The 67,042-nt window shown below is 39.5% G+C and overlaps 1 protein-coding gene across 1 annotated transcript; it reads right to left on the bottom strand.

The window, feature by feature from the left end:
- Positions 1-10,671: 10,671 nt before the first annotated feature.
- On the bottom strand, positions 10,672-40,515 carry HAPLN1 (hyaluronan and proteoglycan link protein 1; the record flags this gene model as incomplete). The annotated part of the gene is made up of 4 exons (XM_083884299.1): positions 10,672-11,395; positions 18,848-19,150; positions 28,617-28,988; positions 40,416-40,515. The coding sequence occupies 4 exons, from the start codon at positions 40,513-40,515 to the stop codon at positions 11,106-11,108; spliced, it is 1,065 nt and encodes a 354-aa protein (XP_083740425.1). The 3' UTR covers positions 10,672-11,105.
- Positions 40,516-67,042: the final 26,527 nt, after the last annotated feature.

Genomic DNA, 67,042 nt, shown 5'->3' with positions numbered 1-67,042 from the left:
CCAAAAGCATCTCTTCTTATCTGGGATTTCTGTAAGCTGCAACAATTCTTGGTTGTTCATAATGCTATCCCAAAACCAAGCAATGTCTTTTATTTTATTTGGAGGTTTGTCTTCAGCTGCTCTGTGTAGATTGTGAATCTGCACTGCCATTATCCAGGGATACAAAGCAAAATCCCTCGTCAGGACTCCTGGAAATAGGATGAAATGCAGTGTTAGCCTGGAAGAGGTGTAAGGAGGCTGCTTTGGTCCAATATAGCTCATTAAAATTACTTTTTGAGGACTTAAACCTTGAATACTTCATTTTCTGGCTGAAAATTTCAGTGATCCATCCAGGACCTGAAGTAGCCTCCAGTGGGAGTGATTGGGCACGAAAGTGTAGCTGTGAGGCTGTTGCTGAACAATTGGGCTGTGAAATGTGACCCTTGCAGTGCCTCTTAAGTTCACCTGATGGTTTTGTCCAGCCTAGGTGGGCACTGCCTTGGCTGCATCCCTGCTAAAGGTGTGAGCAATTTGTGCAGGAATAGTCTGGTGGAGCAGAGATACCTCAGAGTCCCTGTACTCGAGTTTGTTTTCTTTTACTCAGTGAGTTAGGTCACAGATTCAGGAAAAAAAATAAAATTAAATCTACACACTGCTTTGCATTTTTAATGCTTATAAATAGGCATTTACCAAATGGATGGGGAAATCCTTAAAGAGCAGAGCAAATGTTACAACTTTAAGACAAATCGTTGCAGCAAGGTTTTACTGAAGGGTTCTGATTAATAAACCATTTCTTTGCACTAGGGGAATGTGGTGGATTTATTAATGTGGACTTTTAATCTCTGCTATGATAGAAATATTTCACAGATACTTGATCTCAGAGTTCTCCTTCTTAAATCTAAGTCACATTTCCTGGATATCATTTTTAGCCTGTTAAATAAGGTTTAGGGAAAGACTTTGATAAAAGTGTTTATGTTTTGGGATATGTCTCTAGATGAACTTCTGTGTGAAAGCTGGACTGAAATGATTGCTTAATTTGTAATGGAAATGAAGTTTAAAAAGCTGTGCAAGAGTAGATATGAATTGCTGATTGGTCACAGCCTCCTCCTCCCACTGAGATGCATAAATTTTGTCACAAAGGAGATCTTTACATGCACACAAATCACAGTCTTGTGGTGATTGTGGGGTGCAAGGTCTCACAGTTTTTGCTGAAATAGCCCTTTGAGCAGAGGTCTTTTCAGCCCATGTGCAGACAGGAGGCTGAGCTCTGTGTGGCTGCACTCAGGAGAAAGGGGTGAACCCACCAGCAGCTGCAGTGAGGAATGACCTGGACGGCTCCTGCATTCTCTGGGGGAAGCTTGACAAGTCCAGCTGTGACCCCAAAATCTTCTTTATGTTTTTCTTGAAATCAGACAAGAGTTTGGTTTGAAAGGGACCTTTATTCAGTCCACCCCCTGCCACAGGTAGGGACATCTTCAACTATCCCAGGCTGCTCCAAGCCCCAGTGTCCAACCTGGCTTAGGATGCTTCCAGAGATCCAGGGGCAGGCACAAACCCCTGACTTAAGACCTTGGAAAAGTTGTAACTTTGTAACTGCTTCTGAAAAAGGGAGAAAATGGCTAAAAATGGGTAAAATTCATCTTCTTGAAACCTTAAAGAAGGACGACTGGCTGTTGTTGAACAGAAAGCTGCTAGTATCATTCCTGAGTAAATCAGAGAATGGCTAAACACCATGGCAGTGTTCTTAATTTTCTGAGAGTTTGGGTGAAAATCTTTGCATTTCTGGTTTTGAGGTAGTTCCATTGAGTCTTAAGCAAGGCCTTTTGGCCATGTTCCGTGTCTGGGCAGAGAGCCCTGGCACTACCAATATGTGCATGTAGGACTGTTCAGCCATCTCCATCCTCATCCCCTCAGCATGGAGTGACTGCCCCTGACTCTTTGCTCCCATTTTCCAGAGGATTTTTAGGAAAAAGGACAGCAAATTAAGTTATCTCTTAGTAGAAAATTAGGTGATGGAGCTGTTGGCTGGGCTGACTGCTCTGATGACTCTTTCTCACAGAAGGTTTTTATAATTTAATTCCAGTGGCCACCAGAGATTGAAGAAACTACAAGGTGGGGAAGTACTTCATCCACACTGCTCATTGCAATTCCTCCTGCTTGAGCTGTATTTTAAGCAAAACCATCCTCTACCTGCATCCAAAGCTAACACATAGGATTATATAAGATTTTTTTTTCTTTTTTTTACTGCCCTATCTGGGAGTGCAGCAGAAGTGTCCTAGCTCTTATGTGACTCTCCATGGCAAGTCTCTCAACTCTTAATTTATTTGAGCCCTAATTGTGTTTTAAAAGTGAAGATAATCCAAATGCAAATTCATGTTAGTAGTTATATTGACCCCCTCATTGCTGAAATTTCTAAATGAAATACAAGATAGATAAAATAAAAAATCTAATCTGTGAGAAATAAAAACTTCCCCCTTGAAATCCTGCCTAATTCCATGTACAGTTAACCTTGCTTGAACAATTACTGCATTGCTACTGCAGCTTAGACATATCCAATAAAAGCCTTTTTAAAGAATTTTTCACAGGATTGGCTGAAAATTATCAAATTCATCTGTATTATGGATCAGTGTGGAAATTTTAGCCTTGAAAAATGCATTAGAAACATGAACATCTCTATAAATAATGTTAATTATGATTAAGAATTATCATAAAGAAGTGCATATTTCACAGGGGTATTTTTTGTTTGGTTGGTTGTTGGGTTTTTTTTATTTTTTTTTTAAGTACAATTTATTTTCCTTTCTTCAGAGAAGCCTGACACTTATATGCTATCTTTAGAAAATTTGTAAGCATAGGTATCAACTTTTCTGGAAGTATTCAGCCTTGAAGGTCATGTTTTAAAAATGGGAAAGGCAGTTTTTCCTGGCGCCATCCTTGACACAGCCCTTTTACGATAACTATCTTCGAGATAACTTGAGAAGTGCTTGTGGAATCTGTGAGAATTGAAAACCTTTTTCTTAGCTCTGTGTTTTGGGGATATTCCGTGCATTTGGATGGCCCCCTCTTGGGGCAATAAAGGTGAAGAGTGTTACTGTCGAACCGAGATGCAGAGAAATGAAAAAAAGGGGTTAAAAATATCCCAAACGTTAGTTTTATGCTGAGCACTCTATTTTCCAGAACTAAATATCCCAAGAAATTCCCCTGAGACAAGCTGATGCAGTAAAGCTGAGGTACACTTGATTGCAGTCAGTAACAGCATAAAATCTTATTTTAACTGGCTTTGCACAAAAGCAACACTGGGTGCATGCTAATCATACTGTGCTGCATTGATCTCTAAACAAAGAAATGTTTTGTTGGTTTCCCGTAAAGAATGGACAGAAAACAGATTACCTGGATCTTTTGGAGCTGATTAAGATATGGAGGTTTGAGGAAAGTGGTATGATTGCAGTTTAGTGCTGCCAGGTTGTGACACAGTCAGATGAGCCCAAAAGCCACTCTCAAACCTTGTTTTTCTTGTATCATTGTTTTGGCAGGCTGCAAAAAACCTCCCAGTTTTAAAATGTAATTTTTTTTGGGAGCCCTTACTCATGGCTAAATGCTTTGGGGTGCACTCAGTGTCTGAGGCTGGCCCCAACACCTCTCCATGGGAGGGCTTGGGATGGGAGAGAAGCCTATGGGGAGTGACCTTGTGATTGTCCTCCAGACTGGAGCAACTGGATCTCCAGCACAGCCACATCTGTATCTGCATCCTGTTGAATTTAGGGCTTTTTACATCAGGTTGCATTTTAGTTCAGGCCTTGAAACAAAGATCCACATTATAGATGTGTTCTGAAAATGTCCCAGGGCTTAAGGATTGGTTCAGACTCCTGTATTCCCCTTATGTATGTGATGCATTTGATGTTCCACCTCATCCTGAACTTCAAATTTAGTTTCCTCCACAGACAACCTAAATTACATTCACAAAAATTGTATAAAACAAGACAGAGGGCAAAAAGGTGGAGGTCATTGGGAGCTACACTTCAAAACCACATAGCTGCCCTCAATTAATTGCACTGATATTTTGAAATGCACATGTGTGGTTGACCTGAACCTGTGTGCACAGCTTTGAAATTGTCAGCTAACTAGAGAAATCACTGTTATTTCTTTTATAATAAAAAATTTAAAAACAGCTAGCTAGCAGATGTTTAAGACCAAGAAAGAGCTAATCAGGGGTCAAGTGATCAGTTTAGGTTCTTCTTCCATCAGAGACAATTAATAACATAAATGTGAATGTCAACATGACACAAATGCTGTTGGGTTCTTCCTGTCATCCTTCCCTCTGGTTTTGGAGATGTGGTTTTTTGAGGTGTGGTTATGTCCTGGGTTGCAGTGTAGGATGTACACAAAGTATTTATTCTATCACCATCTTCATGAACTGTTGAAACCAGGTGGGCTAGTGTTTTCCCAAGCCCCCTGCCTCTTCTGCTAATGGCCCATCAACGCCTGGCCCATGAGTCACAGGTAACTCCCTCCAGGAGTTGTCTCTGTTTAATGGGCCATCAAGGACCCACTGCACACTCCTCATCCCATTGTGAGATGCTCTGCCCAGGGGGAGGAGCCAAGCATTCTCACCTGGATATAAGCTGGTATGTGGGACAGTGCAAGCAGCCCTGACCCACTGGATTCCCAGAGGAGCAGAGCTACCAGACCTTTCTACAGGATCACTGCTTCAGGAAGAGCCCCTCACCTGGACTGCTTCCACCATCCTGCTCAGGTTGTATTCTGACTCTGTCAGTGGTCTTCTGTATTATTGCATTTATTTTATTTTATTTTACTTTTTTTTCCTTTCTTCTTATTAAATTATATTTCTGACTTGGGGCCTCTCACTCGTTTTGCTTTCAAACCACGACAGGTTATCAAGGCATGGTTTTTCGAGACCTGATTTTCTTGTTCTTAGTGAAAATTAAAGATTCCAAACCAAGAGTCCTAACAAAGAGCTAAAATCTCATGAGAGACACCCTTGAAAGAGAGGGAAGTGTAGAGTCACTGATGGCTCACGTTTGCTAACACAAAATGTAAATCCATTTCCTGACGTGTTTTTTTCTAATTAATTGTTAGAAGCAGGCTCAGTTCCGCTGCAAGGAAGGTTTCTCAATCTGTCTCTATTGTGTTTGAGCTGAAACGGCAAAATTTTTAAATGTGACCTTTTTGTACATAAAATAAAACAAGGAAATCAGTTTTCTTTCAGCTATTAAAGAAATCAGCATGAAATTAAGTAGCAAACAGCATCATGTATATAAGTATAGTGAATATCTGTGTAGGAAGCAAGGAGCTGAAATGCCTTACAATGTATCTTTTAAGCAAAGAACAAACCCCAAACTGTCCTTATTCAGTACCAAGAAGTACCAATTTGGTTTTGTTTGCTGGCATTTTAAAAAATTAACCCATTAAATACCCACTGGGTGCATTGGAAAACATACCAGTGAATAATTCATTAGCTGAGGCCTCTCTTAGGGCTGTTGTCATTTGTCAAACAAGTGCTTGCCTCTGGCAAAATATTGAAGAAATAGATGGACTTTACAATTTACACTGTTGTGGCTTTATGGATTGAGCCATTCTTACACCCCCCTCAAAAAAATCTTCCAGATCAAGTCTTGGCAAAGAAAAAGAAGAAATCCCTTCCAAACTTTTGATTTACTATTGACCTGCCTTTTTTTTTATTATTTATTTATTTTTTTTTTTTTTTTTTTTTTTTTTATTAGATGGTTAAATATGTAGCCCAATAATTATTATTAGGCAAACTATAATTTACTTTGTGTGAAAGATCAGGAACAAAATTATTCCTTTCTGTTGTCTTTCCTTTTTCTTTTTCAAGAGCCTCCCAGGAGCCTGCGTGTTTTAAAGGGACCATCACTGTCCATGGCATGAGAAGAGGAGAAATTATTTTTCAGTTGTTATCATTAAATAATTTTCAGCAATTCTGTGTGTTGTTTTGAGATTTTTAAAAATACTTTTTGGTTTTAATTATCCTTTTAAATTTGAAAGCCAGATAAATCTTGTCTCTTTATATAAAAGATTACCTGGCAGTGAGATTTTTCTGCTCCATGATGTATTTGTTAATCTGCTGCAACTTTCTGAAAAACGGAGAAAACAGCTAAAAAGTGTGTAAAATTCATCTTCCTGAAGCCTTCAAGGATGACTGGTTGTTGAACAGAAAGCTGTTAGTATCATTCCTGAGTAAATCAGAGAAGGGCTAAACATCAAGGCAGTGTTCTTCATTTTCTGGGAGTTTGGGTGAAAATCTTCACATTTCTGGTTTTGAGATAGTTCCATCAAGTTCCAAATCCAGTCACTTCCAAGCATGAAGACAGTGACTCTATTTTAAACATCAAGATATTGCAGGGAATCTGCTGCTATTAATTAAAATCCTTACTACTCAATGACTGTTTCTACAAAAGGCAGTTTTAATAATTATGTGAAGTGAAAATGTTGCAAGTTTAAATTCTTTTAAAGTAAATTGTTATAAAGTAAAAGGATATTTTTCTCAACCATTATTAATGATAGTGCAGATTTCTCTTGTTCTGAGTGACAAATTTTCAAAGGCTCTTTTTATCGTGTTTCTAAACATGGCCAATGTACCCAAACCTTATGGAATATTAGTATTTCCCTGCAAAATGGTGCAGTGTAGGCAAGTTTCAGAGTTAAGTTTCTGGCACAGATCAATTAGAAAATGCAGAAATGGTGTGATTACAGAAGCTGAAAAGCTGGCCAAGTGCATTGAATACTTAATCCTTGCTTGATGCTGGAAATTTTTCTTGTTTCACTTTACAAAGAGAGGGTTTTTTTGTGTGTGTTTCAATTTCTAAGGCTAGAGGATTATATAAATAATTTAATAAATTTTCTCATATATGAAACACTGCTCTACATCAATTTCTAGAGATGGATGTGCAGTGTCATATCAACTATAACTACAGAAATAATTTAAAAAGCACTTTCCTTATTTATGGTTTGTTTTACTTTAGAAGATGCCAGAAAACACAAAGAAAAAATTGGTACTTGCACTTTTACTTTAAAAATGCTTCAAAGAAGCATAAACCAATGGTTCTGGAATACAGTTATCTTTATTTTCTTTGTGAATCATATTCACAGAGTAGTCTTCCCCCACCCCTTAGTTTTGTAATCATGTTGTTTACTCTGGCAAGGTAAGTATTTTCACATTTTGATCTACTCCTCTCCCTATTTGTGTTTTCTGGGACAGAAGTAAAATGGTCAGTCAGTAAGGAGAAGTCATCATATTGGAAAGAACAACACGATTTAATTGTTGTTAATTCATGGGCATTAAAATTCTGATACATTGTGAAATAGAAGATAATGACAGAGAACACGATGCTAACAATACTCTCTCATCAACAGAAAATAGCACAGGCTTTAATCCAGTTATTAAGCTGCTTTTTGAAGTTTTTATTCAAGCACCTAGCTAGCTTAGTTGAAAATAACAAAACATCCTGACATTTGACATTACAAAAGGAAATGGAGTCATTAGCTGTAAAAATAAATATAATTCGTGTCTTTTTGTCTATTTGTGCCCACTTCTCAGGTAATCATACACATTTGTTACAGTTTTTATACCTGCTTACATTAGAAGTAATTATTTTTTTACACACTTATTTTGTTTTTTCCATACAAATATATTTTCACCAGACTATCCAATTAGCCGTTACAATAGCACATAACGTGGTATATCAACACACAGACATAAATCTAGCCTGATCCCAAGTTAGACTACCGAGCTCCTTGTGAGCAACACGGAGGGTGTGAGCCCACACCCTGTGACTCCACGTGGGAAATTATGACCCCCAGCAAGGGACATCCCCAATGTGAACCTACAGGCGGCAAAACCCAGCGGTAAAATTTGGCCACCTGTGGTCACACGCCAGCTCAGTGTCCCTTTGGACACCCTGACCCCTCACTGCCCTCCTCGTGCTGCCAAGCCAGGGGGAATCCCCTGGGTGGGTGGTGCAGAGCCTGCTCAGCCACCATCCTGGGGTTGTGCTGGGATTTGGGGGATGCTGGAAGCAGGGAAGGGCCAGGGGATGCTACGCCCAGACTGTCGTGGTGGCCAGCCCGGGGAAGATGTGGACACAGAAGGCAAAAACAAGAGCAAGCCTGAGATTGCTGTGATTTAGGACCTGACCAGCCATCTCTAGAGCATTGCAAAACTGGTGAAAGGCTGAACTTGGCCTTTCCAGCAGTGCCTTTGGTCTAGCAGTGAGGGCACTTCAGCCAGCCCCACGAGTGTGGGTTGGATGTGTACTTTTTTTTTTTTTTTTTAATGCAGGCAAAATATAATCCCCATTCCTGCCAAAAAAAAAAAAAAAAAAAAAAAAAAAAATTAAAAAATGTGTCTGGGTGAAACCCTGTGCAGAGTTTCTTTGGAGAGGTAAAAAAAAAAAAAAAATAAAAAAAAAAAATTCATGAGGGTCTCTTCACCTCTGTGCAATAAGAAAACGATGCTGCCTCCTCCAGATGTAGCCGATCTTTGGGGAGAGTAGAGCCAGCTGCATAAAGCTACCCTCTTTACAGCAACTCTGGATCTAGCTGTGGTAATTACTTGGATATTCTCTAAAGCTTTTCCCATCCCACAACCTTCCTGTCCAAACTTCAGAAGAAAAACTGTAGAATAATCTGCATTTTTTAAATTTTCTGAAGATTGGATGGAGGAATGATATGAATTCCTCTTGATCATGGTCCACTCTTGCATATCCCACTCCTTATCCTGGTTGGATGTTTAACATTTTCATTTCCATTTTTTTCTCCAAAGGTTTCAGAGAAGGTTCTGAATGGCCTGAGAAAATGTGTGAAACGGGCACCAATTTAAAAAATGGCTGTTCAAAAAAGGTTGCATGGTTTCAGGGACTTGACCTGTAGTAAGACCTAATAGCTAAGGGATACCATTTTGAGAAAATCCAATTCCTAGTGGACTAAAAAAAGGAGGGTTTGGCACTGAGATTGTTCCATCTGTAAAATATAAACAGATTTCCACAGAGGATGCAAATATCCCTAGAAGGATGGAAATTTGCTTCTGAGTTCAGTGGGAATGAACTCCAATAAAATACATCTTACGCTATGGCCCCTTTCCTTATCTTGTTCCTGGTTTGCTCACAGAGTCTTAAAACAGGACCACAACCACTCTGGGAGAAAAACATTTATTTACTTTATATTTATATCCACGGGAAAATTGCTACACTCAACCATTCATGAAAGCATACAGGTTGTGTCCTAGTTGGATAAACACCACTATACCTCATTTAAATTATGGAAACGGTGGGCAGCTATAAAACTTTGCGTAAATACAAATGTTGGTCCTCTGAGTTCTTCATAGTCAGCAAGCGTAGAGTAGGAAAAAAGAGTTCTCCATTTTTAAGTGGTAGAACCAATACTGGATAGAGAACATCAAAAACCGCTGAAGAGATTACCCGAGACCAAGATATTTTTAATCAGTGGCCTCTCTGCCTTTTCTTTTTGGATATCCAGCTTGAGACACCATAAGTGGAGTAAATTTTCAGAAAGCCTCGAGCACCTGCTCTCTGAAAAACTGGTTGCATTAAGGTATCTGAAGATGAGCACCAAGAATTGCTGCATCCAAAGTGAGTTTGCATTAGAAATCCCAAATTCCCTCAAACTGGTACTTAGGGAGTACCAAGTCCTTTAGGTAACTCTGAAAATCCTAGGCACCATGCACAGTGCGTGTTTTTCTCTGACACTGGCAGATTTAGGTAAACATCTTCCACCTAGACCACTGCAGATTTAGTGAAAAAGAAGTATTTCAATAGCTTTATTTTCTGTTAACTCTAAGGAGGACTAACTAAATCATTCAGGGCTAGTGATACTATATTATTTCATTGATAGTTTAAAAAACAGATGTAGTTTTTAGATACAAATAAAAAGTAAGGAAATGAAGTGTTCTTTTTTCTTTTTCTCTACTAAAACTTAATGGCTGGTTTCAGATTTTGTCTGATAGCCTTTGTTTAAGACTTCACAATTTTAAATATTTTTTTTCTAATTTTTATTTTTTTGTGATGTGTAAATAGCTAAGAAATATTAAATATTGTAATGTTCTTTAATTAAGACAATAACATTTCGAAGGCTAATGTAAAATCAAGCTGCTAAAGTTTACAATTTCTCTGTCCAGCAGTTCATTTATACAACTGCCCTGAGTAGATGCTATTATGCTGCTTAGCAAATGGCCTTTAAGAGTTTAAAAATAGCTCAGTAAAGCTACTCAAAGGTAATACAACACTTCTCCGGCATCTTTAATTGGAGATAAGAAAAACACAAGAGTTTTTTCATTATTTAATTATTCACTCAATGATTTATACACAACAAAAACACAATTGAAATGTTCAGGAGAACTAATTGTGCTTCTTCCTATGCATGGGACCATGAGCTTATGTTTCAGAAAGGCAAGATCTGAAACTGTAAAACTAGTCCTATTTTTGTGGACCGTTTTAGCTGCTTTTATTAAACTCTCTGTTGTTCCCATGTGAACCAGTGAAAACAGTTATTTGCTAACATATATTGTTGTGAGATTTCTTTGCGAAACCTCACTGATCCCCTTTAACAAAAAGATTGTTTTATTTTAAAATTCCTGTCATAATCAATTTGCAGTGTTTCTCAAACTGGTACAAATATGTATAATCTGTGCTTTTAAAAGCTTCTGCTTTGAGTAGCCTTACACTCCATAATTGTGCCCTAGCAATTGTCAAGCTCTATTGCATGCCCCATTCACGAAAATTATAATTTTTTTGGGATGACATAGCTTAAAGAATTTGAATCTAAAAGTTTCTTACCTAGAGCTCCCATTAAATTATATTAATTTAAAATATCTATGGAATGATATTTTCACAAAAAAAAAAAAAAAAAAAAGAAAACACTAAAACAAAACAAAAACCAAAAACAAACCAATAGGTTTAGGGAAGGGAGTGCCTATGAAAATGACTCTTTACAGTAAGTAAAAGAGGTTTATCACAGTTTTGGTAGCTTGCATGAGTTCATACCGAGAAAAAAAAAAAAATTAAAATCTTTCACACATCTTAAAAAAAAAAATCAAACCAACCCCAAAACAACCTTCACGCTCTAGGTATGCCCTCTCAGTTGTAGGCCCTGAAGCAGTAGACACCGTAGAGCTTGTGCTTCTTGTCGGGGAAGCCAACGAAGCGCACGGCGGCCTCGCTGGGGCTGCAGCGCTTGCGCGGCCGCGAGATGGGGTAACGCACGCTGCCGTCCGCCAGCCAGCCCGCGTCGCACCGGTCGTAGCCCAGCAGCTTCCAGGCCGCGAAGATCTGCCCCACCTTGGCGATCTGCGAGCCGTCCTTCAGGCACGCCTGCACCGCCTCGTCGTAGGTCAGCTTGGTGGGGTGGATCAGGTAGTAGAAGCGACCTGAAAAGGCAGGAGGGAAGGCGAAGTTGTTAGTGGCGGTGTGGTGGTTGGATGTTGGCGATACTGGAGGGCTTTTCCAGATTTAAATACTGTGATCATGGGATCACAAAATCGCTACATTGCAAGAGACGTCCAAGATTGTCAAGTCTAACCCATGGCCTAACGCCACCTCAACTAGACCATGGCGCCGAGTGCCACATCCAGTCTTTTTTTAAACACAGCCAGGGATGGTGAGTCCACCACCTCACTGGCCAAATGGTTCCAGTACTTTATCACCATTTTAGTAAAAGAATGTTTTCCTAATATCCAACCTATATGTCCCTCAGCACAGCTTAAGATTCTGTCCTCTTGTTCTGTCAGTTGCTGCCTGGAGAAAGAGACCAACCCCACCTGCCCATAACCACCTTTCAGATGATTCTATGAGTTCAATGGTGTTGCCTCAATATTTTTACTTTTTATGTACTTTCCACACCTCCAAAGATTTGTATACCAATTATGTAGCACCTGGTATTTTTCCTACCCTTTCTCTTAGATTTTAGAGTTATAAGATGACCTTCTATCACATTCCTGAAATATTGTTTGGTCTTATTTTCAAGTAGAGGACTTGTAAGAAGACATAACAGGAATTGGGCATAGAAGCCCTTGCACAACCCAAGAGGCCATTGAATCTCCTATTGGATCTACCTCTTAGATATCCTAATTAATTAACCTTATAAAAACTGTAATAATTTGGTATCAGTGTGCCCATAACCCATGACTATGGATACACCTGGAAGCTTCCAAAAAGGAATTGCTTTTTTATGTTACCACTTTAACACTTTAATGCTGTGGAGAGGTTTTTTCTCTGTTTTGATTTCAGGCAACAATACTATGACACTGACTTTTGAGGAGAAATGAAGATGTTCCGTTGATAGATCATGTTAATTTAGTTTTGTGCCTCTTCAAGGTTGTGTTGTTAAAAATGTTGGGTTAGGTTTTTTTTTTTTTTTTTTTTTTTTTTTTTTGGATGAGTTGGTAGGTATCAGGAGGAAAAAAGAAGTTACCTAAAAAACAACCCAGGTCAGAAAATAGACTATTTGGAAAAAAACCCAAACAAACCACAACACCCAAAAAAACAACCAACCAAACAAAACCCAACCAACCAACCAAACAAATGAAAAGCCCCCAAAAGCAAAGCTATATCACTAAATTTATTTCTGCTAGTATCAAAGTATGGCATCTCCACCTGAATTTATACTCAGTGATAGCACTTAGGGGAAGGCAGCTGCAGGTAGTGCTCTTTTGCCCTCTGACAAGGTGGTGACCTTGGTTCTGATTAAATAAAAGAAAATTCTCTCTTTTTTGGTGAGAAAGCCAAAGTATCAAACAGGAGTAGAGTTTGAACCTGTGGTAGAGCAAAATTATGCCTGTTGTAAATCTTCAGCAGCAGTTCTGTAGCTCTGTTCCTCTTTAGGCATCAAAGGATATATCCTCATCACTACACGAGACTGAACTGATCATGCTGCTAAGAAAAATTTTCCCTGTCTCAAAGTAATGAAAATATATGACAGAAAATAAAGCCCAAAAAGCAAAGTCTCCCCTACTAATCCATACACAGCAATAATATTAATATTGATTCCATTTATCAAGGCCATAAACACTCATTGTGAGCATTTCATTCATTATACTTAGGGTTATTTATCATCACTGATTTGACAGCCAAATGGACTGCAGAAGAATTGTGTTTCTTTGAAGGCATTCAATAATTTCCAAATAAATTCACAACTTTTCAATCTACCTCTTCCTGAAGAAAAAGGAAGGACTTTATTCATGTGGGGCTTTCTCAATCCAGAGCACACTCTTTACTGGTTAATTAAGAATGTACTCCAGGACAATATCCATTTTCTGCCCCACAAAAATCAGGTAGATACACAGAACTCTGCTTAGTATGAGATTACTTTCTCTGTGAAGAAGAAGTGGTGAGCAAATTAAGAGTTATGTCGGCTTCAGATTCCTGCAAAAATCAAACAGGATTCCTTTTCTAAATGAAGGAAAGTCAGGTCAGATGGCAACACAAAGGTAATTGAATTAGTCCTGTCTAAAGGTTGGAAATTGTATATCAAGACAAGGACAGCTTAAAAAAAGGCATTTACATTGCAGCTGTGGCAGAGGAGAAACTTTTCAAAAATTTCACTGCTGTCAGAGACAGTACCTACAGAATTTCCACAGAAAAGTATTGAGAAGAGGTGATCATCCCTTTGTAAAACAATTTTTAAAACTCCATTTCAGCAAGTCCAAAGAATTTACAATGTTCTGCTAAAGGGAATGATTACTAAATGAATCCTGCTACTGATGCACTATTAAGAGGTTTCCCCAGAGCAAACAGGATTTCTGATTTAGGGGAACAGGGGTTTGGACTGATAGTGTGTAAACTTCACGTGGTTTATGAGTTCCTCTTTAAATTATATGTCAATGGAATGTAATTTCCTAGGGATTTGCAGTAAGGTCAGGCTTTTGACATTTGATGTCCATAATAAAAACTCCTGTACTCTGCTCCTTCGTCAAAGATAAATTTAATAGTAAACCCCACAGGGGTGCAATGTGTATCCAGAATGTCTGATTATATAACATTCCATTAATAAACTCCATACAGATTTGCAGTTTTTTCCCCTGATAACAGCTGGGAAGTATTCCTAACTATTCAATCTCAGAATTTATTAATTGATGTGGAAGGAGAGGGAGGAATTTACTGTCTCTCTCTCATTAATGTCTGGTGGTTGGGTCACTTCTACAGAGGATCCTGCCTGATCTCACTGCTCACACCCAAACCATAGGGCACAGGGTTTGTGCAAAACCTGCTCAAACCCATCTATAACAGCTATTTTAAAATTTTGTGTGTAACAGAACAGTTTTTCTCTTTTTTAAAGAGAAAAACTCCAGCCACTGACCTAAATATCCCACACCCTTGTGACTGTGGAATTTTGAGGGATGAATCACACTTGGAGATTTCTTCAAGCTCAGTGCTAAATTGAGAGATTTATTACTGAGTTTCTCTTGTAAAAAAAAAAGACGTTTAAGACCTGGTAAATATTTTGACAACCAGCAATCCTCTCAAGTAGCTGATTTTGAATATTTTGAATTAAATATGTGAGAAAAACATTTTTTTTTAACACACCAATGTCAGTCATGACTCTAGTGGGTCAGAAGCAACCACTCCTAATAAAGGGTGCATAATTCTGTTTTGGGTTTAAGTTCTCTTTTTGGAACAGTTGCTAATGTTTCCTGTGATAAAATATTCTGAAATGGTCAAATGAACAGTGAACAGTCAGCGTTACTCAGACAGGACTTTCCACAGCTTTCTCCCATTTAAATGGCAAAGGTGGTTGGCTTGAACTGCTATAATAAACAGGTGGCTCACAGCTGTGCCTTTAACATGCTCCCTAAAATTTATTCTCTGTGTTCTTAACTTTGTTAGAACAAGATTTTTACTTGATTCTCCTAGAGCTGATGGAAGATCAATTATGTCCTACAGTTCTGTGGACAAAGTATATAACAAAATGTGTGGTAATGAGGAGAAAGTGCGTTGCAAGCTGTACTTGTACCTTGTTTTATTTTCTTTGAAAATGCTTAATTATAGAGGACCTGATAAATATATTTACATTTAGCTCTTTTAGCATTTTTCAGTGGGAAAGATTCTCATGGGTTTTCCTTAAAAAAAAAAAAAAAAAAAAAAAAAAAAAAAAAAAAAAAAGTACTGTTGTCCTTCACAAGACCTTTGAAAATAAATAAAGAATAACCAGCTCTCCCATTAGACATTCCTTGGTTTATGGCTATTAGGCTCAGTGGGGAAGATTGTAACAAAAGGATTCATCTGCATTCATTTCCTCAAATCGATCATATGGAGGGATTGTGTGAGAGAGGAGCATCTCCACTCCTTGGGACAAGACAAGGAGAGAAATTGGGGTGATCTGCAGCCCTGGAAAAACTCTGATTGTGCCACCACACAGGGCAGGAACCTCAGCTTTTCTAAAGATGACATGGACTAAAATTATTTCCTCTGGGCAGGACAAGTGAAGGAGAAATGGGCTGTGAGAGAGCAAAGCTGAGCCCTCAGACACCAGGAAATTCCAATGTGGAATTTCCAACTTTAAGTTAGGCACTTCCCACTTGTGTGCATTCATTTTTAACTGCCTTTATCTGAACAGGGAATGTATAAACAGATTGGGAAACATATTGCCATCCAGTGCAGGCAGAAAATGTTTTGTTATTTCATAATATTTTGATGGATTTCACAGATAACATCAGGCTAGTGTTACTCTTTGCTTTGTTTTGTGAAACACATTACTATATGTTTTTATAAGCTGGTAGCTTGCTGATACTATTAGATATAAAGGGTATGAAATGATTTCATGTTCCTGACACAAAGCATGAACAAATCTCGTATGAACCAACAGAAAGATTTGAGTATAAATAATTTTATACTGAGAATAAAACAGGCAGGACAAAATGTGCAAGTATTACGTTTGCCTTAGTCTATGAAAAAGCATCATAGAGGGTAATTTCATAAAGGAACAAGTTTATTTGGTGTTGCAGCTTTGCTCAAACTATTTTCCTGTGCAGGTCACAGAAAAGCATGTAAAATTTTTTATTAATGGTATAATCCCTTCATTTTTAACCATTATTTTTTGGGTATCCAGGTCATCACAAGTTAGGATCTAATAATTCCACAGGGAAAACACTGAATCTGGATTTGAATTCACTGCATTGATGATTACAGTTTCATTTTTTTACCCTAAATACCATGGCTTTTGCCTTTCTTCTTCAGGTGAAAAACAAGCTTTGCATGTATTTCAGACCAAGATTTTTTTTTGCTTTTACAGATGAATTATGTGAAATTGGCCTCTTTTTAAATGATCTCTGAGATAATTTAAAATTGGGCAATTTTTTTCCCTATAGAGAAACCATTTAGAAGGTATCTAAACCTCACTCAACCTCTTCTTTCATAGAAGCTCCCTCAACTGACTTTTTTTTTTTTTAAACTCCCCTTATCCTTCCTTGCTCCTGTGGCCCCTGGCATTTTCCCATCTCCATTACATAAAGTTGAAGGCTCCTCTGTTTCCTACTATCAGGAGACTGCAGCAGCCACTGGGAATGCACTGTGTCCTAACCACCTCTCATTTTCCTTGGCTGTTCCTGAGCTGAAAGAATCAATATTGGGTTTTGCAGAAATAGCTATTTTTTTCTTGTTGTTCTTCTTTTTTGATTTTTATTTTCTTGCCTGCAGCCACTATCTTTGGCAACTGGCAATCCCAGCCTGGTGGCAAAACAGGTCATTATAACTTTGTCCCTCTGCAGTGAGAGAGCTAACATATGCCATTAAATACACTTATCCAAAGTGCTGTGATGAAAACAGGGAGCTGGCAGAGTGGCTGGGTTAATTGTGGATATGAAGGTGAGCTTGGGACAAGGAATAGTGGAGAACACAGCAGGGACATGTAAGGAAAAGGTGATCTGGTGAATTAAGGGAATGGAAGCTGAGAGAAGCAGGAATCTGGATTTTCAGCTGATGTTATGAGAGATATTTGACACTGAGTCATGGGGAATATCTATATGTATATCATCTATATCTATATCTATCTTTATCTACATATATCTAATATTTAACTATATCATCTATTATCTCTATCTCTATCACTATCTTCCATATCTGTCTATATCTATATAATCTATACCTATATATCTATAAATATATATATACACACTTTCTCTCTCTCTCTCCCCCCACCCCATTTCTGTGTAATGTTTCAAGACTCCATATCACTTTAAAGACTCCTCAAGGCTGAGATTCATGTCACTGTCTTGTCTTTGATTGCTCCCCTGCCTTATGCTCACATTCTCTTTCTCCTTCTCCCTCTTTCTTTCTCCTTGTATCCATGAACAGAAAATATTTATCTTAGTCAGCACTTATTATTCTTTCTTTTTCCCAGAAATTATGCCTCTTGTTCCTTAAGAGGTGCTGTTCAGCTTCAGGTGTGTAAAAGGGTGAGCAGTACTCACAAGGTTTTGCTCTGCAAGCATTAGAAAAAGTGCAGCTATCACATTTTAATTATTTTTGGATTATTTAATACCTTGGTGATATTTCTGTGGTGCAGGGTTAAATCTGTATAGAAGTATTCATACAGGATTCCACCTTAGATAAATGAAGCAACAAAAATTGAGCCAGATTAAATGGGATGAAACAGTATGATAAAAAATCAGCCAAACTTTTTTTCAGATCACTTTGAACCTAATGTAATACTGTTGGCTTGGGGATTTGTATGAGTTTTTCTCTTGAGGTTTTTTTTCTGGGGGTTTTATTCTTGTGTGTATTTTTTGTTTTGTGGTGGGGTTTTCGGGGGGAGGGGGTTGTTTGGTTTTTTTTTGGGGTGTTGCAATTTTTGTTTGTTGGTTTGTTTGTTTTTGGTTTGTTTGTTTGTTTGGATGCATCTTTTTCTGTGGAGGGGGGTGTACACTTAGCACTGGAGCACATCTTCTGAAACCAAGGCCTATGTTTATTTTTTGCTGTGCTGTAGGATGAAACTGCTTCACTGTGGATAAACAATCTGTGCATAAATATAAAAAGACCATGCTCTATGGTCTGAGTGGGCTGCAAGCCAAACATGTGTAAAGTTGTGTAGGAATTATCCACAAGTAGGATTCTGTAGAGGATTGGACATTAATGGCAATGATTTCTAAATCTTTTCCTGACACTAGGCAAACCCTGAAATGAAAGCAAACTGAGATTGGTTCATTTAATTTCATTTCACACCTAAAAAAAAAAAAATCAGCTAATAGCAAAAATAAAGCTTGCAGTTGCTAAAGTAAGGTTTACAGCAGTCCAACCTCGGAGCAAAAGTAATTGGAGGCTTGGCAGTGTACAAAGATGAGAAATCTGAATTATTAAGGAAGATAGAAATAAGTCTGCTGATAAGGAACTATTAGTCATATTAGATCTGGTACACAAACAGGAGTGATTGGCACTGCAAAATAGGTGAAGTGATGATCAAAATTTTGTTTTGGCAATGTATTTAAACAATATGAACAGAATTATTATTGACTTAAACAGGAAAACTCAATTAATGACTTGCAGGTCCTTTCATTGCTTTAACCTAATTAAACTGGTCACATGCCAGCATTAAAAGGGTATGTAAAAGGTATAAATTTTAATGGCGTGAAAGGGGAGATATTAGAAAATCCTGCCAGTACAAGTCCTGACTTCAAAAACTACCTACATGACCATATGGCAAAGATGGCTTTCCTCTGCACACGTACCCTTGCAAATTTCACAATTATTTTAATACTTTGATTATTTCATTCCTGGCATTTTCCAGGTATAACAACAAGCTTTGACAAACCAAACACCCCTTTCTGCCCTTGGAGACCCCTTCCTAAGCACAGCCATCTACAAGGGAAGGGCGAGGAAAACGCTCTCACCGTTGAAGTTGGACGTGAAGCAGAAGACGTCGTAGTGGCTCTTGTCCTTGTCCCAGAACCCGTAATTCCTGACGCCGGGCACGGTGTTCCTGCCCCCGCAGGGCTCCCTGGGCTTGGTGATGGGGTACTGCACGGAGCCATCACTGAGCCAGCCGGCGTTGCACCAGTCCAGCCCCGACCTCCAGGCATCATAGAGCTGGTCAAAGGAGGCCATCACCGAGTCCTGCTCCGCGCACGCCCGCTGCGCCTCGTGGAAGTTCAGGTTGTACCGCCCCAGCCGCGGGGAGTAGGGGAACACCACACCTGGAGCAGGGAAAAGGGAGGGTTGTCAGCCACTGGAAGAGCAGAGAGAAGGGGAACGGCTTTGGTGGCCAGCAGGAGGAGGAATAAAGGGGATGTAGAGGTTGGCTCCGTGATGTGCGGAAGAGTGTTGGTTTGCTTCTGGGGAAAAACACCCTGTCAGCAGCACAGCAGCACTGGTTTTGGGAGTTTTGGGAAGAGGTTAAGGATGCTGCCTTACCTCTTCAGCTGCACCAAGGAAAGGTTAGGTTACACATTAGAAAAAAGAAGTTGTTCACTGAGGGACTGACTGGCACTAGGATTGTCTGCCCAGGGAGGTGATGGAGCCACTGTCACTGGAGGGGTTTAAAAAGAGACTGGACATGGCACTCTGTGATGCAGTCTGGTTGATGAGGAGGTGTTGGGTCATAGCTTGGACTTGATGATTTCAAAGGTCTTTTCCAGTCTAGTTTATTCTCTGATTCTGTGTTGCCTTACCTAGTTGGCTCGTCTCCCTGCAGCCTCAACCCCCTCCCAATGGGAATCCTGCCAGGTCTGCACGCTGCTCCCAGACTAACATTGCTGTCACCATGGTGGTCTCATTCCCCTGCTCTCACAGTGCTTAAAGAGGAGCAGAGCTACCTGGAATTTTGCAACTGCACATTTTTCATACAGAATTTCCATTTATCCATTTTAAGATCAATTTCTCATTTTGAAAAGTCAATTAAACACTAGCATGGCTCTACTTTTTGAATATATTTGTTTGTGGTTATTTTTGTTTGCTTATTTAAATTTTGTTTGTTTGGGTGATATTTGTTTTGATGTTTTTGTTTGTTTGTTGGTTTGATGAGGTTTTTTTTTGTGGCATGGGAGTAGGGAGCTCCTGGCAATTGTTTAGAAAGAAGAGATTGTTGAACAAATTGTTGAATTTCTATAAATTATTTCTTTTTACTCATAGACATGAAGATGAAATATTTTGATCGACATAAAAGAGCATTGTGTTATTTACATGAGCTCTTGCCAAAACTTCCTGAGAGGTTCAAGACAGTTGCTTTTTTGTTTGCCTTGGTACCTTGGTAGCATTGGTAGTCTTTTTTTTTTTTTTTTTTTTTTTAATTAAATTTCACATTTTTCCAGGAATGGGAGTGTCTGTTTTAACAATAGCATTTCAAGGCTAATCTGGCAGGAGGCACAATTTTAGCATCTTGAGGTTTTAAAGCAGGAACAACTGTGGGGAAATGAAATCAGTGGAGTTGTGTGGGAGACTTTTCTGCTGCTTTCCACCTAGTTTTGGGCCCTTTGCCACCACTCAGGGAGGGAGAGCTCCTCAGAGAGGACAGGTTTCCCCTAGCACAGATGGCACAGCCCTGGTAGGAAACCATGTGTGACACCACTTTCCCTCTCTGCCCCTACAGCACCGATGGCTCACCCTGAGAGAGAGTCGCTGTGCAAGGAGCATGGCCTTGCCAAATGCTCCCTTTCCCCCAGGGGACAAGGACACAGCCTGTCCCCAAGCCCTGTCTGGTGCTTATCACTGCCCAGACACTGCAGACAGACCTCATGGCAGAGGACATCCAAGAGAGGCTGGGAAATGTGAGGACACCTCCAGAATGGCTTCAAAAGTGACATTTAATCACAGTCACTGCCCTTACCAAACAGATTTTATTTTTTTGTTTTTTCTTCTGCTTGTTTTATGAAAAGGATCAGAAGTTAAACATACTTCCTTGGAGCATGAAAGACATTTCAGAAAGCACTGAAGAACCACCTCCGCATGTGGGTTTGATAAAAGAGAAAACAGACTTGAAACAAAAGTTTGGATCAGACCACCCTAATCTTTGGCAGGGCTTAGAAACTTAACCCAGACCTAAATTTTACAGCCGGCTTTAGCCCAGTCTCATAATAAACTGAAATAAAATGGTATCAGAGAAGATCCAGCTCAGAATGTTTATCCTCAGACATCTCTGTAGAACTAAGTGCTGTAGGACTCAGGGGGACTGAAGACAAGATAACACATGGGCCAAAAACTTTGCACTGGTATAAATAGCCACCTTTTTTTTCCCTTTTTTCCTGCTGTTGGATCCTGTAGCCTATTACAATTTCATTGTCCTCAGGGCAGTGCAGCATAGGATAGAGAAATTACCCAGTGGTCAGGCAAGGCAGTCACCATGTGATAAAACCACTCTTCTTTCAGAACATTCTAACCCATTTCTGTATCTATTCCACCAGTTTCCTAAAGTCCCCTTGCTTCCTCTTCTCTCCCTCACCCTTCAGTCATCCAAGTGTTATTTTTGTTAAACAAGATCTTTGCTATTACTAAATCTCAATGACGGTCCAAGAAAATGAAACATGCAAATGTAAACTTGGCAGGGTAATAATAAACAATATTTTGCTCTCTTTCACCAATTAGCTAGAGAGTCTGCTTCAGCTCTTTCCTTTTGTAAATCCTTTGTTAAAGGGCTTTCTGCTATGTGATGTTCTGAACTGCAGCGTATGAATGTAATGTAACACAACGTGTGTTAAATTTAACTTCATAAACAAGACACTGAAGATGTTTCCTATTTTTCTGGATCTCCATTTTTTCCTTCATCATATCTTTGTTAGAAAAAGAACAATTCTTTGTCAGTGCTAATGGACAGAAGTATCACTGGGTATAATAAAAATTTAGCAAACGTAATAGAACCCAAATCTTTTTGCTATATTAGAAATCTAACACTTATTATTTTTTCAGAACTACATTTCCCCAGACAACAGACTCCTTTTCCAGTACATGTGTTTGATTTGCATATACTTTTAATAAACGCCCTATAATTAGGAAAGATCAAGGCATAAACTTACATGCTTCTAAAAACTGAGCAACAACTAATTGAAAACTATTTAAACATATTTGATTCCTTAAGGTTTCCAGACAAAAGGGGCTAACTTTGTATGTAAATGTGTTACAAATCTGAGTTTGACAGTTTGGGACATAATGTTTTTATAACATAAATATGCACTAAACTGTAATATTAGCTTTGGGCTATATTCGAGCAGGCCGCATAGAAGCTGATTTTTTGTTGGAGTTCATCTGCAGTACAAGCCTGCAACTAATTAGCATTAATTTCACCCTGCAGCTGAGGGTGGCTAGGGGTGATTTTGCTGAGGAAAATGGACTGGGTATGTGCTTTGTGCAGGTTTGCATTACTTTACAATTTTGTTAATTTTTTTTTCTTCATTTTCCTATCAAACCTCGTTGAAATTCATAGTGAGAGCTTGATATTCGTGTTCCCTTTCCTTTACACTTTAGCAGTGCTGAGCTTTAGTTAATCACAGGGCGTCTTCCTCAGTCCTGGACTTTACAAACCCATCAAAGTATAATCCATCCCATCTGTTCCTGAATGGACAAAAGCTGTCCTGAGGCTCCTTGCTGTTTCCAAAGCACAGACTGAGCCTCAATTTCTGTCTCCAGCCCCGTGCTCTGCCACTAGACAAAACACCCACTCCCAGACATTAACAAATTCAGTTTAAAAACCAGAGGGAGACAAAAACTTCCAGCCTGAGAAGGTTAAAATCTGGTTACTTTGTGGGAAGGCAGAGCTGAGGAGCCTTAGTTTGACCTTGGCCATTCCATTCCCTACCCTGAGGAAGCCCCGTGTGGAGCCTGAGTGGGGATATTAATTTCCATTATCAGGAATCACCGTGTGGCTGCTCTCCCAAACCCACAGCCCTCTGGAATATGTTCTGCCCCCAGAGAAGGACCTCTTTGCCCCCAAAAGAGACAGAAAGAGCCTGAGATACATCAGCTCAGCAGAGGATGGATCTATTAGTGAGAGATGAGGGGATGTATGCACCTGTGACCAAGCAACTGCAGTTTAGAAAATGAATCCTGTAATGGAAATTGGGATTCCTACCAAATCAGAGCTTGATAACTGGATGTATTATATATCCTCCCCTCAGGAACACCAGTATTTCTATGGATTTCACATTCAAGTGAGGAAATGTACAACTCTTCTCCACTTGCTCTGGTTTTTTTTGGGAATATATTTGTCTTATCTGTAGTTCAGAGTCTTACATGTAGGTAAACCCCAAAATTCAGTGCAAGTAGTCACTTCACACACACTGTCAGTGCAAGGAGCTGTAGCATTTACCCAAGACAACAAGATGAGGAAATAACCTCAGAAACCTCAACTCCTGTGATGATTTGTGGGTGTTAATTAAGCCAGCACCACACACAATTAGCAGTTTCAAGAGTATTGACACATGGAAACAGAATAACACAAATTTCTGCTGATCCATATGGGGAAAAAAAAAGGAAAAAAGAAAAAAAGAGAAAATAATAATAATAATAATAATAATAATAATAATAAGTCTTTTCATAGTGGAGTAGTGGAGTAAAGAAATAGGCTTTCTTGAGTTTTAGCCAAAACTGAAATGTAAGTTTTCTTGAAGCCAGTGTAAACATGGGGCAACAGTAGGGTTTGCTATTTACTGTACTGTAGGGTACAGTTTTATGCTGGCAGGTTTCACACACTCAGTGGCAAAATTTTCCACTCTGGATTCCTAAAATTCCATAAAAACTGGTGATCCCCTCATTTTTACAGAGTCTCTGTCTCCATTTTCCTGCCTTTCAGAACTGTCAGATGCCTGATCATCCAGCCACTGGCTTCCAGCAGGTATCAATCTCCCTAAAAATGAAACTGAACCTTGAAATAATGTCCCTCCAGCATCCCAATACTGTCAGTGGAATTGCTTACTTCTAACCAATAAAAACATACAAACTACACTGATCTGGCCAGGGCAGATTATTCCCTTGTATTTCTACAACTTTTATGAAAAATTTGAGGACTGTTGCCTTTCTCTACTCTTCTTAGCATAATTACTCCTACATTTTTTAAAACTTTCCTTTTGGGTCATCAATTTAAGACAATTTTTTAAATTTTTTGTTTCATATGCATCTTCAAGGACCATGTGCAAACACAGCTCTGTCTATAAAGCCCCGTCAGAATTACAGAAGGAATTACAGAATTACAAATGGAATTATATTGAGGCTATGACTTACTCCTGACAACTCTATCTTTGGTTTTTGTTTTAGGGACCCACAAAGACTGTATCCTATAAAATCAATTTTTCATCAGAGAGTAGAGCAGATTATCACACAGAGGATATCAGAAATAGGGGGTTTTTTTGGTGTGTGTATGGATGTAACAGCAACACACAGAGGAAACAAATATGACGTTATTAGGTTAAATCTGATTTCTCCTGCTCTTGAGAGCATGGAGTTGATTTCCTGTTGGTTTCAACTCTGAATTCCCCACTGCTTACATCCAGCTGAACACCAAATGAACAGATTAAAAAATGATTGTTTTGACAATTTGGAAAAAATTGTTTACATGAAGCTTATGGATCTGTTTGAGCTATTTTGAACTAAAGAGTCTGATTTTGAAAGGGATGCCTGGTTGGTGGTTTGTTTTTTTTTTTTTTTTTTTTTTTTTTTTTTTTTTTTTTTTTCTTTCTTTCTTGGACCTGAAGCACAACATACCTCAAAGCAAGAACATGAGTGCTGGTGGTTTTTGGTTCTTGGGGAGCCACACAAAGAGTTAGCTTCTATCTAGAAGCTGCTTTCTACAGAGGCTTTTAATGATTTTATTCAGATCTTCAAATTCCCACTAATATTGGATGTAAAAGGTGATTATTTTATAGCTGTATTGCAAACTTATTGTGTGCAACTCTCACCTCCCTTTGAAGAGAGAAACTATTAAAAAAATAATTCTAAGAGAGTAAAAACCTTCCTTTGGCTGTTTAGCATTGTTCCACTTTCTCTGTCACCCCCCTGCAAGGTTCTCCTGAAGGAAGGGCACACAAAACCTGTGCCTGAGCAGCAGATGAGGACTGGAGACTTCACACGCCTGGGAGGCCAAACTCACAAACCTGGCACATTGAGATTCATTATGACACCAAGTATTCACGAGGAAATAAACCAGTAAAGCACAAGCATAAAGAAAATTTAGTGTAGGACAGTAAAAAGCTGCTGTAAATAAAATTTAATGTAAGCCGCGAACTCCTTTTTTGTTTATTACTCAGACAACGGTATCTGCGTGCTCTTGGAGACCTTTTAATGTGTCAGGCTTTTGACTTTCAGGACGCTGAACAAAGAGTGTAAAACTCATGATCCATATTTTATGTGCAGGGGGAGAGTAAGGCCAATTCAGAGAGAAAATGGCTTTGGTGATGAGGTTGATTCTCCATAAAGAATGTCCTGCTTCCCTCAGTACTTGGCACTCCTTGCAGCTGCTGTACCCAGACCAACTCTCAGACCACTTCTGGTACTTCAGGCTACAAACACAATGAAAAACATGACATGACTGAACAGATCCTAAAGCTGCTGGTTGTGGAAACTGCATTGAGTTCCAGTTCTGAGCTTTAGCTGGTACTCAGGACAGTCTCTCTCTGGTCTAGGAAAAAAATGTTGTGGTTCCAAATTAAATAAAATGAAGAAAACATACCGCAAAAATGTAAGGTATGTAACAAATTCAGGCTGAATCTAACATCAGGGGTTTTTTTTTTTTCAAAGGTAAAAGTGTCCAGTTATTAAGAATGGTTTATTTAATGACAATCCCAGGAGGGCTTTAAGGCTAGTAAAAAAAAAAATGCTACCACAGTGGGAGAAGAAAAAAGGTCCATTGAGGTGGAGGTCAACAATTTTGATATTAATACACAGATATGGGTTTTGTACAGGGAGCTCACTCTGGAGTCATCAGCTGCTTTGCACTGCTCTTGGGCATTCCTGGGTGTAAATGGCTTTGTCCTGCTGCCAACTAACATCCTTAAGGCCACCATCTCAGGACATCAGTCTACTGATGCAAATCATTCCCACTGTGAGATTGGCCTGATTATTTACACCAGACTGTAAAATGTTGGAATGGGCTGATATATTTTAATTTTTGTCCAAATCTTGTGGATTTTTTTAAATTATTTTTTTATTATTTATTTTTATTTTTTATTTTTTTTATCAATCTGTTCTGCTTCGCTGAAATATATGAAATGGCAATTAATACCAGAACCACATAAAGCTGCAGGGATGTTGAAAAAACAAGCACAAGGCCATGCAAACAGAGGAATATATCCTATCAGCTATATATCTCCACTGTAATTTTACTATATTTTAATACTTAGCCTTTTATTAGGAAACTTCAGTGTACCAGAGATCCAGAATTACTGGATTTAGTCAACACAAGCAGGCCTGACACTGGAACTCTTACCATTCTTATTTTACTTGAAAGGTTACAATTTACTGTGAGGTTTTGCAAAGAAAATGCTCCTGCCAGTTTAAACACCACTCCACAGTGTCAGAAATGAACAGCCTTACACCTGTCCCATGTGTGAAAAAAATCACTGAAAGAATGTTGTTCCTTATGTTAGCCAGACACTGGTTAAAATGTATAAACTTTCCTTTGAGCACAGATTGGAACATACTTGGCTGAAGAAATACGAATCCTCCTCTACTTATGAATTTCCTTATTTTGGAGGAGGGACCCTGACCTTGTACCCAAGGCTGGTGCTGTATTACAAAATAGTAACAGTAAAAAAGGTAGAAAAATCTCTCTGTTTTGAAACAAATCTCCCTAGTGTTATTGCATGCAGTAAAGAGATGATTTCTCATTGCTTTTGCAGTTTCAATCCAATAATGCATCTCAGGTATGAATTTCTGCATGTGCACGAGCGTTTGTACCAAACTTCAGGCAAACTTGCTCTGCTTCCATTTCCATCAGCATCTCCACTTCCCAGGCACAGCAGGAAGCATTCACAGCACAATTCCCTTGCTTTTAACAGCAGAAAAATAATGAACTTTTGCTGCAGAGGAAGAAAGAGCCTGGGCAGGTAAGGAGAGTCTTGTTTCACTCAGGCAAAGCTGAGCCTGCCAAGAGGAATTGTTCTTTCTTCAGTGGCTGAGCAGCTCCTGCAGAGCCTGCCCCAGTGGAGGGGAGGCTGAACACAAGAGCTTTTGGCCAGCAGAAAAGAATAAAGAGTTTTCTCCTCCAGATAATTTCTGTCTTCACTCATTACTGCTTTAGAGAACTTAAGCTAAACATGTAAATTTATCTCATAAATTTGAAAAGAACAGGGTACATTCTTGTTAAATATGAATTATGTGGGGTGGAACAACCTAAATGCACTACGCCGCTGGCTTGGAAACTGGGCAGGGTTTTTCTGCAATCCAAAATGGGAAGTTTCTGTGGCCTCCAGCCAGGAATAGAAGAATAGATGCAAAGAAGTAAGCTAAGCCCATTATGTCTATTTGGCTCCAAGAACAACTCAGACATTCTTATTGTGTAGGGTAGCTGTATCCTTTTCCTTTTCCTTTTCCTTTTCCTTTTCCTTTTCCTTTTCCTTTTCCTTTTCTTTCCCCCTTTACCTCTTTTCCTTCTTTTCCTTTCCCTTTAATTTTCCCCTTTTCCTTTCCTCTTTTCCTCCTTCTCCTTCACCTTTGCCTTTGCCTTCTCCTCTTCTACTCTTTTCTCCTTTTCCCCTTTCCTCACTTTCTCCTTTTCCCATTTTCCTCTTTTTTCTTCCTTTTTTTTTTCTTTTTCCTCTCCCTCTCTCAGGATCCCACTGGCGCACACTTGTTGGGAAGTTTAAGTGTATGTGATATGTCTTCATGAAACTTTTAGGTTACCTCTGTGTTCAGTGCAGCGCTTTGGGAAAGAAAAGCCAAACACACTTTTATGTGCATTGAAACCTCATAAAATGTACCTGAATTGCATACGGAGTAAAGAAAGCTGAAATTTTGTCCTCTGTAAGCCCGTTTCATTACTTTTTCACTCTACTGTTTTCAAGAATAATGCTGAAGAAAATGACTAGACACTACATGTAAGAGTTGTCCTGGAGGGCGATATAACAATCTAATCTATCTAATTATAAGGCTGGAAAAAAATGCAAAGCCACTGTCTCTGGATAACTACTGTAACTTTTTTCATCTTTAAAATAAGATATATGCATTTTCTTGATAACCTAAAATATCCCAAAGTTCTGTAAAATTACTATTGAGGGGGGGTATTTGATATAATTTCATCTAGGTAAAAAGATGCAGCAGCTTCTACAAAATGACAAGGAGCAAATTAAAAACATATGGAATTCTCGATACTGTGTTTGCTCATCCTTTCTTGGCTCCCCTCACACCAGGTCTGGCTGGAATTTGTGTATGCCGTAGGCTAGCACAAGTTATAATAGCCCTAATGTTCCTCTAATTTATGATTGTTGTCATGGGCTGCCAGGCCGAGATTCCCCAAAGAGCAATGAATTCTGTTTCCTCAGCTTGCTGTTATCACTGATAGCACAAAATCAGTGATCACACAACATCAGTGGTAAAGCAATATCTGATAACACAATATCTGATATCTGATAACACAATATCTGATATCTGATAACAATATTGGCAGTACCAGGAGGAAAAAACCCCATGAATTCCCCAACACCACATCAACCCGACTCAAGGCATGACTTGGGTGTCACCTACCTTCCAAATTGAGAGTCACCACCGCCGTGTCATCCTCCAGGCCTTCGATCACCTCACACTTGTACCTGCCGTAGTCCTCCAGCTTGATGTTGGTGATGACGAGCGAGGCGTCGTTCTCGCTGCTCTCCCGCAGGGACACCCTGCCCTGGTAGCTCCCGTAGCTCTTTCTGTGGTGCCCCATGGCCACGAACACGTCCACTTCCTTGAGGTAATCGTAGGTGAGTTTGGTCCACTTGACACGGATTTTGTGTGTTCCTGAGCCGGCTGTGGACGTGTGCTCGTGGTAGAATTTGCATGGCAGTGTCACGTTGCCGCCGCGGTGGGAGAAGATTTTGGCTTGCTCTGCTACCACGAGGAGACGGGGCCCGTTTTCTGTAGGATTTAAGGAGAAAAATGTAAAACAACACACCCCCTGCTAAGAATTCATTTGCAGTCTTCATTTTATGAACAAGATATAGTCAACGTCAGAAAAACCAACTACATCTGCAGGATCACTGCCCTGCAGTCATTTTGGACCTGTGCAGTAATAAGGTTCATAAACTAGTCATAAATAATTATTTGCTCAGCTCAAAGCACCTCAGTGCTCCTCACACAGGCAGAGACCATCCTATATTCGTGAAGAGGGAGTTGTATAAATAGATTTATAGAGTTGTATTGCTGATGAATGAATGCTATCACCCATAAAAGGCTCCAAAACACATCTCATATTTTCCTTGTTCAAGAATTGTCTATCAATGCTTTATTTTTTATCTTCATAATTCGGTTTTTCTAGAGGGATTCAACTTATTCAGGCAGCAGCACACAAAGCTCATCACAGCCTGGGATGCAGAGAACCCCACTCACAAAGCAGAAAAACCATTAATGCATTAAACAGCATTATTTACACTGACATGAAAAGTGACAGCAAAGTCAAAGTAAAAGTAAAAGTAGACATTTTAGGCCTTTGTACTGATATTTGTATTTTATTCTAACTTTTGAGCGTAAGTTCCTCTTCTGACCAGAGTAAGGAAGCCCAGTTGTTCTTCAAATGTAAAATCTGATCCTCTGCCGCTCACTCTCTTCATTATCCCAATGTGGTTTTTCCTCATCTTTTTTTCTGATCCTCTTGAAACTTGTTGCTATTTTATCTTTTATATTTCGATCTCACTTTTCATGCAAACCTGCATGAGACTGACTGTTTGTCTTCTCTCCTCCTCACCCTAGATGTCCTGCTTTCCTTCCCTCTAGCAGGTCTCCACAGCAGATGTTGCCCTGTGAAATAATTTTGCTTAGGACAGTCGACTGGGGCAGGTGCTTGCTTCCAGTCCTGAGTCTCTGGGGTTTTTACAGGCTATGCTGCCTTGGGAAAACCCTGGAAAATGCAGATTTCATGTGCTAGTCAGCAGATGTACCCAAAAGTGAGAATTTTCCCCCTTTCAGTATCTCTTGCCTCTCTCCTCATGCAAAATTTGCAGAACTGTTTGAGCAAGCTCAGCACTCCTGTTGGGTTTGCTGTCCTTGACCACTGAGACAGTGACCAAAAAACACCCAATAAATCACCAGCTGGCTGGGAAAGCACCACCAACCTCACTGTGCAGTCACGGGCTGTGAGGAAAGGCTTTGTAGTCCCCTGTGCATGTTCAGCAAGCCATTGTGGCTGCCCAGAAATGTGGTTCCTCACTCTGAGGCTCAGCCTGGCTCTCTCTAAATCCAGCAAAAGCTACGGGCAAGCTCCCAAAAAAGAGGAGGATGGTCTCAAAAAGGTCCCAAAAAAGTGAAGGCTGGCAGCAATTTTTTGCTGCATTTGAATCTGGGTTGGTTCAGGCAAAACTGATGAAAAAATGTCCTCAGCCAGGGAGAAGTGGATGGCTGAAGGAGGGAAGGACTGGGACGGATGCAGCTGACAGGGTTTAGGTGATGAGCTCTCCATGGAGAGTCCATCCCAGCCCTCCAGCCATCTGTCTACAGCACTGCAGGAATCTGTGGTGTGTCCACAGCATGAGGGCTATGCAGGGAGATTTTTGTATCATAAATGTCTCAGACAATCCCAGGCTTCTGAGTCCTGGCGACAGATCTGTGGTTAAATGAAGTATCTGTCTAAACTGCAGCCTCAGCTGGATTTCCCTCTCTGTCCACTGCTGCACTAAGCTGCACCCCAGGAAATGCAGCTTTTTGTGTTTATGCAAATACACCTAAGGGTGGTAATTGCAAAGACAAGCTTGCTGAGTGCAAATGTGCATCTGCTTGAGGAAAACAGGTATCCCAAAAGTGCAATTCTTTGCTGGGAGATGTTGTGTCTGGAGCATTGCTGTTCCCTGCAATGGGAACAGGTCAGGGCTCCAGCTTCCACAAGAATGAGCAAATTTGAGTGCTGCAAGGTGTTTTGCCAGGGTGACAGACCTTCCTGCCTTGTGAAAAACTGAAGCTGCAGAGCAGGCCCCCTACAGCCCCTTTTAAACGATCTTTTCCACTGCCCTCCTTTCCAGAGGCTCAGGGATGCTCCTATAATCCATCTTCCCCCTTTCTGAGGAGAGCATCCAAGGAGAGAGGTGATCTGAGGCAAGGCACCATGGAAAGTGTTGCCAGTAGTTTCCACAGGAGGAGTAGGAGGAGGAGGAGGAGGAGAAGGAAGAAAGTGAAGACAGCCAGTACAGTTTGTCTGCAAATTTTCCTGTTTCCTTCAGGGACAAAGATGTTCCACAGTCCTCTGTCCACCTTGGGAGGAGAAATGTTATGCTTTGGGGTGGTTATTACCAGGAAATCTGATTCAGGGCTCAGCTATGTTGGGTCTTTAATACTGAAATAGTCAAGCTAGTAAATATTAGCAGAAAGGACTGGGGCAGGAGGGAGAGACTGACTCAGGCTGTTAATGCTCACTCTTTCTAACAACTGTGCCTGTGCCAGCATGGCCTGGAGGCTTGCCCAGAGCACTGTCACCTCTGACTCCAGCGTCAGATCCTAATTTGGGGATGTTCCTCCCCAAATTACTGGCTGCCTCCCACCTCCTCTGGCTCTCTGCAGCAGCCATTACCTGAGTCTCAGTAGCTGTAAAGAGCAGAGGGGATGGTAACCTGAGAAAGGAAAGGAAAGCATGGCTTTTCTCATCCTGGAGTATCTTCTTTGCCCTAGAGGTTCCAAGGGAGATGTGACACTTGAAATGTACCTCCACCCACAAGTTATGTAAAAAGCCAGTTTGTTTTTTTCAGAAAATGGGATGATGTGCCCTTCCCACTGGAAAGACAGTGAGGCAGAAAATCACATTGCTGCTGCTGCTGCTTCTCTGGGATCTGGGAGAGGAGGCAGGATCTCTGGCTTTCGAGGAAAAGCAGATGTCAGACTGGGGTATGAGGCACAGTTTGAGCTAGAAGACATGAAGGCAGCATGGACTCAGAATTAAAAATGAGATGACAGGGGTTTGGCAAGAGGCCTAGAGGTCATTATTATCCAGTAGCCAGTGAGAGCTAGGGCAAAATCTACATAAACTGCATATTTTTGGGAGTGTGGCAAAATGAACGGTCTTGCTCTTCCTGGACCCAACAAATTAATAAAACCCCAAACCCCCAAGAAACCAAACACAGAGCAAACCAGAATCCCTTCATTTAAAATATATAATTGTCTCTGGTTTTCCTGTTGTGAAAAACTCAACTCAAATGAGCAATGCATTCTGCTTCCTGGGCTGTGTTAGTGAAACAAGGACTGATCTGTTGTGAAACAGTGATGGGAGATGGAGGAAAGTCTGATTTGAAGGGTGGTAGCTCCCTGGCTGCTCCTCTCATGGGCATTCTTACAAAGCTAATCCTTCCAAATAAAATTATTTTTGTTTCTTAATGGCAGGAATATCTGAAAGGTAACAGCAAGAAAGAAGGAGGATGGGACACCAAGTGTGGTCATGGAGACCAGGGTGTCACTTAGGGAGGGTAACACTTCTTCCCCAGAACTGCTTCCTCCAGAAATATCATCAAAGAACTTGTGATGTGAACAACCAAACTGTAAACTCTGAAACCCCTGGATTAAAGACAGTTTAACCCTCATTAAGGAGCTGTTTCAACAAACAAGACAGTTTGAATCTTTTCTGTGTACAAGGCATATCATATGTGTCACTCCTGAGCCTCAGATGGTGGATGAGCAGTTCTGGGCAGCTTCCAGCTGCTTCTTCTGTTGGGGACACCAGGTGGCAACACCCTGGTGACTGGCTCTAGTCTCAGCTCCAAGGGCAGAATTGGGATGAGAAAGATTTCCTAGGTGGGGCTCTTCACCTTTCCAGTCACATTTTGCAGGGGCATTCAGGCAGCAGCCAATCCTTTAGCACAGAACCAGGCCCCACTGGTGACTAATTTGCAGTATTTTTTCCACTCCTGCTTCCCTACTATTGAATATGACAGATTGTGGCCTTTTGTTAATCCCCTTGGTGTAGCTGATGGATGACAAAGGCAGCACAGTGCAGGAACAGCCAAGCCAGCTGAAACAGAGTTTGTCCAGGATGCAGAAGATGTCCAGCTGTGCAGGACAGGGCATGACTCTGGGAGCTGCTTTCCCCAAGCCATAGGGAAGGGCTGCCTGACAAAAACAAAAACTCACTTAAAAAGCTGATTTGTGGGCTGGCTTTGCTGTATCCCAGCAGTGACAAATCTGGTATGAACTACAAGGGAAAGGATATTTTGCTACCTTAAATGATAAGTATGGGCTGGGCTTCTGTTCTGTCCTCCTCCTCCTTCTCCTCCTCCTCCTCTCTGCCTCCCCAGCCTGAAAGCTCCACAATGAGCACTCTTGCTCTGGTGGTCTTTGCTTTGTCCATTTCTAACCTTGGAGTTGGCCAGTGTGAAGCCCATTTCAAGGACAGTAAGGTGGACTTGCTCAATTGGAGCTCTCACTTGCTGCCTTATTGGTTCAGCGCCAAATTTTACTGCTGGACATGTTTTAAGGTTTGTTTGTCTTTTTAGTTGTGGGCTGATTTTTTTTTTTTTTTTTTTTGGTTTGTTTGTTTGTTTGGATTTTTTTTTTTTTTTTTTTTTTTTTTTTGCTTTCTTGGGTTTTTTTTTGTTTGTTTTGTTTCGTGAGTGTGTATGTTTTAATTATACTTTTTGCTGTGGGATTTCTTCTGGTTTCCCTTTTTTATTTTTCTCCCTTAACTGGGTTCTGCACACCAGAATGATGGCAAGCCAGGTTTGGAGGGCCAAGAACACAGTGTGGGGCAGAGAGGATGAGTCACAACACAACCCTTGGCAAAAAGCTTTATCTGCTTTATCCACCAGGAGTATCCACAATCGTATGTTGAGCTGGCCACAAAAATTGATTATTCCAACATTTTAATGGACTGCCTTACAAAATGACACTGGAGGAAAAGATGTGCATTTTTACAGACATAAAAAACAAGATCATAAGCCAGGGATGACATCACAGAAGTGTTTTGTCAGATAAATTTGTGTATTCCCTAAATGTTCCAGGCTGTTAGCAAGCCCCTAGCTTGATAATATCCTGTGCCATTCTGCTTTAAATAAACACAGATTTGTTTCTGGCTTTCCTGCAGTCTTACCAGGGTCTTGAGCTCATGTTAAAATATCCTCACTCTTCCCACAGCAGTGGCAATTTTCGTTATCCTTAAATATTTTTTTGTTATCTAAAATGTTTACTTAAATTTCATAAATAGTTTATGTGACAACAATGATTCCCATTTGCTATAATATGTAGAGGAGTGCATTATTGATGTATTAATATAGGGATGTATCACAAAGAATACTGAGGAAAAACATGGGGGAGAATTACATACACTTTTCCCACATAGTGCAAATTTTTCCTATATATATTTTAACTATTTTTTTTTTTTACTTCTGCTTTTGGAAAAAAAATCTTTTATGCATAATCTGTAAGACTGGTAAAAGATGCTGTTTTTTGGCTCAAGCACTAATGCAGTTTTGCTGTGTCATGAGAAAGAAAAGGCAAGGATCCAACTCCTGTGTTCCTGCCTCTGAACAGACAGGATAGAACACTCTCAACACATTCTTCTTCAGTTTTGATATAAAATTGGTAAGAGAAATGCTAGATAAATCTCAGTTAAAAGCTTCAGTTTCCAAATAATAATAGTACAGCTAAAAAGACCTGGTTTATACGTGGCAGAGAAGAAATCTGTCTTTGTAACAAAGACATTACAAGGCTGAGATAAAACATTTTTCAGCTGATTCCATCTCCTCAACTTGAGTAACACATTGAGGAGAATTGTTAAAGAGGACATATTAACTCAGGTTTAGGTTTCTAGGAGACCTAAGAGCACATAAAACCATCAGGGAAATAACAAACTTCATCTCTTCTAAATTATTGCCTTAAATAACTTCTAAGTGTGTTTTGCTTGGGTGTAGATAAATTTCATGGAGATCAGGTGTCACAGAGCAGAACAGAACAGAAATCAAGGCAATGTCTCTGCACTCCTTCCTCACAGAAGTAAATCTTCATGGGTGGCATGAGGACTGTTTGACAAAACCAAAATACTACACAGAAACTGCAAGGAGCCCTTCCAGTCCCTTAATCACCCTTAAATGCTATTTATAAATATGGAATTCCACTGATGTAACCAGCAAAGGCAAATAAATGATTTAAATTTGTGTTCCATGTGAATCTGTTTCTGTAATAATATTTTTTTAATCACCCAAATATCCTGGCACTTATCAGACCTAAGGTCTGCTCCAGAACATGCAGTCCAGGATACCTTCAATGAGAGCACACTCCAACACGAGGTGGAATTTCTGCTCTCTGCTGCCTTTTCTGTCCCCTGCTGTTCCAACAGGCCCTGATCTGAAGAGGAAAGCAGGTTGTGTGGAAATCAAAGTAACAACTCCATTGCAACAAGAGACAGCAAAATGCATTTTGGCATCATTGAAATTGCCCTGAATGGCAAAACAAAAAGGCAGGAAAAAAAACCCCAACCCAGACATAAAGCAGAAAACACAAAGGCAAGAAAATGGAAATAAATGTCAGTGTTATGGAAAAAGGAAAAAATGCAGAAAGGTGGGAAGAAGGAAAGAAGTCAAAAGTAAAGTGGAAAAGCATCAAGATAATCATGATTATCTTGAGCAGATAAGAATTAGTGTGAGAGGTCAGATGAGCAGGGTATTTAATCTCTTATGTTTTTGGCTGGTCCAGAAGCTCTGCTCAGATTCTTGTGTCTGTTGGTGCTTACTTGATTTGAAGGAAGAGGACTGTAAATAACACTCATCATACTGGAGAATAAGTTATTCAAATATTTCCTCTGCTTTTGTTATTGGTTAATTGATTTAACTTATTTGGGTGTGCTTAGCGTTTTGGTTTTGGTTGGTTTGTTTGTTTGGTTGGTTGGTCCAATTGGGCAGCATTAAAAAGTTTTCTGTGCATGTTGAAATAATTTTTTTGGTATGTATAAATAAATCTGTGCAGAGATCTTGATAGGCAAAGGGGTGCATACTCAAGCATAGTGAAATGATGCATAATATGAATTTCTTACATTCAGAGGAAAGCTAAAGTGTTACATTTGATCCTCCACAAACCAAACTTTGTGTTCCCATCACTGCCTTTTCTTGTGTTTCTACAACCTGAAGAAACTGACATCATGTTGAAGGCTCTGGCTCCCCTTAGGTAATTAACTCAGGAATTACTGTGGTGGTTGAGTCAACTCTGCTTATTTTTCAGAGCAGCTACACCCAGGGGAGTGCTCTTATCTCTGAGGGGTGCCCTGTCTTTTTTTTTTTTTTTTTTAATAGTTGGTCAGGGAGCAGCACCATGATCAGATCAGAGAGATGGACAAAGTGAGCACTGAAAGGAGTCATCCTCTCTCATGGCTCAGAGAGACTTTGCAGATCCTCAGGAAAAATAATCTGAGTCTCTAACTACGTTGGTATACTGGGAATAATGTTGTTTTCTTGTGGGTATAGATGTGGTGTGGGGACACTCCAGTCTCATTTTTACACTTGGATCATTTAGTTTATGATTGTGCTTTTTCTGAAGGGTGAAACTGGTGTCTCCCTTATGAAGCACACAGGGTTTTTCTGGGGTGTGGGGCAAGGGGACAACACATCTCATTTAAATACAGTTGTCTCTTTTTTTTTTTTTTTATCCCTGTAAGTGAGACTGGAATGACAAACTATGAGAGGAAGGGGGTAGGGTAGAGCACCCTGGGATAACAGAGCAGCCTGACCAAAACCATGAAATCTACCACAGGCTTCAGCACAGAAAATAAAGACACAAATGACTTAAAATGCAGCTTTACGTATTTTATAAATTCTGTTCACTGATACCAGAATAAAACCAAAGGAGAAAAAAAATATATATAAAAAAGCAATTGGGACAGAGGAAATAAGCTGAAAACACTGTGAAAAGTAGGGAGTTAAAACTCTTGCAGATGAGAAATTTTGCTCAAGACCAACTTGACTGCATTAACCAACAAGGAGAGAATCAGGAGCCAGAACTGACACTGTCAGCAGGAACAGAGCTGTTGATGAAATCAGCAAATCATTTCTAGAGAAAAACTGAAATGTTTAAAAGAGAACACAGACATAGAACTATTTCTATGGCAGTGTTAGAGATTGGGAAAGTGTTTAGTAAAGTTAAAGAAAACTCTTTTCCAGACAGTGGACATTTGAAAGGCAAAACTCTGTGTCCAAAGTATAATTGTAGAACAATAACAATTCATGAAACACTGTTTGTTCTGGTTGAGAAACATTGAGTTTGAGAGAGGTGTCAGGAGATTTTACACAGATGGAGGGGCAGAAAATTGTACTCAGATCTACTGGCCCTGGGTGTGGCAAACACGATGGTGAAGCTGTGACCCCACATGTCACTTTGCACAGTACCAGGTGTTTCTGAACAGCAGCAAAATAAAAAATACATCTAAAGAAAGTAATTCAACCATTAAGTAGCTAATTATTCTAATCTCAGCAGCAAATAGGACTTTAGAACAAATTTTGAGGGAAAGCTGTTGAACAACAGGAATAGTTAGTACTAGAAAGAGGAATGCAGATGAAGCAGATATTTGCCAAAGAAAGTCAGAGTAATCTGATATCAGGTATAGAATAAAAACAAATGCATAAGGCTGAGGAATGTGATGTATCATTTGCTTGGAGCTTAGGTAATCAAATGATATGGAAAAAAATATGAAAGAGGCCAGTGAACTGCCTTCAGTACAATTTCTCTAATATTTCCACTAATTTTACCTTATAAGGTAATTGTGACTTTTGGATAAACAAAATTTTCACATGGCTTATTAAGCAGCACTGAAGGGAGTAGAGGAGGTATTTAAAATATTTGAAGAAAGACAGGTGGAAAAAGTAGGATAACATTTAACACTGAATGCAAAACTCAGCTTTTTGAGGTCTAGTATATTAGTAATATAGAAGTAGTGATATAAAACTTGTAATTGTTAATTTCAAGTGGCAGTGAGGGAGACTGACTGCTAAATACTGTCATAGACTATTGATCAGCACTGCAGCACAGCAAATTTCATCCAGGGTCTGAAGAATAAAGCATTGTTAACTAGAAAACAGAAATACTAAGGCCAAATGAGGATTTTATCTGGAATAAAGTCCTGGCTGAGTGCACTCAAGGAGTAAGAATTAAATGAGAACCAGTGTAAAGATGAACTCCTGATTTTATCAGGTTACAGTATCCAATTAGTACAGTAATCAGGAGGTGATATTCGTGGAGAAGAATTTGAAAAAGTACACTCAAATTATGGCTGTGGAGATATGGTGTTATCTTATTCATGTTTTAAAGTGAATTTTAAAGAATAAGTATTGGAAGCCAAAGAACAACAGCAGAAGAAGAATCAGACCATAATATAAACATGGAGAATTAGGAAGGTGTTTTCCATATCAGAAAAGTAGGGTGCAGAACTCTTTTGCAGTAAGAATATCTGAAACCAGCTTTTTAACAAATTAAACTCAGCCTATGGGAGATTACATGATGTAAAGAATGGGGAATATTTCCCTCTCTGCCTCAGGAAATCCCTTTCACCTCTGTGTAAGTACTTAAATACACAACGTTCACACACCTTTTGTAATTCCAAGGCATTCCCATGCATGTAACCCTAGCTACACATCTGGATTTCAGCTGTGGAGAGAGATGCTGGGTTTGCTAATGTGATAAAAAAAGCACCTGAACATCTTCTACAGTGTTCCCTGATCTCCACCCCATCTCCAGGTGTAAAGTTTTTTAATTTTTTTTAATTTATTATTTTATTTTTTTATTATTTTTTAATTATTTTTTTTTTTAGCATTGGGCAGAGAGGGATCCCTGGTGGGATTCCACAATGCAGAGAGGAATGGCAAAAAATCAGAAGCAAAAATGCCACGTCTCAAGCAGTTTCAGCCTCTTTGATTTGTGGTCTGCCTGTGCATTTCAGAGCCTGAACCAGCTGTTGGACAGGGCTTGTGGTACAGCTTAAATTTAAATCTTTATCCAGCTCTCCTTCAAGGAATAAACTCTTGAGGTACAGGTGAGTTTTCATGGGGAGGGAGAAGGGTTCAGCTGGAAACTTCTATTAGCTTTGAACTATTTGGTTTAGTAACAATTGACATGTATGACTAGTGAATTACACTAAAGTGCTGAGTATTACAGTAATTTAATTTTCCAAAAAGGTAAAGCTCAGAGATAAAAAGCTGCATTATACAAGGAAAGGCAAAATATATATTTATTAGACATTGATGTCTGATTTGAAATTTGCCATGGGAAAAAAAATGCTCATTATCTCAGAGCAGTGATAGGTCTTAATTTTGACATAACACGTTCATTTGACCTTCATCCTGTGAGTCTCCTCAGAGGGAGAGCAGCTATCTGTTACTCCTTGCCTGACCTTGACAATCCCTATTTTATTATGTGCAGGATTCCTTTAACTTCTGTGACTTTCGTGTGAACTCCTGAACACTCAGCCCTTCCTGGTACCCTCCTCTAGCTTGGTAATTCATATTTATACAAACATTCAAACAGCACAATTTTCTGGCTGTTGAGAGGAAGAAATCAAACTTTAAAGAGAGAAAGAGAGTAAGAGAGAGATGGAAGGGACAGTAATTCTGCATTTCTTAATTTTGCAAAATTAATTTTAGCCAGGCTCAAGGAAGGTAGGAGTGAAAGGAGGAAAATCCCTGTTCATTGTGCCTGTCCTTACTGCATAAACCCCCTGATTTTTCTTATGCAGGATAACCCTCAATGACTGAAGCTGGGACTGAAAAAACAGCTGCATTGTGCTGCAGGCTCAAATCCTGCCACAGCTATAATCTCTGGGACTCAAACATGAACCAAACAGGATTATGCAAAGCCAGGATAATATTTAGTGTGAATTAAATGTACGAGGAAAGACACATTTCTTTCAGGGTAAGTTAATTTTTATTTTTCTGGTTTACATTGCCCAATTATGATCTCTGATGTGCTCAGCCTTTTTAAACAAACCACAGAAATAAATTTCTGTGCTGTGGAGAACTGTGTATGGCAGACCTCTTAAAATCAAATCTATTCTACAATAAACTGAAGTATTTCAACCCACTGCAGTTGTTTTTCTTACTTGAGGATGCATGCTTTTTCTCTTTGTCTTAAATCATGCTGTACTTTACTCACTAATGTTTGCAAGGTTGTGACTAAATGCTATAAAACAGTGCAACTTTCTTTTTTTGACTTTTGTTAGGAGAAATAATAATGCAACAGAACCAGAAAAGAAAATATTTGGTCACCAGTAACACAAGTATTTAAAAACCAGTGTGACAGCATGAAAAAAAAAAAAAAAAAAGAATTAAGGATCATTAAGCACATTATTCTGTTTCCCTCAGCAATATGAAGAGATTGGTATTTTCTCACTTATTTCCTTACCTTGAATGTGAACAATTCTTTCATGTTCCAGACTTGAGTTGCCAGGGTGAGGTTCAGCCCAACAGACAGAGATGAGCACCAGAAAAAGTAGACTCTTCATCTTTATAGCCAAAAGAATCTTCTTCACTGTAAGGGCACCACATAAAAAGAGGATTGTGAATTTTTGGAAACCTTTTACAGTGTTGCACTGCACAACTTGTTAGAGCAGTGAGGGTTTTTTAATGTATTGAACCCACTCAGCTGACAGAAGTTACAACAGCTGCTAATTTTTTAGGCATAAATATTGGAGCATTTTATTGTGGACTTTAACTAAGTGAAACTGACAATCCATATTTAACTCTGCCTGTGCAGAAGTGCAACAAGAAAAAAAATAAAAAAGTGCACAAATATGCCTAAGCCAAACTCCTTGCAAGACCACACGTAAGCAGTACCTGTGTTTCAAAAGAGGTTCTGGTGTACTTTTGATTTTCCAGACCTACTGTAGGTCTGGTCTGCAAATGCAATTAAAACAATCAAAGCTCTATCACTGTATCCATATCCACTGCATGATGCAATCTGCTGGTGATAGGTTTTCAAGATTAAAGCAATCTTCTTGTAGGTTTTGGCATTTCGATCAAGTCTGCAGCTTAACTTAGCAGTCAGGGTGGCAAATTTGCTCGAGTGAAGCAGTAAAGATGACAAAACATTTATTAGGCTGACTAGGAAGATCAATTTTACTTCAGATCCACTTACCATTTTAAAAGATGCCTAAACACACAATGAAATGTTTGAAACCATGCACAAAGTAGGTTAGAGTTGAATATGCTACCACTGCAGTTGCCCTGATTGATTTTTCATTCATTTCCACCTAGAATGCTGACGCACTAACTGAGTGTGCCAGGTAGGGTCTCTGCAGTCAGCAGAGCTCAGCGCTGCAGGGAAAATCTCTGCCAGCCTCTGAGAAGTAATTAGGCAAATGAGGACCTGAAATAGAAAAGGAGGCATAAAATACAAGAGGTTTTATGTGGAGGGTTTGGGCTGCTGTTGTGTTTTATGGCTGTAGTCCTTATGAACCTGATTCCTTGAAATAAAAGATAGCTATTTCCCAACTTTGCCTTTCAAGAGAGTAGGATTCCCCCCTATCATCAAATAGTGATGGCATTATCAATATGATTTTTTCTCAAATGCAGAGAGATAATTCTTTCCTCTTTTTTTTCCTCTCTCTATCAGAGCTAGAAACACATAAAATTTGCAGCATACTCAGTCAAAACCAGGGTATAGGTGTGAGTTTTGAAAACAGTCCCCTACCCCCAAACAGGCACAATTCCTGAAGTGCTTCAAGTCCAGATCTAAATACTGTAGCCTGAACCAACCTCTGCTACAGACTGAAATGCTATTGCCAATTTTCCATATCAGAACATGCATGTTTACTTGCCTGCCCTTCCATTTCTTCACAGCCAGCTTGGGTGGGAGTTCAAAACCAACTCAGCATCCCTTAATCCTTCCTGTGGAGTGCCTAGAGGTAGGACAAGTGCTGGCTGCACTCTCTTTCCCAGGTGGTCCCACGCTCAGTAACTCAAGCCTCTGCAGCCACTCCCTCTTTCCTGGAAAGCTTGGGAGGCTGGTGACCTCCATCTGGGACAGCAAGGACAGATGTGGCTCCCTCTAGAGCACATCAGCCCAAGTCTGGGCTCAGGGAGAGTCAGCTGGGTGCTCCTTCTGATGCCTTAAGGTTTTAGCCTTTATGTTTTTCAAATCCTGTGCTGCATTAGTGCATAACTGTAAACTCCATACAGAGTGTTAACTACTGTCTCCACATTTTGATCAGAAAAAACAATCCCTCTGGGGCTGAAATTCAAGGACGCACCACAGCCTCAGGCCCAAAGAGTATAAACAAAACTGAACTGGGGAGAAATGAACTGGGAGTAAATAACTTCATTACCTGAAGCTGTAATTGGAAGATTAACCCCTGATATGTAAATGGACCAAACTTATAATTGCCTGAAAAACTCGTGACCATCATCCATCCCAGTGTAGTCCCTTGGAGGTTTCTGACTGCCCAAGATGTATCTATTGAAGGCCTTTAATAAATGCCCACTTTATTCTCTCAATCTTCTCTAGCCTCTGTTCCAGGTGGCCACTGCAAGGCATCACTTGCACGGTGGCACTGCTGGCCTGGCTGCCTGTGACACTCGTGTGACACCACCCTGCCCTGTCCCTCACAAACCCCACACCATGTGTATCCTCTCCGAGCACAAAATGCTTTAGGTTTGGGGTCTGGGGTGGGTTGTTTTGTTTTTTTTTTTCCTTTTTGGCTATTGGATAACATCTGACAATTCTTTTTTCTTAATAATTTTTACTGCTTTAGACAGAGCGTGTTTAACAAAGGAGTTTTGGTTTGGAAGGCAAGGTCTATGGGAATATTCCCACCTCCACCTGCAGCTTGGAGGCAAAACCTCTGGGCTCTGTGAGTGAGGAAAAGCCCACAGGAGCCCTGCAGAACAGCCTTAATAGCTCACTGACTTTGACTTTGCTTCTTGGCACAAATCTGCCCTTTTCTGTGGCACTAGTGACCAAAAACAGCCACAGGGCCTTTCTTAGGGGCAGAACCTCATCTTGATCAAGCACTGTGTGCTCAGAGAGTGAAGCTCTGCTGAGGAGTGAGGAAAATTCACCTTCTGGTAACATGGATGAAGAGCTACATGTGTTTCCCTTTCCTTGCCTGTCTCCCTAAACTGATGGGGGAAAACTCCTCCATGCAGCACCATCCAGTGATGATTTCCAGAAAAAATAATTCTAGGATGAAGGATACACCTTTTAGGGATATTCACCTGTACCTCCAGGCAGATATGATTTTACTCTAAAGTGTTTATATGGTAGCATCACACAAGGAGGGTGAGACGCAGACCAGTGCTGACTTGGAAGTTTGTTTTTCCTTTTCCTCAATGTCCAGCTGGACAATCTCACATATCACAGACATGGCAGCCTTGTGGCTACAGATCATCACAGGGTTTTTTGGGAGGGAAGATTTACCTAAGATGGTGGCATTTTAGATTTGTTAAAAGGCAGAGATTGTGCCAGGCGTAGCAGCAGCTGAGGAAATGTGTGTGCCTCAAGTGAGGAACAACCTGGTGCCACTCTCCTCCTGGGATTCCCCACCATGGGATTGAGGGCACTGAGCCAAGGCAACATTACCAGCCCAAGAATCTGACCCCTGGTGCTTTGTAGGTTATCCAAAAAAGCAATTAGCCAGAGGAATTCACATCCTCAGCCTCTAGCCAAAACAATAGATGTCAGACTCCATTTCTGCAGCAGCCTGGGAGGACCTCAGGGGAGACATGATAGGTGTGGATGTTCTCATATTAAAATTAACAAAATCTTGGCTGGGACTAGGTGATTTTTTTTTTTTTTTTTTTTTAAGAAATGGTAAAGATTAGTCATACTCAAGAAATTCACACTGGTTTCAATTACTGCTGTTTATGGATCTGCTATCTCCCTGGACAGGCACACAAAAAGGTGGGAAGCAGTTTTAAAGGGAGAACTTTAAGTCTCAGGGAAGTATTCAAGGTCATTGTACATTCAGTGTTTAAATTCTCAAGAACTGCTCATTCTCAGATACATTTTGAAGTTCTGACATTAATTGCCATTTCTTAATATGTATGTAGCCTTAATTCATCTACTACTGGCACATCCAGATGCTGCAAAGAACCAATTTTTGTATTTTAACATAATATTCTGAGAGTTTACAGGATGCTTTCAAGCAATTTGGCTGCATAAATGACAAGCAACTCTCTGAAGGGCAGAGCACTGAAAAACACCCTTACCTACCAATGCCTGTTTTGAGTTGAATAACAGAATAATATTATGATAACAGAATAATAGAATAATAGAATAACAGAATAATATTTGAATATAAATATTTGAATAAATATTTTTTAATTTACTTTTGCAACTATTGTCCAGCTGCAGAACATGCAAACATCTACTGTGTGAGGACAAGGTCCACCTACCCTAAAATTCTCTCTCTGGCAGGAGTTAAAAGCCTTTAAAGTGGAAAGCTTTTGGTTCACAGGAGTTAGTCTTTGTCTTATGTGAAGAGGTGATGATGTCTTATATCCAATGTTTGTTTCCCTGTGTTGGAAATTCTGTGGAAGCCTGAACTGAAAATGGCACAAGAGAAACCCAAACTCCTTGGGCAGGAACAGGGGGCTTCCTAATAAAACTTTCTGCCTTTCTGTGAAGTAATCTGAATCTAGGACACTGAGGCTCAGCAAGTAAAGGAATCAGTGACACCTAGAACAGGCAACAAAATCAATAAAATCAGTCTTGATAAACTGGGGTTAAAATAATTCCCAAATCTGTGGATCTACCCATGCATAAAACCTACTGTGTAATATAGGCCTTTACAGGCTTCTCTCTGTGGAGCTCAGATCCATCTGGGAGCTGGTGTTAAACAGAGAGAAATATCTATTAATGGAACAAAATATGTGTATTTTCAGGGAGATAGTGCCAGCAGCAGTAATGGAGGGTGTCTCATCTTTAGACACTTCTGGTGGGTAATAGAATAAAAAGATCAGTAGTCACACTCTCCCTTTCTTAAGCTTTTCTTAACACTGATAACTTGGAGCAGAACACTTCAATCCAGCTAATTAAAGAGATACCCGCTCTGTCCCAAGGCTCCTAAAGATCAAATCTTATATGTATGTGTAAACCCCTGGGTTTTGGCAGCTGAGTCAAACCACGAGAATGGGATTCACCTGCAGTCTGTGGGCATCTGAGCTATTTTGTCTGTGTGCAAAATGCTTATGCCCCACTCAGAAGCCCAGACTCTCATCACAGCCAGTTTGTCCCTAATCAATGTGGTCAGTGGAAAGGAGGTGTGTGTTTGGCTGATCTAGGATGCCTTTTGTCCATTCCTTTTTGGTTTTTAATAACCTCCTTCTCCTCCAGAAGTCCTCCATTGCCCAAAGACAAAAGTAACACATTCATTTTCAGCTACAGGCTTGAGACCTCAGTTTACCAAATCTGATGAAAATTCACTTCTTGCCATAACTACCCTTACAATGCCTACTCTGGATCCTGCTTTTCACTTGTTTTGCTAAGACAACTTTTTCTCCTTGAAAAAGCCCCCCAGGAAGGTGGAATCAAGGCAGGACAGATTCAGCAGACTCGTGCCTGAGCTAAATTATTCTGTCAAAATAAAATTTCCTGGTGCCATGGTAAAAAGAAAGAACAATTAGTGGCATAGGAATGATAATGTTAACATTCTCTATTAGGACGACTTAAAGGTCACATTCCAAGGCTGTCTTATTCCTTGGCACTTCAGTATTTAAGGCAATTTGTGAGGCTGTGTGAGATCTGGGGCCATCTAAGGTGGCAGACAGTCTCTGTCTGGAGAACAGGTTGTCACTGTGGCTCTCTAGCCAGGGGCAGAATAGCTTAGAGCAAAAGCAGCATGATGCCCCAAACACATCTGGAATCCTCTCAAGCCCAGTAATTTCGCAGGAGGAATGCTGATAAGTTGCTTGCAGAAAGAAAGAAAATGTCTTTACGGTCTTTGAAGTCCCTGCCTTGCACCAGATAATGGCATTTATTCTAGAATGTACTCCAGAAACATGGAGTGACTGCACTTCTGTCATTATTTGTAGGGTAGAGTCAAGGTCATGTGGTCTAGAAAATTTGGTACTCTAGGTTATAAATACAATCAGGGTTATAGCAAATGCTCTTTAAGATCTACCCTGGAAGGAATGCTGTTCACTCAGTGCCTCCATTAGTTTTATTTCTTGAGTTTTCTTGGAGTTTTTCTTTTTTGTTGTTGTTTTGCGGTGTTTTTGGTTTTGTTTTGGCTTGGTTTGGTTTGGTTCAGGAATTTGGATGTTTTTGCTTGAAGCATGGCAGCAGGATGTTCTTTGATAACACAGAAAAACAAATTTGTTTTTTGTGTTGTAAATTTGATATAATTTTGGCAGTCCCTTCCTTTAGAGAAAGCTTTTACTTCTATCTCCACTTGTCAGTGGTCTTAAAAAATTGAGAGCGGTTTTTCCAGACAGACTGTGTTTGTATTCTGACATCTTCTTCAGCAAAAAGCTCTTCTTGAGCATGTAAGAACAGAGGTCAGTGGGAGTCAGTAGAAAACTTGATCTCTCCTCCTCATTTTCTTTGCCTTTTGGTCATATTTACAAAACTGGCTTTTATCAAGGCTTTTCTGCTCCCCAACTCCTGTACAATTACCCACACTTTTCTTCAAGGTGATTTTTTGGTGGCAGGAATATTTTCCACCGCCCTGCAGAACTCACCTTGGGAATTTCTGCCAGGGTTTTGGTGTTTCTGCTTCTGCCTGTTCTTTCCTGCATGCCTGGGTTTCTACAGTGTCATAAATGTCTTAAATTTCTAATGTTCTATCCCCTGCCAAAGGTGAAAAACAGCTGGGTGCCTGTCTTTTTTATATAATTAAAAATAGATAAATATCATCTATCAAATAACATTAGGCAGTTTCTAACAAGCTGTTCTTTTACCTTCTTTACAATGTGATTATATTATTAAGTATTTCATTATAATTGCTGTCTTTGGGAGCCTGAACTGTGTTTCTGTACCTAGACTAGTTGTACCAGGTTTCAGGGTTTAAATTGAATGATTAGTCCACTCCACCCACATTTTCTAATCGGTCAGACAGAATTTTTGAGTTTTTTGTGTGCAGTGAAAAGGCAAATAAACTCAAAAATTCTGTCTGACCGATTAGAAAATGTGGGTGGGTGGACTAATCATTCAATTAAAACCCTGAAACCTGGTACAACACAGTTCAGGCTCCCAAAGACATTTTGAAATTTAATTAATGAGGATGAGACTGGTATATTTGAGTAGGGAGGCTCTAGGACTGATTGTTCCCACTATCAGTTTTCAGGTTACTGAGCACAAAGCACCACCGCTTTCTAAATTCTGCCAGGCACAGCACCCAAGATGACAAGAAAATGGGTTTTTCTAATTTGTACTCCCATTTCATAGTTTTCTGTGGTGAGTGATTGCTCATCCTTCCCACAGCCCATGCCATGTCTACCCCCAGAGACCTCCCATGCCCTCCCAGGCACTGAAATTATGTTGGGGCATTGAAGCAGACCTAGAACATGAATCTAAACTTTCTCCAGCTCCCACCAAGTATGTGCATATCCTTGGTGGAAAAACTGTTATTGCACGTCGAAAAGAAAATGAGCCTCAAACAACAACAAGCCTCAATCTTCCCTAAAAGGACAAAGAAAAGTTTCTTTTCTGGAAATATGGAAAAAATTTAATTAATTCAAAAGCAGACAGGTAAACCACCTACTGATAGTCTTTGTATAAATTCCATATCGCTGCAAGCATCTGGTTTCCAAACTCATTCAAACTTTTTGACCACTCAAACTAAGTAATCTGGTCATCACTTGTTAGACTTTTTGCTTAGGAAACATTAGTAAAAGTCATAGGAATGTTAGGGAACTGTCCATGCAAAGATAATACTCAGATCTGGAAATGGGCCAGATACTCTCTGTTTCCTCCAGGGGAGGTGCAGCATCTCCTTTCTGACTGTCCCACATTTAATGGGGTGGAGGCCTCATTCCTTTTCCCCAGGCAAGCTGACTGTACCAGCAATATAAAAATTAAAATTAAAAACATTGACAGGGCTTTCACATCCTTCAAGGATCCCACTTTGTGAAAGAACAGATGCACTGCCAGACTTCCTGAGCTGGAGCTGGTGCCAGCCTGCTGTAAGGAATTACTATCAGTGTAACATTTTTGTCATGGGTCCTGGTGCAAAGCATAAAACAGGACTCCTTGTCCAGCCAACCATGAGAACTCAGTCCTGTCCTCCTGTCCTCCCTTTTTTTTTTTTTTTTTTTCTGTCTTGTGGTCTGAGAATTGCACTGTCTGCACCCTCAATGTCATTGAGAATGACTTTAAGAAGTCACTCACTTTCATAAAGAAATAATACAAATTATACAATGCCCTGTATATTTGCAAATTGAAGTTCCACATTGCCAATGCAAGCCCCAGTTGAATCATTGCTTCTGAGAAGGTAAACACTTTAATTTTACAACTGCACTGTTTTCATCAAACATCTGCTCCTTACTGCAAACATACGTGAGTTTTCTTTGGATATTTGGTGGAGAAGAATTGGCTGGGGGTGCAGCCAGATCAAAGCCATATGGGGATCACTTGTGAAAGCACAACTCTTTTAATTGAATTAATCTGCAATCAATGGCAAAACATACTTTCTACTGAGACCAGTTGTTCCACAGAGTGCGGAGGTCTCAGGGTCAGGCCATGGGTTCAGGCTTTGGGGGGACATGAGTTCAGCCCTTCTCGTGGGACCTGGGGGGAAGGTGGATGTGGTGGGGAGGATTAGATTTCTGTTTCTAAGTTCCCTTTTGGTGACACCATGACAATGCCTTTTGTTGCTCAAAGGGTATTGTGGAAATGAATATTTTCAGAGTTAGAAGGAGGTGCAACATCCCTGCAATGAGACTTTATCAGCACCTAGAACAGATTTGGATTTCTTCATGAGCCCACTACTGTAAAACACCACACATTTCCACATGCTGAGGCCCCATGTGATAACTGACCATATGTTTACATACAGGAGAACATTCAGATGTCCACTTGTACCATTTCCCCCCTTCCCTGCTTTTCTTAAGTGACTTTTCATTGCAGTGTCTTAGGCCCAAGAACACTGGAAAAACACATGAGTCATATGATTGTTTAGTTAAAGTCTTGTTAGTTAAATTCAACTGAAAACAAATAATAAACACTTGTAAGATTGTGTATGTTTGGAAGAAAAGATTTCCAGATAAAGACAAGCTTTTCAAACTTTTAAAGTAAACAGTGTCACATCAGTATTATGCATGGACCTTTTCTTTTTCTTTTTTTCCTTTCTTAATGCATGCACCTTTTTTTTTTTTTTTTTTTTTTTTTTTTTTTTTTTTTTTTTTTTTTTTTTTTGGCTTGATTTGCAAGAGTATCAACAATAGCAAGAATACACCAAATTCAAACTATGGTCTGAAAACGACTTTTTGTTTTGGGCCCAAAAAATACATGACTCATTTATTTAAAAGGAAAAAAGAAAATTCTTTGCTGGTTTACAGCAGTAGAACAAAGAGTTACACAGTCATCCTTGGTCAGTCAGATGTGAGAAATATGACAGAAACTAGTATTCCTTCAAAAAGTCCAGACTCTGTATCTGCAGTTGCAGATAATGACATAGAAGGACTGCAGTTCTGCACTTTGAACTAAATGTGTGAACAGCAACACTAGAAAGAAATAGGAAAAGGATTTACTGGGCTCGAGAGGAAAGGACAATAATTTGAAAACTGACACTGCAAACTGACAGTGCAGCAGAAATATCTCTGTGAAGGAATGGTTGTTCATGACACGTGAACAGTGAAAGTGCCAGCAGTGGAGAAAAACTTCACTAGAGATAGATCACACCAGAAAAGTTCTGATAAGGTGAAAAGTGTCTGGAAAACTGTCTAGATAAGGACTTGAAAAGGAAAGCATCAGAATATTGGCTGTGACTCAGCATGGGTAATTATCACTTAGGATAGAGAAGTAAGAGACTGGGTTTAAGGAGGCAAAGAATAAAAAAAAAAAAAGTGACTTAGCTGTGCTAAACCTCAGAACTTTGCCTCAGAGCATCACCAGAGGAGTTCAGGAAAGGGAATCAGCAATGTGGCACCAGAATTAGTGGGTGCTTGGCTGCCTGGCCTCTACAAGTGCTGAAACAGAAGATGGAATATTTGGCAACGGGGCTGGCCTGGAGTATCAAAGAGCTGGAGTGGCCACCACGTTTCACCATCACCTTGGCAATCTCTCCTCCCTCTCCCAGGCACTGGCAGCACCTTCAGGCAGACTGCCCACGCTCCTGGTCCCTGGGGTGGGGAGGAGCTGGCTTAGAATGGGACAAGGCAAGGCTTTATTGCTGCAATCAGAGGAAAGGAAAACCCGTTTATAAAAGAGCTTGTCTTGGTTGGTCTGGCAAAACGCACCTCAGTAAGGATATTATTGCTCTCTATAAATATATCAGAGAACAAATGCCAGAGAAGCTAAAGAATATTTCAGCTAAGACTTGGGAGCAGAACTAGTTGGGCCATAAATAAGTTTGAGCTGGAAATGTTATAATTTTAAGCTGTATAAAAACTTCATAGCCTCGATAAAGACATTTTAGGGCAGAGGGAAGAAACACAGCTAGTTTTAAATCAAAACTTGCTTTCTCTATGAGAAACTGTCTCGGATGAAGGGGAATGTGGATAGGAGAGGACTAGGTTTTGGCACAGGGGATCCCTTTTGTTTGATCCTGTATGCCTGATTTTTAGCAAAAACCTCAATATAAGTACGTCAATTGATTCCTATTTCAACCAGAATTTCTCCCTTCCCCCTCACGACAGGTCCAGGCTCTCCTGGCTGATGCTCTTAATGACACAATCCAACCCATTCAGATGGAGCTTCCTATTGATTCACACAGAGCTACAAACCTGCTCCCAGTAACTCTCACCACTGCCAGCAAAGCACCTTTCTCATCACTGGGCTTCTCTCATGGTATCTGACTCCAGTAATTTCCTAAGTGGACTCTTTGCTTTAAGCAGCAACTCTGCTCCCCCCGATAAGGATCATTAAATATCTGCAAATGAAATGGAGGCACTTGTGGCTGGCTTAAATGGCTTGACTGCTGAAATGCTTGGTCATGCAGGAGTTTTCTGCCTGCCTGCTGCAGAAAATGTGCAGTGGCTATGTGCAAAATGTGAATACAGCCCTTACATCCCAGAGGTGTGGCAGAAAGAAAGGAAAATGCCAGTTCTGTTTCCACTCTGGACCCCAAAGAGTGACTTAATAAAGATAATTTAAGCACACGCTTGTAAATCAAAGGTGTAACATGAAAAAAAAAAAAAAATGCAGGAACTCCCCTGAACAAACCACCCTGGTTTGACATCCTCATAATAGTGGAAAACCACTATGGCCTGAGCAAATCTGAGAAAATGCAAAGCAGAGGATTAACTGGACAATTTTCAACAGCTTGATAGAATCATGATGCAGAACATATCATGGCAAATAAAAACCTCCTAAGCTGTGTAAGCATAAAGGCTTGCAGAGCAGGCAGTTATAAGTGCACCTTTTAAAATTACAGAAGTACATCATATTATAGGTTCAGATGTATTCAGATGTAGGAAGACATGACTGAAGTGTCTATGCCTAGGAAACCCATTCTGGAGCAGAAAAATGACATATATTTGGAAAAAAAAAGTGTGAAAATGCACAAACAGGAGAGAATTGAGTTTGGCATAGACAGAGATTGAAAGAACCAAAGCCCAAGGACAGGGTTTAATGTGCAGAGTTGTGACATGAAACAGAAGACATTTTAAAAAAACATTGGTGTAACTGGTAAATGAACTGGCTTGAGACTTATTTTTGTCTGCCAGCGATATCTGCTGGCTTGTGGTCAGTCCTGAAGATGAAGTAAACCTGTGCAGATTTCAGGAAAAACCAAAGCAAGCCAAACCAAAACATTAACCCAACAGCAGGTTTTCTTGACAATCTCTGAACTGGGAAACTCAATTAACAAGGAAATTGCATTGATTTGGTTTAAGCCAGAGAAGACCATATGCTTGCTTAGTCAACAAGAATACCCACGTTAGTGGGCTGAAAATGAGTTGTGTTTCAAAGATTAAATTAATGGCAAATGGATAGGATTCACTTAAGGTTTTTTTGCAAGTTACTCCAAACAGTTAATTATAGGGATCAGCAGTTCTACAATCATCCAGAATAAATGCCTTACTTTTGTCCTCAGGTCTATGCAGGCTGTTTTTCAGCTCCACAGACATTATCCTTGGTTCTCCAAATGCACCTGCCAGGGATTTAAACAGCCTCCAATCCAGATCCTCACCCCTTCCTGAGGGGAAGCTGTGCTCCTGAGGCAGGGATTGTCACTCTGTGGAGGGTGACATCCCTAAAACAGTCAGGGAAGTCTCACAAAGATGCACAAGACAGAAGATCTGCACCCCTCCTGATTATTTTTTTGGAATAGATATTCTTTCCTTAAGCAATTACAGGTGATCACTGGACATGGGGCAAGGATGACTTTTGCTTTGATGCATTATAGCCATTCTCTCTCTCTCTCTCTCTCTCTCTATATATATATTTAATTTTTTTTTTCAGTTACCAAAGCTTCACTGCGTTTTTGCACCAAGTACTTGCCCCATACACAACGGGAGAATTTCCATAATAAGCTCCACTCACTCCAAACAGAGCTGTTAAAACTGTGGGCTGGGGTGAAGAACCTAAAAGCAGTAGAAACAATCAATCTCCAAAACTGCCTGAAAGGAGAATCCCTGCCCCAAAGTGCAGCTTTGGGAAAAGGATTGGTTTCCTCTTTGGAGTGCTAATGGCAGGGTCTGTAGCCACTAGCCTCCATTGCCCCAAAGGAAAGAGAGGAGAACAGGAGGTTCTGCTGAGGATTTCCCTGAAAAGCTGGTATTTCTGCTCATTTCTTCCCAGATGCTCCACAGTCAGTACTATGGAAAACTTGTCATTTTTCTCCACACCCTGTGTAGCATCACCTACCTCAGGTATTTGTCAGACCATGAGGGATCTGTGCATCATCAAGGCTTATCCATACCCTTATTGCTTTTAGAAGTTAGGGTTGTGATTTTCTACCATGACCATAAATTATCAAATGAATTAACTGAGATACTGACTCCTGCTTAGGTCAGCTTTCATCTTGTGACACGTATAAATTTCCCCAGCTACAAAAAGTGCAGAGCACATGGGGCATGGGACCCTGTTCTAGGATCTCTCACTTACCAGGAGCTTAAATCTTGTCTTGAGGTCAGCTCAGTTTCATTTCTTCCTCAGAGGTCAAAGGCACAGATTCCCTTACACCCAAATGTCAGGTTTTGCACTCTAAATGCTGCTCTCCAGGCTGTTTTGCCAGGGTTTTTAAAGAGTCACATAGCAGGGGTTAAAAAAAAGAGCCCCAAAATGCCCAAACCTATCCCCGTGCAGGCCTCCCTAAACCATCCCTAGCACAGCTCCACCTCCCAGCCTGAGGGCTGCCTAACAGAACTGGGAGCTGTGCTAATCCCTAATTAAATTTAATCTACACTAGAAAGGGTTTGTTGATTTAGCTAGATAGGTAGGGAGATGCTGACAGGTTAGTCCTGGTGTAGGCAGAGCTGTAAGAGGGGGGAAAAAAAAGCCTCCAAGAACATAATTGGCAGCAGTTGGTGAGCAAAATGAATGCTCATTGTAGAAAGAATGTGTTTACCTGTATATTACACATGTATGGATGGTCATCCCATCTTTGGTTGTTGATAACACCCTGATAAAGCAAGATATGTCTTTGATTGACATGACTGCACCAGTAAAAGCTGATTAGAATAAGCAGTGCTCAGGAATTTGTTATTCCTCTCTCTGGAGATGCCTACTGGGGACATTATTTGGAGGGAAATTATTTGAATACAAAACCTGCAATAAAATAATTTCCCTCTGTTTTTCACTCTTGAAGCATCAGTATATGTTATTATCTGCTCTGAAGAAAGAATGAATATGCATACAGCTACTATAGGTTCCAGCCAGAAAGTGAATTCTTCTTTATAAACTATTAATATGTTCTTTGGGGCTGTAATCTCATAGGATGGGCTTGAGCAGACTTCAGATGCAACCTCCATGCTAACCCCTCCTTCAAACTTGTGTGATGGTTAATCTGCTCCTAAAGTGGGTTATTCATGTAGAACAGCTATTTCAACCTTCTCACAGGAAAACTGCATATCCAAGGGGAGAATATCTTCTCATTTTGGGGGCCATAGCTATTAATACAGCAAAAAGTAGTAAAGAAAATGTCACTGACAATAGAAGATTAGAAAATATGATTCTATTAGCTGATACATGAAGGCAATCATAGAAAATATTCCTGTCTTTTGGTCAATCTGAGGAATGGATACTATTTAAAAAAACAGTTTCCTAGCATTAAAACAAAAGAATCTGAGAAGCATAAATAATACTGATAAGGTTTTTAATAATCTAGTCTCACTAGAAACGCTGTACACAGTAGAAATCTCTTCCCCAAAAAATCAGGTCATTGCTCTAATTAGATCTGACACAGACATAAGAACATGCATATAATCCCTATATTCAGTGAAGATAAATTTCTCACCTCCAACGTGCCACTCTAAGATTACACCACACAGAATTAATGCCTTTGAACCCTGCTGTTTTAATCTCAAATTTCTGCTACACATCTTTTGAGATGCAGCCATGGGTCTGTTTTGTATAAATGTGGAGTAAGGACCATTTTCCTCCTGCTTCCAGACTAACTTGAGGCATTTGGCTTTGATCTTTGCTGGTGTCAGGATGGAACAATCCCTGCCTTTAGATACCAGAGGTATTTCAGTCTCGGGGAGTCACAGTGTCTCAGATGTGCTGCAGGGAAAATCAATTAAAGAAATGTGATACCTTCTCTGCCATGGGATGGGGACAGCAATTTTGGCAACAAAACAAGGTTGTTGTTTTTTTTTTTTTACTCCAAGAATGTGAGTGAGGAGCTGGGGGGGAGTGGAGAAGAACAGATTTTGAGCATCTGACTGGGACCTCAGGTCTCATTTTGGAGTGAGAGCAGAAGGGGGAAGCCCAAATCAGATGAGGAACAGAGGATGTGGTGTGGCTGTGTTCCTTCCCTCACAGTGACTGTCTGAGGTACTGGGTGACCTCAATTTCAAAGGCTCTAAAGTCAGATGCTATTTAAAAGCTCAGAAATTCCCTTCATTATTACTATAAAAGGACTGACACACATATTTTATGAAGGATTTCACGTTGGTCATAAGAAAAGACAAAAAAAAAAAAAAAAAAAAAAAAAAAAAAAAAAAAAAAAAAGCTTTTGATGCTAGTCTTCTACTCCAAACACCTCTGTTTAAATGTCTCAAATTAGATTTTGTTGGATAAAAGGTACTGGCACACTCGTAACCTGACATACTTTCCATTATAAACTCATTTCTACTATAAACTCTGAACCTAAAAGCTATAAATAGCACCTCCACTGCAACTCAGAGTTTCCTTACACACTCTGAACTCAGAAACAATATTTGGAATTCAGCTGATTTCTTTCCTTATAATTCTTTATGAATAAATTCTTGCTTTATTTATTTATTTATTTATTTTTCAATAAGAAATTATTTCCTGCCTTGTTCTTCTGGGGATAAGAGATGTATTTGCAGCTCAGAGAGGGACACAGAACAGTTCCCTGCTGTCCCGTGGCAGAGCCAGCAGCAAATCCCAGGAAGAAAAAAACTCCAGGTCTATGGCCTAGGATCCAACTTCTCTGTGTTCATTTCAAATTTCTGCAGCTGTTAAGCACCTATACTTTCTCAGTCAATTTTAATTTTAGCCAAAATTATATTATTTTACCTTTCCTCAAGTTTCCTTCCCTTCCTGAGAAGTTGCAAATATTTTGCACTGTCCTCCCACCTGTGTATTCCCCTTCTTTCAAAAGGAGATTCAGATGGAAAAAGATTCTTAAAATTCTCCCTTCTTGTATGTTAAGGATATAAAAGAATAGAATGAACTTTACTTTGTGACATCTTCTATCAAGCACATACCCACAAAAAAAATCAGCTGAAAAAGGGCCAGCACATGAAATAATTTTACCTGCTTCGAGTAAAAGTACATAAAAAATCCTTCCAATGATGCCTACAAATCTATAAATCAGTAATTTCAGAGGCTATCCATACTTTAACAGGAAAATGAAGTCAGAAAATCAAGAGAAATATTATTGGCCTCTGAGTCAATGAGTCAGAAGATATTAGCATACACAATCCTCACTGTAATTACTCAAGATTTTTCAGGCTGCTGTATTAACCTTTAGAAAAGTAAATAGTGGAAAGCTGCACAACTATTTTCAACAAAGCTTGAGCCAGAACTGCCTTTTTTGTCTTCTACAGAAAGAACAAACCTCATTGCTCAAGGCATTTTGACCAGATTTTTAGTTTCCTTTTCCTCATGTAAGCATTTATACCTTGGTAAAGTAAATGCACAGCATTAGCATACAATACATCTTAAGCAAAATGAATAAGGGAGGGTCTCTTGCATTCAAAAAATGCACTAATTTCCATAAATAATTTCTATATTAGTAAAATTAATATTAGAATTAAATACTAATATTAGAAAAAATCATATTTTTTTTAGCTTTAATTTTGATCACTAAAATGTGTCATTTATAAGTGCCAAACTGTATGAATTCTATGTAGGTTTTCTCATTGTTTCCCCATCTTCCCTGTGTAATTTCTTGCATTTTTTCTTAGAAACAAGTTGAAAAGTTTCTGGGACAGATAATTACTTTTTTTTTTTTTTTTTTTTTTTTCCCCTAGATGATTCTCAGTACTCTCAGGCAGTCTAGATCCTTTTATTTCACTCCCATTCACTTTCACTGTAGTCTGTAACACTCAGACATCTCTCCTGTATTTGGAGTAATGACTATTTGAAGTAGTACAGAAGATGGTGGCCCAAATCAAAATGAGTGCTGAGAACCACTCCAGCTTCTAAAGAATTGTTGCTTTGGGCTCAGTGGCTGTGATTCAACATCTCACCAAAGCTCACAAACCCTGCTGGAACCATGAATTTGTATAAAAAAAGTGAGTCTGTATAAAAAATTATATGGTACGAACTGAGCAAAGATTGACGATAGAGACATAATTTCCATGCAGTTCCTCTGGATTCCTTCATTATAATCCCTCCCAAAGCCATTGGAGATGGCCAGGATCAGACTGGCTTGTGTGAAGGCTTTCCTGGGACAATGTCACAGGGAGAAATAAATATGGCCCTGAGATGAAAGACAAAATTGGCCTTGCTTGACTGAGCTGGCAGCACAGACACATTTTATAGGTGACTCTGTGCCACCAGCAGAGAAACTGCTGAGGTTGCCTACATGAGTATCTGAGTGTTCACATCATCCCCATGAACAGAGGAAGTTTTATCATCTCATTTTGGTAGGTGGAGGAATGATGGACTAAGAGCCTCCAACTTATTCAAAGTCACAGAGGGATTTAAGTCTGAGCAAGGGACTGAAACAATGCTTCACCAGCAACAGTAAAACATCCTTACAGGAAAATGTCCTAACTACCCAGCAATTCTTTCTCTCCTATTAAAAGCAATACATAATTAAAAGGTAACAATTAATATTAGTTTTCAGGTGCCTGAATCTCAGTTTGGTAGTGTGCTATGTTCTGTGCTGACACACCAAGTTCTCTCCTTGGAACAGCAAGGAGTTAGGATGGCAATAATGACTCCTTGGAAGTCCTGTGTGGGCTCTGCATTATGCACTGAGATGTTATTGTCCTGAATGACAGTGAGATATAAGCAGCAAAGTGCTGGGATTCAGCTTTTCAATAAAGTTGCCTGACTTGCAATCATCCCAGAATTCCTGCAGCGCTGGAATGATAAACTGCATTAGAGGGATGCAGCAAGAACTTATTCATAATGGCCTGTTCTGTGCCTGTGGACCTCTGGCTAGCCTCTGCTGTGATTTTATTTCAGAAGAGGGAAAGCAAAGGTCAGCACCACAGACGAGTCTGTTGGCTCATCCCTCACTGTCTGAGCAGAGCACTCTGTGAAATATATCCCAGGTCATTTTGGGATGAAATACAGCACTCCAAAAGCCTCTCCCAGCATTGAATCAAGCACCCACAGCTTCCAGAGTCAATCTGGAGAAGCTGATCAGCTTAGTGTTGCAGAATTGCTTTAAAGGTCAAAGCCAGGAGCAATTACGGGCTGGATGATAGGAAATGGAAGACTCAATCTGGAAACTGTAAATGAGCCCCGTGTTTTCTGCACTGTGTCCAGCTTTTCTCCCTCCTCTACATTCAGTTAAACACAGTTCTAAGAAGATTTTTAAATATTTTACAGCAGTGCCTACTATGCACAGGAGAGCTGAACTTCCTCCTCATACCCCTCTGTTCTTGTTTGAACAAAAAGCAATACCACAATTTTGATATATTTTGATTTTCCCCACTATTTTTACCCTTCGTTTTTCCTTGATAGGCTATAGAAAATGCTGCTAAACTGGGGCTTTGGCATAACTTGTAATATCTTATCCTTTTTTATTATTTATTCTCCCCAGTTCACTCATGCAGTTCATATATTTGAGCTTTCCATTGTGAGAAAAAGGCCAACAGACTTTTCCTACTGGGAGTCAAGGCTCTTATCTGATATTATGGCTTCAAAACTGATGACCTAATAATACAAACCCACAAAATGTTATGAGAAATTTTTTTTGTTTTAATGCTTTCTAGGCCATCTGCCATATTTAAACTTCCATGACAGAGAAGCACGAACCAAATTTTCCTTGAGGTAAACCCACTTGCATTTCCTGTGTGTTCTATTGTCCTTACTAAAGTCTAGGAAGAGCTTATGCACCTGCAGGGAATTAGAATTATCTTTTTCATGACAATATGTATCCAAAAACATGAGAATAAAAAGCTATGGCTGTTAACTAGAAGAGTGGTTAATTTGTCCTTTTGCTCATTTTCATTTGCACATTTAAACTGAAATTGCAAACTTTTAGTTGCAAATGAAGAGGAATGTTTTTCTTCTGGTTTTCCTCCATAACAAATTTTCACCTGTAAATTTCCCTGATAATGGGATTGTGACTCCATGGGCAAAAGAGCCATTTCTCACAGCTGGCACAAACAGAAAGTCAAAATATATTGAATCAAGATCCTGAATTTCTAATGATTTTGGGGCACAGTTTGGGGAATATTCAAGCCTGATTAAAAAAAAAAAAATAAAAAAATTGGCAGTTTGGTGCCAAAAGAACTCAAAGATGATGTGGTTCCACATTAGAGACCTCCACTTTCCTCTCTAGATTTTTTTCAGGGTGAGCTCTTGCCCTCCACCATGTGGTCACCATTTTTACACTTAAAACCATAGGATTTTGTTTTATTTTGTGTAATAAACTCAATATAAACTGGAAAGTTGCTATTTATATCAATATATCTATATCTATCTATCTATCTATCTATCTATCTATCTATCTATCTATCTCTAAGTGCAAAACTTATTAGTCATCATTCCATGGCAGTTTCTGATAAAGTTATAATAATGAAGAGTTGGTTAATATAAGTGTGTGTGGAAGGAGTGTTGTTGTCTGACATGATTATTTTGCACGCTGCAAGTCACAGGAATAAATCCAGATTTGCTGAAAGCCATAATCAGCTGGAAGTAAAGCCACATTTCCCCAGTACAACGTTAAGAAAAGGCTGAAGTCCAAACAAACAAATTGCAGTAATTCAGTAATGATGCAGAAGTCAACCAACATTCCTCAGATAAAATAAAAGTATCTCTATCAATCACCAGATGCAGCAAAAATAAGTCACTCTAAAAATATGGCTTGGCTGAATCTGTGTCTCTTGGTGTGGAAATAAATGACTGTTCCTCTATTGACAATTACAGAGTTTTCCCTGAGTGTGGCAGTTTAACTTTTTATAGGCAACCATTATTCCATGGCAAAGTCCTATTTAAGGGACATTATCTCATATTCTCTTCATAATTTGCTGCTTGATAGGTCTTGAAAAACAGTAAATCTGAAGTTTCTATCAACTTGCTGTGTAAAACAGATCACTCAGCACAGTACCATTCACAAGTGAGAATGCCTCTTCTGTCTCATATTTGCAGAATGTGATTGAAAAGACATAATTTTCAAGTTTTGTCCCAATGAGTTTTGAAGATTCGGGTGAACAGTTCCTGCAAAGAACTTATGTTTGAATTACTTAGTTCAGGAAATGGTTTGGGCCAAAAAGTGTGAACTGTCATTTGCCTCTTTAGATTTTGTTAAATATTTTTCTGCTTTTTAGACGCCAAAGTGTCTTTGTAGGTTGTTCTGTTGGTGTCTCAGTTTACTGCATTCTGTTTTGCAAAAACATAATTTTCTTTTTTTTTTTTTTTTTTTTTTATTTTTAATTCTCCAGTCAGGCACAACCATTTAAACTTCAAAGGAAAAATAATTCATTCTCTTCCTACTTCTAAATTCGTAAAAACTTTTGTATATTTTTTATTCCCTTACCCAAGTCATGAATGAAAATCTACTAATTGAAGAGTATCAATGCTGACTAGGCCTGGCAAAACCCCATTTGGAACGTGCTCCTATTGTCACAGCAAGCCATTTATTTCCTAAACAGTTTTGAAAACATGTCACACTAGTTTTGTCAAGAAAACATCTCCCCAGCTTCTTTATGAAGATGTTGAACTTGCCACTGCTATTCTGCCATCCTGCTGGGTTTGAAAGTTTTTCTTACTGTCTGGTTTGATCAGAGCAGAACTTACATTAAAAGGCAGATGGAAACAGCTATGGAGGTTCCTTTGAAAAAAGAAAAAAAAGTAATATTTGCATGCTTCTCTTAACCTGCTCATGGGGGAAAATAAATTAAATGCCTGGAAACTGGGAGCAACAACCCATTCATTGGCTACATTTGCTGCATCAACAACAACAGCTGAATTACTGTTCCCTCAGTTGGCTTTTTTCAGCTGGGCAAAATCTAGAAAATGCTGGGGAGATCAACATCTTTCTGTTTTTCCCTGGTTCTTGGCTCACAGAGGTGACCATGGAATGATAAATGTGACCAGGCACACCAGCACAGCCTCCACCAGACACACAGTCACTGCTTTTACACAGCTCTTAGAAAGATTTAGCTTGGAGAAGAACTGTAAGATCATCAAGTTTATTTATGGTCCACCAGTGTAAATAGGTCCTAATGAAACCAATCAAAGAATAAATACAGCAACAACTAAAAAAACCAACCCTACCCAATGCAAACCAAAAGATCTCTGACTTATTGACTTGCTGATAAAAGGTGAATCATGTTTTGTGCACACATTTTAGATCTATGTAATCAAGCCTATTAAAAAACAAGTCACAAAGACTCAGAGAAACCTGACATTTTGCTTCTGATATTTGAAAATCTGGAAACACAGTTTTTCTGAAAATAACAATGTGTGCATAAATCCTTCAGGTTAAGTGTGAAATTAAAATCCCAGACATTCTCTGTTGTGTGTGCAGCACTTTGGGTGCTAAAAAGGCTGAGCAAATCACCTCAGGCCATAAGAAGCATGATCAGAAAATGGTGACACCATCATAGTCTGTTGTAGTTGCCCCACGTGTGCATCACTGAAATTTCATTATGAGAACTACCACAGATCCTATAATCATTTTTCTCTGATATGGCTGTAATAAATCTTTTGTTTGGGCCCAACACTGCAGCGTTTTCACATTTTTCAGTGTGCTTTTCCCATTTCTAGGCAGTGTTATTTTTATGTGGCTCAGGGGTGGTTTTCTTTTTTGCCTGAAAATATGTTTATGGAAAAAAAACCCAACCAGCAATCACATAAATATATTGGAGTGTAGCATTTTAATGAATAGATGGCTAGGTAGTTTCAATTGGAGAGTTTGGGAAGTTATTTTAGCAATGGAAGTTCTTTTTCCTACATTAATCACATACTTCTTCCATAGGTGCAGGCCTTGATTCCTCTACCCTTTGCAAATGTGCAGAGTTTTGCTTCATACTTTATTGACATCACCTTATAGGTACTTATGTCTATAAAACTGAACAGATTTGCAGCTTGGAGCTTTATGAGCTGCTTCCTGATCAGCCATGTGTAATGCTATGTATGCAAATAAATGAATAGTTTTATTCACTGAGGCCTGTTTGAGTTTCAGTTGATTTCACTGCATTGCTGACGTAAGTAATGTTGATTATCTGTGGTTTTTCTGAACCAGAATCTCACAGAGCAGCAGATGCATACAGGCTGCCACTTCTCTCTGTGTGTAGGCAGCACTGCAGGAAAGTAATTCTGACCATTAAAAAAGTGTTAATCACAGTAGATTTAGGTATTCCTCATAGCACAGTTCACTAATACTTGTTGACACAGTTTAGGCACCCACCAGCTGAATTATCAGGTACCATGACACAAGCAGTGCAAATTAACAGATCATGCAGAAACCCCTTGATATACCCAGAACAAAACTGATCAAACCCAAATTTGAGCTATCTTTAAGTGACCCCATGGCAGAGGAGCTGGAACTAGATCACCTTTAATTTCTCTTTCCAACCCAAATCACTCTATGTTTCTAACTTTTCCTTCTTTTTACGCTGGAGTAATTTGAAACTTATTTTTTTTTCCCACTTAAGATTTCTGTCAAACCCATTTCCATTCTAACCAGCCTCCATGGCCCATATTTTCCTTGTAGGCTGCCTGTGTTTAAGGTAATTAGAAGATATTATTAGTGGAAGATATCTCAAGGTAATGGTGTCCTGCAGTAAGGCAAATGCCAAGATGACACATATTTCCAGGGATGTCCTTCTGTCTCATGACTTTTTTTTTTTTTTTTTGGCCAAGCCATTAATGATGCAGATTTTGCCCTGATGTGCCCTCCTCCAGGAACTGGCAGTGACTCTGTGTGCCAGTGGAAAACTTGGTCCCAGGAGGAGCTCAGTGGCCAGAAAAGACTCTCATTAATAAGGTTTGTGTTTCTTTCCCTTGTGATTCACTGTACCAGGCTGGGTGGAGCTGAAAGGAGAGGCAAGCCACCTATGAAGCACAGGACTGAGTCAATTAGCTCTTTTGCTGCTGTGATATTTTGCCTTCCAAGTCTTTAATTCACAAACTTTTCCTGATTAATGGAAAAGCAAACTTTAGCCGTTAACTTATGATTTCGTTAACAACCTCCTGTGGCAATATTTCATGTGAGTCTTGGGAAAAAGTTCCAGGGTAGCCAGTGCAGACTACTGCTGTGTGACTTCTTCATGCATGCTTTAATTTTTTTTTTTTTTTTTTTTTTTTTTTTTTTTTTTATTATTATTATTTTTTTAGCTATTGTTCATGTTTGAGACGCTCATCCTGTTGTCCTAATCTAAAGAAAACAAAAACAAGGTGTTTCCAAAGCTGACCAAATGAGAAGGATGCAAGAAATGTCTGTTCTGCTGAGGGTGATGTTGCCATTTGATTTCCTCTCCAGTGATGACAACCAGGAGAAAATTAAGCACAGGGAGCTTGACTTTGCAACATGTTTTGATAATTCTTAGCTCAAATAGCCACTGTGGCACTTATTTTAAAAATGTAGGATCAGAACCATGCATTCATCACCTCGTTTGGGTGTCTAGGGGGCAGCTGCAGTGGAAGCTGTGTTGATGGTGATATTTTAAAAAAAGGCTTAGGAAGTAGAAGCCTGTGAGCTGGCCACATACCATAAATCCCATCACAAAGTACATCCAGATGCATCTTTGCCTGCTTAAAACTTTGTCATGGATGGGATCATTTTTAGAGCTATGAGAACTGACAGCATTTGAATACCTACCACTGAATAAACAATGCTTATGATTGTTAAATAAACAATTTTCCTTTCCCCAGTAAAAAAGACAATTTAAGCTATGAGTGTGTCTGACATCTGAGGTTGAGATAAACAGAAGGTGAAAAAAAGAAAAAAAAAGATTTGTGACCTTTTAACAGCTATTAGAAATAATACATTTTCTTCATCTATGCTTATCAATGACAAAATATTCAGGACAACACACAAAGGGGATTAAGAAAAACACATCCCGTGTGATAAAAGACTTTTGGAAGGAGCTTTGAAATCTTTGCTGTTGGACACAGCTTGTCCTGACACAATATTTGTACAGAAATTTCCTCACTTGTACACTAACAGCTCAGCCCTTCAAACTGAGTGTTAAGCTGTGGCTGTTTGTGACTGAGTGGTTTAAAAAGTCTCTGCAAATAAATATTGGTGGCAAATTATAAATAAAAACCAAACTGATTTTTATCATATCTAATGGACAATCAAAACACAGAGACAACCTACCCTAAAGATATAATTTAAAATAACCCCGAACAAACAACTGGTTTTATTTTTTAATGGTAAAAGTGAATAAAACTAACCATTTACAGTTAAACCGCACCTGAACTTGTTACAGATGTGAATGTAAGAAAATTCTGCCAAAAAGCTCGGCAATATCCACTAGGTGGCATCCAGTGACCGTGTTTGGGCCGCCTTATCTCCACAAAACCTCTCATTCATACGGCAGATAAAGAACTGCATTATTAATTTATACCACTGCATCCACTCTACACCTAATATTTATTTAGCCAGCTGCTTCCTCTAATCCTCCTTAAACACCATTGATTGAAATCCTAAGTATATTCAGAGTTTTTTTAATTTTTTTTTATTTTGCTTTTTCTTTTACCCAAAAGAACATTTTGTTACCTACAAGTTACAAGCTGCCTTTTCAAGCGTAGCACTGTGTGCTACAGTTCCTACCAGCAGAGACAGAATGTCTAATACTTCCTAACGAGCAACAGAAGCAGCTTGTCATATGAAAATAACTTTTTTTCTCGCCCCCCCCCCCCCGCCACAAAATTTTTCATTTCTATAGAGTTTAAGTAATGAAATACACTGTCAGGTTTACAATGAAACAGAAATGTTAAATATTTCAACTTCCTGGAATAGTTTAAGCACTGCTTCAGTGAAAAAGCAAATGAAAAGCAGAAAACATTAATTCCAGTTTTCACACCTTAATCCTTGCAGTGAATTGGAAAACTTTTAATATATTTAAATGTAAGCAATTGCAAAGTCTCTCTCCACTTGAGGATCTCAAAACACCTTTTAAAGGGTGGTCCATATTGTTTCCAGATTTTTTACCCAGGGGCAAGGAGGTTAAGTGACTTAGTTAAATATTGATAATAGTTCTTTTCTCTCCAGGCTGTGACCAATAGTGAACAAAAATATTCCTTTTAGTCACATAACAGCATAAAAATCCTACATATTGGAGACCTACAGTAGAAAACACTCTTCTTAGCAATTTTACAAACTGTAATGCAACAGAAAACCCCCATCTTTCCTGAAACCTTCTTCCCTGCCCCAAGCATTTGTACTTCTCTAGGGTTTTGTTAAGTTGGTTTTTCAGGGTTTTTAAGTTTTTATTTTTTTTTAGTATCTTGATTTCTTTTAACCAGGCTCACTGGCACTGGGAGGAAACTGAACCCTCTGGATATGTGATGAGAAGATGCTCAGCTGTGGATTGTGCTGTGAGCCTCTGATAGGGACACAGTTGTGGACAACACTTTTCTCTTCCTTATGGGCTTTTTTCCTCTTTCTTATTGGAATCTGCTTACACATTCAGGTATCTTGTTAGGAAGACTGACCTTTTGGCAAAATTTCAGTGAAGACTGGCAGTGTCTTCATTATTACCTTTACTTTTTTGGGGGATTAACTTGAAAAAGCTACATTTCCCCCCTACTTCACTTTAGTGTTGAAAAACATCACAAACTGGTGGTTTGGTGTTTTGTTTTGTTTTAGGGTTTTCTTTTTTTTTGTTCCCTCTTGCATTCTTCCTTCTTCCCTTTCCCCTTGGCACTAACTAACACAGGCAGGCGTGTAAGGGTTGGGTCTCAGGTGATGTGCTCAGAGCAACTCTGCTCACAGTGCTTTACAGGACTGTGCTTTTGTGGCTTCACCAGACCCAAAACCCCAAGAAAAGTAGAGCTGCCTTTGCTTGGCACGAGGGCTTTGCCTCCTGCTGCCACTCCTTGCCACTGGACTGCAGATCCCTGGTCCCTTCCTCACAGGAGCCAGTGATGATGTTGCTGATTGTGATCTGTATTTCCCCACGTGCTGAAAATAACCTGTCTCTAGAAGCTGAGTTTATTGAGAGGGTCTGTATCCATAGTTACATGGCCTCACTTCATCTGTGCTTTCAACTACCACATCATATATATTGCTGACAGAACAACAGGGCTCTTTCCAGGTTACTTCTGCCCACATTTAGGCATTCAAACAGCCTTGATAGACATAAATACAAATTCATTGCTATTAATCACACAATTCTCTTGAGCACAAGGCCCCCAGAGCCTCCTGAAGGTGTTGTATCACTTACATGGCATCAATCACCAACATACATGGCAGCACTTTCTGCCCTGAAAGGCCCCAGCAGCAATTAAACCCTCACTAATTATACACAAACAGCAATAAACCTCCTTAATTCAAACACACAAAAGCTTTCCATTCCTTGCTATCTTTGAAATCTATCTATCTGTCTATCTATCTATCCTACCACACAAGGAGTTTTGCCACGAGAAACATTTTGAATATCACCTTTCTATGTGTTTGACCTCAAACCCCAAATAAACAGGCAGTTATCACAGTTACCCCAAATAAAATGATGCAGTTATCACAGCCCTGGACCAGCTCATGTCCAGCTACATTTGCAAAATGCTGAGGCAGCCCAACTTTCTCGGTGAGCGGAGATGCTACAGGAACCTGTGCCAAATGTTATTCAGGCTTCCCCTGACAATAAATAGCCAAATATGACATCAGTATGTAACATATCACATCTTATCAGAATCTTCTTGCTCCTAACTGGATGGGCAGCACTTTGTGCAGATTCTGCTTCCAGTTCTTGAAATGTTTATTCAGTCTACCATGCTCTTTTCCCCTAAGTCCTAAAAAGTTCTGAAAGCGTCTGAATGGATGGAGAAATAGTTAAAAAAAAAAAAAAAAAAAAAAAAAAAAAAAAAAAAAAAAAGAGACAAATCTCTGTGAGAAGAATAATCCCACAGGAGGAAGCCACGGAGCAGAAGTTTATACGACTTTTTGT

Source organism: Zosterops lateralis, assembly GCF_965231275.1.
Source record: "Zosterops lateralis genome assembly, chromosome: Z".
NCBI classification, from domain to species: Eukaryota; Metazoa; Chordata; class Aves; order Passeriformes; family Zosteropidae; genus Zosterops; species Zosterops lateralis.
This window is presented reverse-complemented; position numbering and strand designations above follow the sequence as displayed.